This window comes from Callithrix jacchus, chromosome 13 (assembly GCF_049354715.1).
Source record: "Callithrix jacchus isolate 240 chromosome 13, calJac240_pri, whole genome shotgun sequence".
Taxonomy (NCBI): domain Eukaryota; kingdom Metazoa; phylum Chordata; class Mammalia; order Primates; family Cebidae; genus Callithrix; species Callithrix jacchus.
Window position 1 is genome coordinate 106,439,128 of NC_133514.1, and position 72,089 is coordinate 106,511,216.

Here is a 72,089-nt window from a genome sequence, read left to right on the forward strand (position 1 = left end):
TAAACTCATACAAATTAGTTACAACATGTGTAAACAGGATCTAGTCTGAGGTACTAAGAAAGATCAGACATCATTTTCAAAAAAGCTCCTGTCAAAGCAATGTGAATTTTGCTAAATTGAAACAAGAACAAACATCAACTTTATGGTGAAGCTTGAGTGCAAGAATGGTGAACTCACTGATGCTCTGTGAGAATTTAATGGAGACGGTGTCCTGAAGAAGTCAGCAGTTTACAAATAGATAACTCATTTTAAGCAGGGATGAGAAGATATTGAAGATTGTGAAGAAAAAAATTCATCTTGTTTGTACCCTAAGTGAAGAGGACTAATGATTAACAGCACAAACAATAGCTAATACTATACACATCTCAGGTTCTTTAGCATACACAATTCTGATTGAAAAATTAAAGCTGAGCAAACTTGCTACTCCATGGGTGCCAAAACTTACAGCCAGATCAGCTGCAGACAAGGGCAGAGCTTTCAACTGAAGTTTTAAACAAGTGGGACTAAGATCCCGAACCATTCTCTGAAGAAGTGTAACAGGAGGTGCAACATGGCTTTACCATTATGCCCCTGAATGCAAAGCACCATCACAGCAATGGCTACCAGGAGGCAGAAGTGGTCCAGTGAAAGTGGACTGATCAAGAGCAAATGTCATCGCAACGCTTTTCTAGGATACTCAATGCATTTTGCTTGTTGACTTTCTGGAGAGCAAAATAACAATAACATCTGCTTATTTTGAGAGCATTCGCAGAAAATCAACCAAAATGTTATCAGATAAACAGTGGAGAAAGCTTCACTAGAGAGCCCTTCACCATGACAACGCTCCAGTTTGTTCCTCTCATCAGACGAGGGCAGCTGTGTGAGAGTTTTGATGGGAAATCACTAGGCATCCACCTTACAGTCCTAATTTGGGTCCTTCTGACTTTTTGTTTCCTAACTATAAAAACAACAACAAAAACCACAAAAAACCTTAAAAGGGCAGCCATTTTCCTTCAGCAATAATGCAAAAGGGACTGCGCTGACGTAGTTAAATTCCCAGGACTCTCTTTTCTTTAGGAATGGACGACATGGCTTGTATCATTACCTGCAAAAGTGTCTTGAACTTGATGTAGCTTATGTTGAGAAGTAGAGTTTATATTTTTAATTTTTATCCTATAATTCAATTTTTCCATGAATTTTTGAAGTTCCCTCCTATGTGAGTGTGAGTGAAGAGGAAGTTCAGAATGGGACTCAGAAAGAAGTGTCTGGCCTCAAGTTTCTACAGAGGGCACTCCTGCAGCTTCAAGTGAATCTCAGAGTCTTCCAGGTCTGGGAGAGATGAGATAGAAGGAGTCACTCTTAAACCCTTTTTTAGGAGGGAGAGACCAGGACAGACTTCTCATCTGCAGAGTCTAGCGCAGTGCTTTATATCCCTAGTACAGGTTGATTCCCACATCTCTCCTGCCCCTGCCAAATGTCCTTCCAAGACTTCATGAAAATTTCCTCCCTTCCCATGGGGTGAGGAGGAGGTGGGGATGGTTAATGGGTACAAAAAAATAATGAGAAAGAATGAATAAGATCTAGTATTTGATAGCGCAGCAGGGTGACTATAGTCAATGCTAATTTGATTGTACCTTTAAAAATGACTAAAAGTATAATTGGATTATTTGTAGCACAAAGAATAAGTGCTTGAGGAGATAGATACTGTGTTCTCCATGATGTGGTTATTACACATTGCATTCCTGCAATAAAATATCTCATGTATGCCTTAAATATGTACACTTACTATGTACCCACAAATAAAAATTAAAAATTAAAACAAAATTCCTCCCTTTCCAAGTAAGCCAGTTGACTTTCTGTTTCTGAGGCCTGTAAATTCCTGCATTCTCTTTCCCCTTGAATTGGTCCTGACATCACATAGAACTAAGTGCTTATTAGAGGAAAAAGTATTTCATATATGTACATAATATATATAATGTACATTATATATAATATGTACATAATATATATAACATAACATATGCATATATAATATATGTAACATAGTTTATATATTTATGTAGTATGTGTATATATATCTATTTTTAGAGACAGTCTCACTCTGTTGCCCGGGCAGGAGTGCAGTGACGTGATCTTGACGCACCACAATCCCACCTCTTCCCAGGTTCAAACGATGTTCAAGCCTCAGCCTCCCAAGTAGCTGGGATTACAGGTACCTGCCACCACAGCTGGCTAATTTTTGTATTTTTAGTAGAGACAGGGCTTCGCTATGTTGGCCAGGCTGGTCTCAAACTCCTGACCTCAAGCAATCTGCCCTCCTCGACCTCCCAAAGTGCTGGGATTACAGGCATGAGCCAAGGCACCTGGTTGTCCTTTTTATATTTGATACAGAAATAGGTACATTTAATCTCAGATTAGGGCCAAGAACATAATGTTTAACACATGGGTATACTATGTTTGTTAAGAATGCTACTTGGATTTAAATTGGTTTCTACTATTGACAAACGTTGTGACCTGGGAGAAGTTACTCAGTAGCCCTGGGCAACTGCGTGTTTTTCCTTTTCATTTATAAATTGGGGATGAAAATAGGCCTTACATAAAATGGTTATTGCAAAGCATGTATAAAAAGTCTTCCTCATACCACTTTAAAAAATGTGCACACAGGCGCTGTGGGTGTATGTTTTTCACCATTTGGAAACAAGGGTTTGGACTTAGTAGAACCACGTTTCCTTTAGGGAAGAGCTGTGTTGCTCCTTGGCCCTGTTCAGCTGCATCGCCTATCGAGGCAGAGATCATGGCCTGCAACTGAGTCAGCACCCGGGCTGATGCTACAGAGGAGGAGGAGGGAGGAGGAAGAAAAAAAGAGGTCAGGCCTGTTCCCATTTGGGCAGCTCTCCCCCAGGGTGGCTGATACTCTTGGAGGTGCTCCTGAGCACCCCAGAGCCCCGGGCTTGGCCCTCCTCAACCTGGCTGGTGGGGGCGTGGGTGTGGGTGTGGGTGGTGTTTCAAGGGCTGGTTGCTTATCTCAGGATGACATCAGCTTCTGTTGTGCAGCTGAGAGGTCCTATGCCTCAAAGATACTCTGGAATTTCTACTGCTTCAGAAATGCAACTTTTTAATCATAAGAAATGATATACGGTGATTGTTGAAAACTTGCAAGATACACCAAAGTCATAGGAAAAAAATCTTTAATTTTTCCAGGCAGAAATAACAATTGTTAAAATTATTTAGGCCCAAGTGGCTCACACCTGTAATCTCAGCATTTTGGGAGGCCAAGCCGGGTGGATCACCTGAGGTCAGGAGTTCGAGACAAGCCTAGCCAACATGGCAAAAACCCATTTCTACTAAAAATACAAAAATTAGCCTGACATGGTGGCACATGCCTGTAGTCTTAGTTACTTGAGAGGCTGAGGCAGGAGAATTGCTTGAACCCAGGAGGCAGAGGTTTGAGTGAGCCAGTAGAAATTAGGAGCTTTTCCTTCTTGTTATAAAGCACTTAAGGGTTGCTTAATTCTGTATTAGCAAATTAGATATTTAGGGAACTTGAAGAAAAATATAAAATAATTTTTTTTTTTTGTGAGACAGAGTTTTTGCTCTTGTTACCCAGGCTGGAATGCAATGGCCTAAGGGGTATTTTATTACTCAATTTTTTGCCCAGATATGCTTTTACACATAGTATTAAGCATTATATATATAATACTTATATATATACATATATATGTATGTGTGTGTATATATATATGTATATACATATGTGTGTGTGTGTGTGTATATATATATATTTTTGAGATGGAGTCTCACTCTGTTGTGCAATCTCGGCTCACTGCAATCTCTGCCTCCAGGTTCAAGCAATTCTTCTGCCTCAGCCTCCTGAGTAGTTGGGCCTACAGGCACACACCACCATGCCTGGCTATTTTTTGTGTTTTTATTAGAGATGGGGTGTCACCATATTGGCCAGGCTGGTCTTGAACTCCTGACCTTGTGATCCATGCGCCTCAGCCTCCCAAAGTGCTGGGATTATAGGCATGAGCCATTGCGCCTGGCCTATTTGTATATATTTTTAATAGATACTGGTGGTTGCTATGTCGTCCAGGGTGGTCTCAGACTCCTGAATACACGTGATTCTCCTGCCTTGGTCCTCCAAAGTGTTAGAATTACAGGTGTGAGTCACCGAGCCTGGCCAATTAAGCATTTTAAAGGTGAATTGTGCCACTTCTACTATCTGGCTGTGGTTTAACTTTGGGGTCCTGTTTAACTCTATTTTTTTTTTTTTACTGTTGACTTTTTTTCTCTTAAGTTTACGTCTTAGAAAATTTCACATAGCTTGTTTTCTGTAACAGGTTATCATTTAATATAACATTTCTTCAAGACAAACACCAGAAGTTGAAAAGACAAAAAGCACAAAACAAATCATCAAAATAAGAATAGTTCGGATAAAGAATTATAAATCTGGGGCTTTTTAACTATTTTTTCCCATCTCAGTCCGAAACTTTAAAGAAGTCATTTTATCTTTCCTGACTCAGTTTCTCCACAAGTGAAAAGGACATAATAGTCCTCAGTGACTAGTTAGGATCCTTTATCGTGAACTGTGAAAGGCTGGAAACATGGACGGCTAACATTATTCCACTACTGTATGGGAGAGGCGTCATGTGAATTAGTGGGAATCATCCTTACCAGTGGGGAAGAACAATCACTTGATGATTTGTAGGAATCTGGGGAGAATGCTCAGAATTTGGGGCTGAAACTTCTCTTAGGAAAAGAGAGAGACCGAGAGAGAGTGAGAGCTAAAATGAGAGAGAGTTAGAGAGAGCGAGAGAGAGAGAGAAAGAGAGCGAGAGAGAGAGAGAGAGAGAGAGGAACATGCTAGAACAAAGCTCCTTTGATTTGTTCTTGGGAGTGGCTGGGTGTGTCAAATCATCCCTCAGCCTGGATGCTGAGTAATCAAGTTATAATGTTTGCAAAGCGTCAACCTATAGGTAAGAAAAAGCACCAAGAAAACAGTCACCTAGGTTATTAAATATTTGGTCCAATGATTACTTGTGTTGAACTAGAGGAAGCTATTGCTTCATAAAACTGTATAATGAATGGATGAATAATTAGCTCTTTGAGCTCTGTATCTCTCCTCCAAAAACATCAACTCTTTTTGATATATAGTCAATAAAATGGTTTTTGTGGCAAATAAAGAGAGGGGAAAATATTATGGATTATTTTTGGAATTATAGAGCAAATGCTTTTTCTTACAAATGGGTGTATTATTTGTCACAAATATTTTTTAAAGAATCATTTACTTTACAAATATAAAGTGTTTGGGATGAATCAGATGCACTGGTCTTCAGTATATACAAACAGAACATGAGGAAAGGAGCTGGTATTTAAGGAAATGTCAAATTTACTTCAAATTTATGGGTTGAATTGGTCCTTAGTTGAATTACTTTCAGGTAGGGTTATATCCCACTCATTCATTCTCTACCCAGTATGTGACAAGTACCCACTATGTGCCAGATACTGTTCTAAGTTCTTGGACTACATTAATGAATAAAACAGACCAAAAAAATCTGTTTAGATTTGAGCTGAAGGAGGCCATCAACAGTAAACATGGTAAGTGAATTGTATAGTGTATCATATAGAAAACTGAAAAATCTGGCTTTATATCTGCTTCTTATAGGTTCAAGGTTCAAGATGAAGGAAAATAAAAAATACTCTAGAATTGTCTATTGATGAGCCCACATACAAAGCTTTCCATGAGGCAAGAGACTGAAGATTATAACGTGACAATAACACCGTATTGTTATTTTGATATTGTTGCTCGCTGAGTTATTAGTATAAGTAGAATCTTTTTTTTCTAAGTCTCATGCTTCTAAGTCCACATATTAACATGACTGACATGACAACTTTGTTCTCTCCAGGCATTTCCCTCAGGATGTATATACATTTTTACACTATAACAATTAGCGTAGGTATCAGACTTACAGAAATGCAAAGCTAAACTGTAGCTGGCTTGAGATCCATAGTTTGGTCTTATGCTGGGTCTTGCCCAGGATCTGACACACTCAACAAAGGCTTATTCAGTCAATCACAGACCCCAATCAAAATGCCCAGTTAAAACAGGGAAGCAGAGTAGAAACCTGTTAAATGCAGAAGACATTCTTGAGGCCTCTCTTTCCTAAAATTAATCAGCAGGCATGTTCTCCAGAAACTAGTTTGAAATTGTGTAATTTAAAAAATGTGGGCCAGGTGCAATGGCCCATGCCTGTAATGCCAGAACTTTGGGAGGCTGAGGCAGGTGGATCACTTGAGGTCAGGAGTTTGAGACCAGCCTGACCAACATGGAGAAACCCTGTCTCTACTAAAAATACAAAATTAGCCAGGCATGGTAGTGCATGCCTATAATCCCAGCTACTCAGGAGGTTGAGGCAGGAGAATTGCTTGTTCCTGGGAGGTGGGGATTGCTGGGAGGCAGAGGTTATGGTGAGCCGAGATTGTGCCATTGCACTCCAGCCTGGGCAACAAGAGCAAAACTCTGTCTCAAAAAAAAAAAAAAAAAAGTGAACTACTTGTATAACTCCATCCTCTCTCATTTTTCTGTTTTCCAGTGCCTTTTTAGGTAGAATTCTAAAGAACTTATAATTATGGCTGCCATGGAAAAGAATATTACTGGGAAACGGGTCTTCTCATCGAATAGAATCACAGTTTTAATATGCTTACCACTGAATGGGAACCACTGTTTATTTGTGTTTTTCCCCACTGTTTTGCCTAAATCAACCGTTTATTTTGTCAATGATGTTACACCTGAGACTTATGCGTCCTTGCCTTACTTGGGTTTGATGAGAGGATGAGAACATTCAGGTACAGAGTCTGACCGTCAGAGACTCTTAACAAGTGAAAGCTTTAGACAGAAAATGCTCTACTTAATCTTCTGTTAACATACCTGTCCAGTATACCTGTGTCATCCCAGCTCTGGACCTCCGTTCCCAGGCTTAAATGGTCTCCTGATGTCCAATGATGCTGCCTCCATGATCCTTCCCCAGTCACAGCCAGAATAAAAAGGTCACACTCATCTCCGAACTCCTTTTGTCCCTTGAACCCCCTTATGTCCCTTATTACATGCCTCCAGATACTTTCTTTTGTTTCTTATCTTCCTACTGAACCCTTTGGGGAGAGGAAACATGTCTTGTAGCCCCAGTCAAATGGTGCCTCTAACTCCCACTCACAATCACCCAAAGACATTTTGTTTGGACTTCCTTGGGTGTTGTTGAATTTCTATCATTGGAAATGTTTCTAACCAGTCTGAGAAAGCACTGAGTAGGAGTGTTTTAGAGGGAATTAAAACATCAAGAAGGAGAATAGAGAAGCTCTACCATTTAAGGGCAAGTCCCCTGAAATATGTAGACCACAGTAGCAGGCATGGAGCAGGTGTTCCATAAATATGGTGAGTTCAACGTCAATATCATGCTCCAGCCATCTGTCCACTATTCCCCAAGGCTGCCTAAGCAATAGGCAAAGTGGCACTAATTGCCATCCTTAGGAAACACATGGTGTGTGCCAGAAACTATGTAAGAAGTGTCTCTTCATCCATCTCTACCTATATCTCATTTTATAGATCTTACTGACAAGTGAGAACTATGTGTAGATTGAATTTTACAGATGAGGAATCTGAAGCTAAAGAGATTAAGCAATTTGCTCCGGATTTCTCAAGCAATGAGTGGTTAGATTTAGCTTGCAAATGTATGACTCTGCTCCCAAATTCTCATTTTCCCTCCTACAGCTGGATAATAGAATTTTTAAGAAGCATCCTGTCCATATTTCCTCACCTATGACTTTCCTTCCACTTGCTCCACTGATGCCTTAAATTCTATTTTTGGAGTTTAACTCATTTAGTGTATGACTTTGATCCTGGTTAACATTAAAATATCCAGGATATGGGGAGGGGAAGCTATTGGTCAATCTTAGTTTAGTAAGTTTAGTATAGTGAATTGCTCTCTCTCATTAGTCAACAAGCACTTATTGACTGCATACTGTACATCAGGTCTGTACCAAGTATTGGTGTTATAAAAATGAATGAAGCTTGGCCCTTGCCTTTAAAAATGTTGTAGTCACATACAGGAGAATGTAAGAGATTGTTATGAAACAGTGTCGCAAATGAACAATAGGGAATTCTAGATAAGCACAGCAGAGAACCAACTGGCTCTGTTTTAGGTCCTTTCCTGAGAATGATTTGGATGGGAGTAGGTCCCACTGAATGAAGAAGCTGTGGGAAGACAGGAGGACAAGAGCAGCCTCCACGAAGAGATTTCAGAGCAGAGCTGCGCACTCCTTTTTCTTTTCTTTTTTGTTTTGTTTTGAGACAGAGTCTGTCTTCATCACCTAGGCTGAAATACAGTGGATAGCTCACAGCTCACTGTGACCCTGACCTCCCAAGCTCAAGCGATTCTCCCATCTCAGCTTCCCAAGTAAAAACAGGCACGCACCACCACACTGGGCTATTGTTTTGCATTTTTTGTAGAGATGGAGTCTCACCATGTTGCCCAGGTTGGTCTCAAACTCCTGGACTCAAGTGATCTTCCCACCTTGGCCTCCCAAAATGCTGGGATTGTAGGCGCGAGCCACTGCCCCATGCCTGAGTAATCCTAATTACAGGATTTTAAAAAGAAAATTCCTGTGCCACCCAATTAAACAGTATCTCCTATCAATTTGGCAGTGAATATTTAGCTAATAGTACCTAATTTTTCAGTAGGCACTGTGTGTGTGTGTGTATGTGTGTTAGTGTGTGTGTATGTGTTAGTGTGTGTGTATGTGTGTTAGTGTGTGTATGTGTGTGTTAGTATGTATGTGTGTTAGTGTGTGTATGTGTATGTGTGTGTTAGTGTGTGTATGTGTGTTAGTGTGTGTGTATGTGTATGTGTGTGTTAGTGTGTGTATGTGTGTTAGTGTGTGTGTGTTTGTGTGTATGTGTGTGTATGTGTGTATGTGTGTTAGTGTGTGTGTGTGTGTGTGTGTTCCTTGTTTTTTGATTGCCTTTCTATTTAATGGGCAGTTCTTTTGGCGTCTAGCAGAATGAGCTGCTGCAGCTTACACAAAAAGAATGGGGATCAGAGTACTTTTTGTGCCACCAATGTTTGAGAAATGTGTAGTATTACTATCATCACATACTCCTTTTATTTCATCTAATATTTCACCTTCCGGCCCTGTGTGGGCTAAGAGGATTGCTGCATGCATGTATATATGTATGCGTGTAGCTCACAGACCTTTCCTGCCCGAACATGTTGCAGGCTTTTTGGAAGCTGTGCAGACAACAGCAACTTCAGCTTGAATCATTTCTTTCAATTGTGACAAGCTGCCAAGAGGCTTGAGTAAGAGCAGAGAGCCGCCGAGGCGGGGCGGGGCGTGGAGCTGGGCTGGAACAGTAGGCGTGGCGGTGCTGCCCAGGTGAGCCACCACTGCTTCTGCCCAGCCACGGTCGCCTCCACATCCAGGTCTTTGTGCTCCTCGCTTGCCTGTTCCTTTTCCACGTGCTTTCCAGAACAACTGTGACTCCAGGTAAGCAAGGTGGGGTCACAGGGCTGGTGACTTCCTTTTCAGGGAAATTCACAAAAATGATTATTTGAGGTGATTTGAGATGGTGAACAAAGTGGATATAATGGGGCTGTTTTCAAGGACGGGTTGTCGGCTTCAGTACTGCTGCCTCTCATCCCTCAGACTGGCAGAATTTCCAGCTCTCAACCCTTTGGACACCAGGTATACCATATAGAGAGTAAAATCACTTAACCATACAAGGTAAGAATACGAAGAAGTCACATGGCTCGGAGGTTTTGGCAGCAGAGGGGTGCAACCATGATTCACGGAGGGGAAAATACTTCTGAGGACATTTTCAGGCCTACCTTGGAACTCAGGATGAATTTTGCAATGCTAGTTTCAGAAAGGGTGTGGTATCCCCAAACTGGGGAAAGTTGAGAAGCACTGGTGTGTCTGGCTGGCTCTTCTCCCTGGCTGACATTGTAAGGGTGAGGTTTAGGCATATGGACTGCCCTTCTTTTTGGCATTCATAAGCATCAGATCACTATTCGTCTACTTGCCATCACATTCTTCTAAGCGGAAATTATTCTTCTTCCAGTTTTCTGGGTTTCAACATAACTTTAAACAAGTTAAACATTTCAGATGCATGTTCTTGGACTCATAAATTAGGCTGCTTGTAGTTTCTCTCATATGCTGTACACTTTTTTTATGGCTTCATTTAAGCATATCACAGTAAAAACCAACATGCCAGACTAGTCCAGAGACTCGTATTCAGATCCTCAGAGCTGTGGGCTCTTAAGCATATTTCAGCCCAGCCCCCTGATTCTGTAGATGAGGAGCAGAACTCACAGGTGATGTGGTGTCTAAAGTCACACAGCCTGTAAGCAGCACTGCTGAGATCAAATCAGACTTTCAAACGTGTGGCTCAGGATGTTTCCACAACACCATGGGTTCTGTTACCATCTTTTTCATCCCTTACATCTCCAGGAGGTTTTCAATCATGGGTTCCAAACCTCAGTCCCTGCCAGTTAGTGTAAGGTTTGATGAGTTCCTTCACGGGTGGAGATGAAGCCTCTCTGAGGAAAGGCTTCTCCAAAGGAAGTGAGTCAGCAGGTTTATATCTTTGCTTCCTAACGCCTTGAATTGTGCTGTTTCAACCCCTCTGGGTTGTGGATTGACTTTGGGGCTATGCAGAGTCAGCGATTTGGGCCATTCCGGTGTGGCAGAGTCCAGCTCTAAGTTTATTGTTTGGCCACAGTGGGCTGGGTCAGTGGTCAAGGTCAGGCTTCTAAAGAGACAGAAGCAGTTGTGATGCTTTAGAACAAAGCAGACCGCCCCCCCCCACCCCTCGCCCCACCCCAACATGGGAAATGAAAGCAATTACTCTCATTACTAATGGCTGCATTGTACTTTCTCGCCCACAAAGCACTTTTCAGATACATTGATTCACTTAATCACTTTATTTAGTCCTGATATTCTTTCACATTGCAGAAAATATCCTATTTTCTTAATCTGGCACATCCTTTGCTTCTCACAGATGTAGAATGTGGACAAGGAAGGTTGTGTTTTTAGGCATTCCATTATTGATATTATAATGGGCAAGGTTTCTCATGGCATTGCCTAAAGACCGCTTATACCAAATACTTGAAAGATGTTCTCACCATGTCTCTCCATCTTGAACAAGGAAAGCTAGACTAAATGATATGTATAATACTTGGATACAGTAAAAAGGTAGTTTCTTTTTTCTTTTTCTTTTTTTTGAGATGGAGTTTTGCTCTGTCACCCAGGCTGGAGTGCAGTGACACGATTTCGGCTCACTGCAATCTTGGCCTCCTGGTTCAGGTAATTTTCCTGCCTCAGCCTCCCAAGTAGCTGGGATGCCAGGTGCATGCCATCACATCTGGCTAATTTCTGTATTTTTAGTAGATGCAGGGTTGTGCCATGTAGATGAGGCTGGTCTTGAACTCCTGACCTCAAGTGATCCACCTGCCTCCGCCTCCCAAAGTGCTGGGATTACAGGCATGTGCTACCATGTCCAGCCAAAAGTTAGTTTTTAAGGGATGAGAAAACTATGTGCGTAGCTCTGTTTACACCTGAACACACGTGATGTGTGCTTGAAGAGTGTGGCTGATGGTCTATAAGTAAAATGAATTTATATTGTTCAAATCAGGATATGTTTGAGAGTAAATGGGGCACTGTAATTAATGTCAAGACAACAGACATAAACCAGGACTGTCCCAGGCAAAGTGGGATATATAGTAATCCTATCCACAGGGCTTTTTTTCTTACCCAAATGGTCTAAAGACAAAAAAATCTTAGGATTATTGGCTCCGATACATTAAAGCTAGGAAATTTTTATACAAAAGTCAGTGATAAGCTGTAAGTCTAGAGAAGTGAGCACATCCCTTACCCCCAGCACAGTACATGTGTCTCCATCCATTTGGGGCCACATGCAGTCTCTGAATTGAGTCATTTCTCCCTGTCCCACATGTTTGCAAGGCTAACTCCTACTTATCCTGTAGGACCTACCTTACTTAGTTGTCACTGTCTCTGAGATGTCACTGAGGTTTCTAGTATGGGGGCTCTGTCACTGCTGGGGATTCCATAGTGACTTGTGTACTCATCAAAACACAACATTCATCATGCCACTGGCTGACAGCTGCTTGGAGGCAGGGGCCATGTCGAGTTCAACTTTGTTTTCTTAATGCCTACCTCAGGGACTGACACACACTGGGTACTCAGTTAATACTTATTAGATGAAAGCAATATCATACCAAGAGTTGACAGTGTAAGTGGCAGAAAGGGAGCTTTCTTTAAGGAGAAAAATCAGGGAAAAAGTTTTGTGTTGATTAAACCAACCATGCAGGATATGTTGATCTCTTCAAGGTGAGATTTCAGGACGTGCAGGATTTTTGGAACTCAAGAGACTCCTGAGAACAAATGCCAGCAAAGATGCAGTTACCAAGGTTTGCCAGGACTCACTCAAAGGGAAGCTTGAGAAAGCAAGTGATAAGGTGTGGCGGGGAAGTGCCAGGCTGGGAGCTAGAAGCAATGAATTCTAGGTCTGGTTTTGCCACTCTCACTCCCTGTGGGTGGCCTGGGAGACTCACTTTGTTTTTGTCTCCCTCACTGTCCTCATCTGTAAAATGAAAAGGTGTAGCCACCCTAGATCCTCTCCAAGATTCTGTCCCACTTTCAAGGTGTATAATTTGGCACAGATTGCGAAAGCAAGCTGCTTGGAAATAAGTTCTTAAAACTGCATTTGTATTACTACTTAAACTTCCAAGTCGCTTTTCTGTGGTTAAAATAAAGTTCCTTTTAAACTTTTAGGTGCTGGAAAGATGTAGTGTTTTCTACATAAATGAAGTTCTCCTTGTTGAAATAGTTACAGGGTTTTCACAGAAATGGAAGAAGACACTTGTAACAAGGCAATAAAATGGAAAAAAAATTGTAGCAATTTTAGCACTTTCAACAGAAGTCATTAGGCACAATAAATGGACTACATAGGAATTGCTAATCTCTACTCTTGTACTTATCATTTTTATGGCATTTCATCATGCAGAATGGTCTGTGTAGGAATGGTATTGTTTCCTGGCATGTATTGCTAACATTGCTGAGGTTTGTTTAAATGCTTTGTCTTGTAACACAGTCATGTGGCAATTGTGGCCAAAGTCATCTTTTGAGCTACCTCAGTCCAGATCAACTTTACAGTGTTTTTAGGTCACTTGGGACTAATCACAGAGCAACTGATCAGATCTACCCTGCGATATTTGATTACTTAGTGGGAGATTTTTTTTTTTTTTTTTTTTTTTTTTTTACCACTACAACCAGTTCCTTGTACAGACCTTTTCTGATTCCTTTGGCCAGCATCAAACAATGCTGTAGTGGCTGGGACCCCAGATAGTAAGGGCTTTATGACCTTTCCAGAGGAGAATTTTCTGAGAAAGGAGCCCATCAGCATAGGAACAGGAAGGCAGATCTCTTTGTGTTCAGGCACAGAAGACTAGCATGCAAAGGAAGGGACTCACTCAAAGGGAAGGTTTGCCAGTGGTGAGAGAAAGCCTCTGAGATGTTAGGATGTCAGGTGTGCACCGATTTACATCTCCAACAGGGATTTGAATCTAAGCCTTGAATTGCAACACAGCATGAATTGTATTGTGTAATTAACTACAGTAAAAGCCACAACGATCTTGTATCCACATTTAGACTAAATGTAATTCAAAATGTTATGATGAATGAAAATGAATAATGCTTTAGTTGAATACAATGGTAAAATGAACATCTCCTTACCTTTCATCCACTTCTAAGATCCATTTGTAGGCATATGCAGCCAAATTCCCTCAGCAGATTAATGTAAGATCTTAAACACCATTTTTCTATACAAAGGAAATCACGAAAAGTATAGTTTGTTATTATCTACGCAAAATTATTCTAGTGTCTCTTGGAGGATAATAAATACATGCTGGGAGGAACTACTAGTGTTTGTTAAAGCACGGTTTGTGTATTTCATATTATTATCAACATGATTAGGTCTCACCTTTTGGACATATTAGAAGTTTGCAGGGATCTGGGCTTAGGCTTCTCTATTTGATGAAAAAATAACTCATTATTTCAAGTACAAGTTGAGTTTTACCTGTAGATGAACTTGGCATTATTAATACGAATTTAGTACAGAAGGAAGCCAGAGTTCCTATTCTGAAAGTCTGTCCACAGATTCCCCAAATCTTTTGTGAAGAGTTTCCTTATATTTTCCCAGTGGCAGGCACACTGGTTGAAACACTCCACAGACTTTCTTTTTTGCCTCCGTCTACTCTGCTGACCTCAGTATACACCTAATGCCAGTCACCTTTCCCTGGGGTGTGATGTCATCTGTTGGCCCTTGCCACTGCCCTGGAGGGAGAAGGAGTAACGTTGTGGGCTTTAGAAAAAAGGGGTCCACTTGACTTCAGGGGGCCTCATGGTATATTTGCAATGGGAACACTGGCCCGAGTGCATGGCTGTATTTATCAGGGATGTATGGAGAAGGAGGATGCCCATGGAGATGACCAGTGAGCATGAACAGAGTCAACAAAACATGTTTTGGATAATGAACTCACTTTTTCAGACCCTGAGATATAGTATAATCGATGTAAGTTCATCCTACACACAAGCCATATATCCCATAAAAGGGTGAATTTTGAAGAAATATTTAAAGAGCAGGAGTCCTCTCCTCCATCCTATTCTTACGTCTTTGCATTCTGAATTTGTGTCCAGATCTAAGGTGCAAATTGCGATCTTATTCATCGTGCCTTTGACTCTTGACACACGTTTGGTCCTAGCCAAAGGACGCCCTCTATCCTAAGTGGTGGAGCTTCCTTTCTGAGGCCAGGGGGCATGTCCTCCCTGAAGACCTTCAATGTCACGTTCGGCCCATGTCTGTGTGCAAGTGCCTCATGCTTTGGGGGAACACTTGGAGTTTAGTCCCTGTACGGCTCACCCAGGGGTAGTAATATCAATTGATTTCCTAAATAGGTAGGTAGACGTTTATTAGAACAGTGAAACTTTTTCAATCCGAGGACCCCTTCATACTCTTAAAAATTACTGAGGACCCCAAAGAGCTGTTTCTTTTAAAAAAAGGTAGATTATATCTATAATTATTTACCAAACTGGAAATTAAAACCAGAAACATTTTGAAATACTCACTAATTTATTAAAACAATATAACCATTAAATACTACTATAATATATATATTTAAAAACCATTTTCTAAAGTAAAAATATATAAGAAGAGTGATATTGTTTTTCATTTTTGAAAATCTCCTTAATATTTGACTTAATAGAAGACGTGTCATATAGCCTCTGGAAAACGCCACTGTTTATTTGTGGTTGAGAATGATAATGTCTTAGTATTATGACGAGAAGAGTCTTAACCTCATGGACCTGCTGAAAGGGTGGTAAGGACTGCCGAGAGTCAAGACACAACACATTGGGAATTGCTGTATTAGAATTAAAGAGCTCTGACACGTGACAAGATGCCTACTCGCTGCTATGTCCACTTTACCAGGCTACATATTTTGAAGCTGTTCTCTCTTTCAACTCCCATATTATTTACTATACCACTCACATGTCCTGGGCAGCTCTGTATTCTAGTTATTTGTCTACATATCTGCCCAAAGAGACTACCAGCTCAAAGAAGCAGGAGCTCCAGTGCTCTCTGTAACACACTGAGTAGTGTCTTACACATAGATGTGTATTATTAACACAAACAATAGCTGCTGCTGTTTATTCAGCATTGTTGTGTGCTGGGTGTCCGGAAAAGGCACGACTTACTCTAAGAGCTTTCATGTGCTTCTATCACAAAGCACCACAAACCAGGCAGCTTAAAGCAACAGAAGTTTATTATTCCACAGGCTTAGAGGCCAACACTTGAAATGAAGATGTTGGCAGGGTCATGCGCTCTCTGGAGGCTCCATGACTTTCTCTTGGTATCTGGTGTTGCCAGCAGTTCTTAGCATTCTTTGGCTTGGAGAAGCATCCCACCCCTATCTGCCTCCACTGCCATACGGCATGTCCCTCACGCAGGTGAAGACATTTGTATCTTCACATTTCCCTTGTGTACATCGGTTTCTGTGTCTCTTCTCTTATTCCTTTAAGGACATCAGTCATTTCGGATTAGGGCCCACCTAACTCCAATGTGACTTCATCTTAACTAATTACATGTTAGTTAAGGAACAGGAAATACCCTTTTTCCACATAAGGTCACATTCACAGGTAATGGGGATTAGGACTTAACATATCTTTTGGGGGGACATGATTCAACCCATAACACTTAATAAATAAATATGCAAAACTGCTGCAAGTTGACAGTTTTTGCTTTATAAAAATTTTAACTTTTGCCTAGAAGTTTCTTCACAACGAATCTTACTTTTGAATTTACAGAAAGTTCCTTGTCTCTTCTGTCGGAGATCATGACTTAGTTTGAGTAGAATTCTTACTGTGTTGGCAGAGTGCAGTTGCGAAGACTTTAAAGATGCGTTAGGAACTAACCTCTCCCTTGTCCTTGCTTCCAGGCCCACAATGGATGCCCTGCAACTGGCAAATTCGGCTTTTGCTGTTGATATGTTCAAACAGCTAAGTGAGAAGGAGCCAGTGGGCAATGTCCTCTTCTCTCCAATCTGTCTCTCTACCTCTCTGTCACTTGCTCAAGTGGGTGCCAAAGGTGACACTGCAAATGAAATTGGAAAGGTAAGCCCCAAACCTTGTTTCTACTTTAAGTAGGAATACAGTTATTAGGACCCATAGGCAGTTCCTAGGGAGAAAAGGAATGGACTTTGTGGTCAGAATTGGTCAAGATTCAGAGCTGCGCCATTCCAGGACTCTCTCTTTTTTTTTTTTTTTGACACAGAGTCCCTCTCTGACGCCCAGGCTGGAGTGCAGTGGTGCAATCTTGTCTCACTGCAATCTCCAGGTTCAAGCAACTGTTGTGCCTCAGCCCTCCTAGTAATACAGATGCATGCCACTATGCCTGACTAATTTTTGTATTTTTATTAGAGACAGGGTTTCACCATGTGGTCAGGCTGGTCTCGAACTCCTGACCTCAGGTGATCCTCCTGTCTCGGCCTCCCAAAGTGCTGAGATTACAGGCATCTGAATCTCTTTTTACATGTGAAAACTCGCTTGTACGTCCTGCAACTCACGTTTGGGACAGGCACCAGGCTGTGATGGAAAACTTGGAGATCTGCTGGGTACTCACAGGTTTTTCATTTTGACTTATGTTGTTTTTAATCTACAGTGGGTTTATTGAGATATAACCTCATCAGAAATCAAAGAGCATCGTTTTAGGGTTTCTTTCTGGCCATGGTTGATTATCCAGCTTTGCAAAGTTGTTAGACCTTCACACGAGATGATTTTCCTGATCAAGTCCTCATGTACTTTTAGATAATAGATGAATGTCCTTCTCATTCTATTTATTATTCTTATACTAATCACTTTAGACTCAATGGAATTTTTTTCCCATTAGCTCATAAGCATTTAAAAAGGGAACACCTTCTTATATTCATAAGTGCCCCGAAAGTATGGCCCATAAGAGTTATTTAGGTTAGGATGAAGAATTTACGCTTGGGACTTGAAGCAGCTTCACTCTTGGGAAGAGGAGATGTATCTTCTCATTGATCCTCGTCTCTGAACTGTGCAGCTCCGTTATCCCTACCCCATCTCCCCTTCCTCATTTCTCATCTACCATTAGAGAAGGGCCAGAAAAAGAAAAGAGAACTTCCTGATAGTGGATCTGTTCCTCAAGAATTCCTCAAGATCTTCTCACCACGTGCAATTGGTTCCCTGGCAGTACTTAACTGGGCCCTTTAATTTTCTGGTCTCCTTCATCCATCTTTATGCATGAGAGTTATGCACTGCCTGGGACCGGCCCATTTGACCCTGCAATGCTGAGGCTATGTGATTCACTGGCACAGTGTGCCAGTTTGGTGGTGTTCGCTATCTGAGTTGTGGAATCAGGGTGTGGCCATTATGAGTTATGGAGTGAGAAGGGTATAATCTTATGCTGACATTACATGTTGTGGTGCTTTAAAGCAGAAAAGATGCTGAACTATTGGTTGGAACAAAAAAAAATTAGGAAGAAAATACAATGATATAAGCCTTCCAAATGATAGTATTCTGGTTTTAAATGGCTTACAATATTATTAAAGAATAATTAACACTTTGAATACGTATAAGAGTTTAAGTGTTTTACATATAAGTAATCCTCATAACAACTCAGGAAAGCAAGTATTCTCAGCCCATTTTACAGAGAGGAAAGGAGGCTCTGAAGAGTTGGAGATTACATTTTTAGTAGGTGAATGCTGGGATTCAGAGGCAGGGCAGTCTGACTCTAGTCCACCCAGGGCAGCCCACCATTTGTTGTAGCTGCCTGTCAGAAATGACACATCGGTTCACCTGGCAGTTGCTAAAACACCTAGAGGAACTAGACAAACTCTGCCTAGAGGTATCTCTGTCCAGAAATCTGATTCCTGCCTGATGATGGTCTCTCTTGGTATTCATCTCTCTCTTCTGGCCTCTAAATTGGTTAGAAATTACAATCCAGCTTCATCATTCTCCAAGTTTGGAAAAATTCCTCTGTGTGAGTATTAAGGGCATCACTTTGAAGAAAGGACAAATGTTCTCGACAGTTGATTGGGAAGAGCACCTTTATGGTAGTGCTTCTCACAGGGACAATTTGTCTTCACCTTCCCACTCTGGGGACATCTGGCAATGCCTGGAGACATTTTGGGTTGTCTTAAATGGGGGGAATGCCACTGGCATCTAGTAGGCCAGGAATGCTGCTAAGCATCCTGCAGTGCCCAGGGCAGCCCCACAAAGACTCATCCATCCTGAATGTCAATAGCACTGAAGTTAAGGAGCCTTGTTTTATGGGAACTGGGCAGGAAGGTTCTGTATTTCCAAGGATGTTGGTCATTATCATGTGTCCACTTCAGTGCAGCCCCATTCAGAGGCAATACTTTTTGGGTAATGGATTTTTCTCTTAACAGGTTCTTCATTTTGAAAATGTCAAAGATGTGCCCTTTGGATTTCAAACAGTAACATCGGATGTAAACAAACTTAGTTCCTTTTACTCACTGAAACTAATCAAGAGGCTCTACGTAGACAAATCTCTGAATCTTTCTACAGTAAGTTGTTTAAAGCAATTAGCTACTTTTTACCAGCAGTGGCATTTTCATGCTGTTAGAACTACAGCTTTTTTTTTTTTCAGTGAAATTAATTTCTAGGATGTTCACTTATGTATGAAATGAGGCTTCTTAAATAAATCCTGGTGGAGAGGTTGAGTATAGTGGGAATCAATTGCAGTCATGTCTTCTAACTCAAAATATAGAGAAGCTTATGGGCTTTCCTTTTCCCTCTCAAATAAATCTTACCCTTCGTTTTAGCTTCCTCTGAGAGAATAGAGGACAGAGTAATTAGCTCTCTAATAAATGTAGCTCCAAAGATGAGGAGTGTAAGATAGCTCATGATTTAACCTTTTTCTCCTTAAACAGCAGGGCATATGGGCTGGAACAATGTTTTTCGCTCTCCACTTCATTTATTATGCACACAGTGTTCTTCCGATGTTTCTCAAAATCAATAAGAAAAATAATAACTATGAATTCGCAATTTTCATCAGTCACAAATTAGTTTTGTTTGCTGGGCTGGTCAGGTAGGGAGCTCCACAGGCAGCTCTGGTAATAGTTTAAAAATCTGTGTTTGAAACACAGACAATATTCTAGACTACATGAAAGTTCTCTCCGCACTTCAGTGACATACAGTCAATTTAGTTCCTGTTTGGATGGTCAGAATTTCAGGCTTTCCAAATCTAAAAGCTAGACTACCAGCTTTTGAATATTTTACCATGATTTTGAACTTTCTGCAATAAATATTTGTTTCTGTGGTTAAGATCGTTTGAGGACATGGGTTACTAGATATTGTAAGTATATTTTTTGTGGCTTAAAGATACATATACACGAGTATTTTTATTCCAAAAATTACTTAGAGAATTAAAAAAAAAACAAAAAACACCTGAGCTGTGAGTTGAAGCCTGAGCGTACAAAATTTCTAGAAGCTCCCTAAATGATCATTAAGGAGACGATTAACACATTTTTGTTGCTGGCAGTGAGGACAATGGAGGCCCTCCTTCATCTGGCTGAGGCTTTCTAATGTTTTTAGGTGAGATTGGTTCTCTCAGTCAATGGTGACAGTCAGTCCCAAGGTTGATTTGTAATTAACTGAAGCTAAGTTAATTGGCTAAGGCCATAGCTGCTCTGAGGAAATTCAAGGAGCCCTGTGCTTGGAAGTGAACCGACATGACATTGAATCAAGTTATATTTAGTTTGGTTGAACTTCCATGCAACATCTGGAATTATCTTAACCAGACTGGGAATTGTAAAGTTTTTTTTTTTTTTTTTTTTTTTTTGAGTTAGAATCTTGCTCTGTTGCCCAGTCTGGGGTACAGCGGCATGATCTTGGGTCACTGCAAAAGATCTTTTAAAAGACTGCTTTCCATTGCTCCTGCTAGGTGCATAGCATCAGTGAATTTACTAATTAAAGGTCCAAATAAGTGTGGTCTGTGGAGGATCTCCTGCATCAGAATTACCTGGGAGTTAAAAGGGCAAATTCTTGAGGCCCTTTTAACACGCAGGTAGTTCTGATTGAATCAAGATGGGAATGGGATTTAGGGTTGCACATTTTAAAAAAGCGTTAGAGTAAGAACCCCTGCTATGTTCTCTACAGCACTGCGTTTGCAACCTTAATTTGCAGATGGCATAACTGGAAATTTTGTTAAAATGCACGTTCTGATTTAGTACATCTGGAGTGGGGTCTGAGATTCTTCATTTCTAACAAGATCTCATGATATGCCACTTTGGACCACAGTTTGAGTAGCAAGGGTCTACAGAATATTTATTTAGTTTAGCAAGGACAAGAGTTTTCAGCTCATTCTCTTTTCTATACATTTCCTATATTCTAATACATATGTATCTGTATACATACAACATTTTAATATTTCTGAAATTAGAACCTATAATTGGGTATATTTAACATAGTGTTTCTTTTGTTTTCCCCAAAGCTGATATAAATTGATAGATGCATTCAATAATTTAAATTGTCTTATAATTGAAAAAAATGAAACATTCAATACAAAGAAATTCACTGACTTCTACATGAGGTTTCAATCATAGAGTGTTCCAACTTAGAAAGTGTACAGATAGCAGTTGATATTTAATAATCCTTTTGTTAGGACAGCATAACAACGTGATAACTTGACTATAGACTTTGTGATTTTATGAACTGCGTTTTTCAGGAGTTCATCAGCTCTACGAAGAGACCCTATGCAAAGGAATTGGAAACTGTTGACTTCAAAGATAAATTGGAAGAAACGAAAGGTCAGATCAACAACTCAATTAAGGATCTCACAGATGGCAAGTACCATTTAATTGTTCTGCTATCAGTCACCAAGTAAACAAGGCCTTCCATCTCATAAATGCTTGCTCCAAGCATGAAACAACATCTGGAGGAGTCTCTGGATACTTTTACTACACAGGCTAAATTCTTTCCCTTCAAGCTAAGTAAACAACCAGGATTTCTGGGCATGTCTTGCATCATCTTATCACTTGGTAGAAACTGCTGGTGCTTCAGCTTTAGTCCGCTTTCTCTCGCTCTCTGAAGAGCTGCCACATGCCATAGTGGAGCCCTAGCTGTGCCTCTAACAAAGTATGACTTTGGGCAAATCATGAGGCCATTTTTCAGTCTGGAAATGGAGGGACTGGATTATAACTTCGTGATCCCTGAGGCCCCTTTCAGCTGACAAATTTTACAAATTTGTTAAGGAAAAGGGACGTAGGCAACATGCCTATACGAAAACCAAACCAAAGCATAGTGTCAGCTTGTCAGCCAGACCAGACCAGACAAGACCAGACCAGACCAAACTGTAGTGTCAGCTTGTCAGCCAGACCAGACCAGACCAGACTAGATCAGACCAGACCAGACCAGACCAGAGCAGACCAGATCAGACCAGACCAGATCAGACCACACCAGACCAGACCAGACCAGATCAGACCACACCAGACCAGACCAGACCAGATCAGACCAGACCAGATCAGACCAGACCAAACCAAACTGTAGTGTCAGCTTGTCAGCCAGACCAGACCAGACCAGACCAGATCAGACCAGACTAGACCAGACCAGACCAAATGAAATGAAGCGAAACCAAACAGTAGTGTCAGCTTGTCAGTCAGACCAGACCAGACCAGACCAGACCAGATCAGACCAGACCAGACCAGACCAAACCAAACTGTAGTGTCAGCTTGTCAGTCAGATCAGACCAGACCAGACCAGACCAGACCAGATCAGATCAGACCAGACCAGACCAGACCAGATCAGGCCAGACCAGACCAGACCAGATCAGACCAGACCAGATCAGACCAGACCAGACCAGACCAGACCAGACCAGACCAGATCAGACCAGATCAGACCAGACCAGACCAGACCAGATCAGACCAGACCAGACCAGACCAGATCAGACCAGACCAGACCAGACCAGACCAGATCAGACCAGATCAGACCAGACCAAACCAAACTGTAGTGTCAGCTTGTCAATCAAATCAAACCAAACCAAACCAAACCAAACCAAACCAAACCAAACCAAACCAAACCAAACCAAACGGTAGTGTCAGCTTGTCAGCCAAACCAGACCAGACCAGACCAAACCAAACCAAACCAAACGGTAGTGTCAGCCTGTCAATCAAACCAAACCAAACCAAACCGTAGTGTCAGCTTGTCAGCCAAACCAGACCAGATCAGACCAAACCAAACCGTAGTGTCGGCTTGTCAATCAAACCAAACCAAACCAAACTATAGTGTCAGCTTGTCAAACCAGACCAGACCAGACCAGACCAGACCAAACCAAACCAAACCGTATTGTCAGCTTGTCAATCAAAACAAACCAAATGAAACCAAACCAAACTGTAGTGTCAGCATGCCAACCAAACTAAACCAAAACAAACCAAAACAAACCAAACCGTAGTGTCAGCTTGTTCTCGGTGTTGCAGCTCTCCATGCCGGTCACTCCTCTGACAGCCTCGGCGTCCACGAAGCTCTGAACCGGTTCTTTCTCCAGCTCAATGCTTTCCCCCAGGTGTCTCCCTTGTCCTTCTCATCCCTCCATTAAATTCCCGATGAGTTGTCTTCCTTGCTGGAAAAGAAGGGTTATGATGATTTTGAGAGCAAATCAGTGACTATGTCCCCCTTCCAGTGGATATATTTATAATGGCATCGGGAGGGATCTGGTGGGAGGCCAAATCTAGTCATGAAAGAATGAAGCCTAATCAGTCGCTGCTGTCTAGGGAGGATTACACTTCTGGGGTAAGGGAAACCCACTTCCTGTGAGAATGACTACCTTCCCCAGCTGCTCTCCCTCTGTACTGAGGAAGTTCTAACAGGACAGTAAGCGCAGGGTAAGAACATGGAAAGAATAGGGACTCTGGAGTCATTCAGGCTCTGGGTTCAAATCCAGACACTGATACTTAATAGCTGATATTTGGACACAAAGCTTCAATTTACTGAACTGTAAAGTGGGGCACATGTTACCTGATTTAATTTTTTAAATTGTATTATATTGTATTTTATTTCAATAGGTTTTGGGGAACAGGTGGTTTTTGATTACATGGATAAACTCATTAGTGGTTATTTCTGAGATTCTGATGTACCCATCACCCAAGTAGTGTACACTGTATGCAATGTGTAGTCTTCTATCCCTCACCCCTTTCCACTCTTCCCCCACCCCCACAAAGTTCATTATTTCATTATTATGCCTTTACATCCTCATAGCTTGGCTTGCACTTATAAGTGAGAACATACCATGTTTGGTTTTCCATTCCTAAGTTACTCCACTTAGAATAATGGTCTTCAGGCCAGACATGGTGGCTCATGCTTGTAATCCCGGCACTTTGGGAGGCTGACGCAGGTGGATCACCTGAGGTCAGGAGTTTGAGACCAGCCTGGCCAACATGCTGAAACCACGTCTCTACTGAAAATGCAAAAATTAGCTAGGCATGATGGCATGCACCTGTAGTTCCAGCCACTTGGGAGGCTGAGGCAGGATAATAGCTTGAACCTGGAAGGCAGAGGTTGCAGTGAGCCAAGATCTCACCAATGTACTCCAGCCTGGGCGACAAGAGAGAAACCACATCTCCAAAACAAACAAACAAACAAACAAACAAACAAACAAACAAACAAGAAAGAAAAATGATCTTCAGCTCCATTCGAGTTACTGTGAATGCCTTTATTTATTTATTTAAGATGAAATGTTGCTCTGTCACCCAGGCTGGAGTGCAGTGGTGCTGTCTCGGCTCACTGAAGTCTTCACCTCCAGAGTTCAAAGGATTCTCCTGTCTCAGCCTCCCGAGTAGCTGGGACTACAGGCACCATGCCCAGCTAATTTTTGTATTTTCAGTAGCGACAGGGTTTAACCATGTTGGACAGGCTAGTCTCAAACTTCTGACCCCAGGTATCCACCCGCTTCAGCCTCCCAAAGTGCTGGGATCACAGGTGTAAGCCATCGTGTCTAGTCATGAAAAGGCTTCTGAATTTGAAATAGGAGACTCAGGATTGAAGTCGAAGCTCTGGCATTTACTGGCTCCCACACTTCTTTGTTCTTCAGGTTTCTTCAATAACACTAACATGTATTCAGCATATTATATAGCGTTGGCAGCAGTTACATAATTTGCATGGGCCCAGGCAAAAGTAAAAATGCAGGGCCTGGCCTCTTGTTTAAACATTTATTAAGAATTTTAATATGGTGACAGCTGAACATTAAACCAAATGCAGGGCCCTTTACACAAGGGTTACAAGCCTGTGAAGTGGGCCCTGAGCATTGGTCTGAAAATTGGAGAAGATTAGGTGAATGAAAATCCTTTATTAAAAAAACCTGTGGGTTATTCAAATATGAGGAGTTCTTTTTATTAAGGGATCACTCCCCTTGAACTGTTTTGGCTGATGGGATTTGAGCTTTATATTTGCAGTTGTGATTGAGCCCCATGGTGATTACAGTTGACCTTGAGGCAACCAGCTTGCCTGCAAGGTGTGCAATTGACGGAGAGGATGGAGAGCTGTGGGGTGAAGGGGAGAACCTCCTGACATGCTTTCTAGCTGAGGAAACTAAAACAGCTCTTCTGAGTCTCAGTTTACTACACTGTAAAATGGAGGTAATGATCTTTGCCTTATAGGACGATTGTGAACAGAATGAGATAATATATGTGAAATTCTGGAGGAAAGAAAGTGATTACGCATTTTCATTCAAGAGCACAGGCTTTGGAGTCAGAAAGACCTGGCTTTGAATCCTGAATCCACCCTCATTTATATATCATCCTGGGCAAGTGACTTAACATCACTGAGTCTCAGCTTCCTTATTTATAAACTAGGGAGAAATATATATCATGTGTATTAAATAGCTTGTATACTGCCTGACACAGAATAGGCATTCAGAATGGTAGCTGTGTTTTCCTTTCTTTTTTATTTTATTTTTTGAGGTGAAATTGTGTTCTTGTCGTCCAGGCTGGAGTGCAATGGCATAATCTCAGCTCACTGCAACCTCCAACTCCCAGGTTCAAGCGATTCTCCTGTCTCAGCCTCCCGACTAGCTGAGATTACAGGTGCATGCCACCACACTTGGCTAATTTTGGTATTTTTAGTAGAGGTGGGGTTTCGTCATATTGGTCAGGCTGGTCTTGAACTCCTGACCTCAAGTGATCGTCCTGCCTTGGCCTCCCAAAGTGCTGGGATTACAAGCATGAGCCACTGTGCCCAGCCATTTTCCATCTTTTTCTCTTCTTTTCCTCTTCCTTTTTCCCCACACTCCTTCATTCTCTCTGGACATCTTTGGGAGATCTGGATGTGTCAAGGTAGAAAAAGAGAAAATAATCCTTCTGAAATATGATGATTGGAACTACCAGGCCTTACACGGTGTGACTCCAGGAAGCAGTAAATACTCAGCAAATATGCATGTGAATCCCAGATGTGGTTTGGAAGAATAATTCCGCTCTTTGTGTTTTCCTAAAATTGTTGCAGGCCACTTTGAGAACATTTTAGCTGACAATAGTGCGAATGACCAGACCAAAATCCTTGTGGTGAATGCCGCCTACTTTGTTGGAAAGTGGATGAAGAAATTTCCTGAATCAGAAACCAAAGAATGTCCTTTCAGAGTCAACAAGGTATGTGGGGCAGCATGTAGCAGTAAAAGGGGCCCAATGCTAGAAGTGAGAAATAATAGGGACAGAGGGGTCATAAATCCATTCCAGTGAGGAACCTGAGGGCATGGCCGGCAAAGTGCCTTTCCTGAGATGAGCAGCTGGGAGGTAAGTGGTACAAAAAGAGCTAAAATCCAGAGGGCCTCCTGTTTTCCATAATGTCTTCAAGGATCTGAGCTGAGTGAAACTTGATAGATCTTGTAACCCAGTGAGTAAAGCTAAGTTTCTGGCTTAAAAATAGATACAAACTTCTGAGAACTTTAGCAAAAAAAAAAAAAAAAAAAAAAGAAAAGAAAAGACCAAACTATTATTGGAGGGTTTTGGATTATCATGAAACCTTGACTATTTAGGAATCTTTTTCCTGATTAACTTTCCTAGGATCTCATTTTCTTATCTGTTGATGGTGAAGTATATGGTCCTGGGATTGTAATTTATAATTTATAAGATGCTTTGATGGCTGGGCATGGTGGCTCATGCCTATAATCCCAGCACTTTGGGAGGCTGAGGTGGGCAGATCACTTGAGGTCAGGAGTTGGAGACCAGCTTAGCCAACATGGTGAAAGCCTGTCTACTAAAAATACAAAAATTAGCTGGGCATAGTGGCGGGCGCCTGTAATCCCAGCTATTGGGAGGTGAGGCAGAAGAATTGCTTCAACCTGGGAGGCAGAGGTTACAGTGAGCTGAGACCTCACCAGTGCACTCCAGCTTGAGCAACAAGAGCGAAACTCCATCTCAAAAAAAAAAAAAAAAAAAAAAAAAAATAGATGCTTTGAAGCACTTGTTGACTGTGAAAAAAACAAAGAATAGCTTACTCATCAGCATCACTGGGAGTCATTATGGGAAGAATGAAGAGCCTGTTTTGCAGGCCAATCTCACTGATATTATTGAAGTAAATATGTTAAAAATAATTACTAAAAGTAGGTAAAGTACCTCTTTGTAAATGAGGCCAAGGAACTGAGACTAGAAATTGGAAACATTTTATTAGGAAACCTAGGAAAATCCAGAGATCTATATGATGATGTAATGTGGTCTCCTTGGGTGGGATCTGACCTGTACTAGACTGGAATCAGCACTTTAGTTAATACAGTACTTGAAGGTAGCTTAGTTACTACCTTCAAGTACTCCTATGCATCAGTCCTCGTTTTCATATTTCTCCCAGTACTTAGAGTACCTAGCATCAATATCTTGTTTCTGCCAAACATAGTAGCACCTTCTTAATGCTAACATCCACGAGGAAAGCCCTGCAAGATACAGTCTATACCTGGGTTAGCTGGATGGCTTCCATTACTCTTTCCTTGTTCTCATGGAATTTTTATTCATACTCTCTCCTGTCCCCTGCCAGAATATGCTTTCCACAGTGAAATCTAACTGTTTACTTACATAGATCCCCTAGTAGTCCATGGGATTTTTAAGGTAGGGACAATGCCTTATTCATCTCAGTGTCTACAATTTCTGGCCAAGTTCCTAACACATCAGTAGGTACTCAGCAAATTTGTTGAATGAATGATCCGTTCCTAAGGGTCAGTTTGTTTAAACAATCAACAGCAGACAGAACCTGAGTGGCCCTTGGGACTGCCATGGGTTCCTATGCAAGACCTATGGGGCGTTTTCACCGGGAGGATACAATGAAGATTGTTATTGCTCCTGGCTGGCGCAAAATATCCATGGGTGCTGAGGGGTGCATAGGAGGTCCTCTTACCTTCCTGAGCTTAGCTTCCCAACTGCAGTGGTCTTCTCAAAGCTGCCTGCAGGGACAGGATTGACCCTGCACACAAGAGGTCTGTCAGAGATTCTAGAGACACACAGGTTCTTGAGTTTTAAGCATGACTTTTAGACCTCAGTGTTGTCTTTTATCTGGAGTGGAAGTGGAACGTGACTTTACCCAGCCTCTGCTGTGAGTTTGGGGTGGGTGCTGGCCCCACTGGCCCTGACGGCATCCCCACAGCATTTGCTGTCATGGAGTGGCCACTCTGGCTCCTTTGATAAGTGATGATTGATCACTCCTTTGATCCTTCCCTGGCAAGGGTTGGCAAAGGGTTCCTAATTCTGTTTATGTGAAATCTGAAACAGGTTGCCAATGGTGCCTCTCATCAAATCCTCAGAGCCAGCCTGGAAGGAACACCATGAAAATGTTGCAGTAGTCGATGAGTAAAACGTAGACTTTTGTGTCAACCACACTGAGGGTCGTACTTTCTTCATTGAGAAAGTGTTAATGTGTGTTTTTTGAGAAGGGAGAAAGAATGCGTGCTATTCCTTTATTCTTGCTATTAAATCACAAAGCTAGGTTATATAAGATCCTGGAAACTCAGCCTTTATAAACAGAATTAATAAGAGTTTGAAATGTCATTGATCTCTCAGTGTTTCACTTAATAAAGCAATAAAATTCCACTCGCAGCTGCCTGAAGCTACATCCTTTTTTTGAGTGCAGATGCTATTACTTCTTTGTTTTCTTTGAATGGCTTGTCAGCCCTTGAACTTTTTGAGTGACACTGCTAAACCTTTTCTCATGGTGTCTCCAGTAAGGGTTAGACTAATTTGGTGAAGTTATATTATTAAAAATTTAGTATAGTACTTATTCTGATAAAGATATCTATCCATATGTATTTATATTAGTGTATATGTCATAATATATTTTCTGGGATGGATACTCTTTATTTGGTCCTCTTTTCAGAAGATATGTCTCAACATGTGTTTCAGAAACTAAAGTGCCCATAGTCAGTGCTGATGAGTGAAATTGATGGCAGTTTTTGGAGGCCACAGCTATCTGCACATTCAGAAACTATTAGCCGTCTGACCTGTTGGAGACTTTAGACAAATTTCTTTAGGAGGAATATGTTTTAAGGCAATATTCTTTTTAGGAGAGATAAAGGGAAGAATTATCTGTTAACTTCCGAAGTAGAATGTTTTCCTATAATTCTGTTTCTGGTTACACACAGAGTTGAAGTCTTCCATTATTTATCAACCAAATATTCAGTGAAAACTATGAGCTGGGATAGAAAATAAGACTTAGTTTCTGCCTTGACTGTATTCTTGGGGTGGGAAGTGGAAAGACAATCACCAGATAATATTTCTAACACTGTGGCAAGTAAAACAGAGGTATGTACTAAAGCAAAATGAATAAGGTTTACGTCTGCCTGAGGAAGGTGTTGGGGAAGGTTCAGCTTACTGTCTGGAGATATCAGGTGCGAGGTTTCTGCACTGTTATCCTTGCAGGCTTGGCATGAAGCTTGAACTTTCTCCCCCAAAAGACTTAGTTAACAGGCAAATATCCTGTGGGAGGTAAATGTGAAGATAATAAGTTAAACGACATGACTGTCAGTCTTTTACATCTTAGTGTGAATGCATTCTCCTTCAGGAAATCAGTCCCCTCTAGAGCAGAGACAGGAGGCCAGCCGTTAACAGGGGCAAAGAAAAGAAAACACCTGGGCAGTGCTTGGAGATAAAGACCTGAGCGATCAGGCCCTTCATTGACTTCCTTTAAGAAGAATGGGGCATGCAGTGGAGCTCAAAGGGACTTAGATTTTTTTTTTTTTTTGAGATGGAGTCTCGCTTTGTCATCCAGGCTGGAGTGCAGTGGTGCTATCTTGGCTCACTGCCACCTCTGCCTCCCAGGTTCAAGCAATTCTCCTGCCTCAGCCTCCCGAGTAACTGGGATTACAGACTCCCAACATCATGCCTAGCTAATTTTTGTATTTCTAGTAGAGATGGGGCTTCACTGGGTTGGACAGGCTGGTCTTGAACCCCTGACCTTGTGATCCACCTGCCTTGGCCTCCCAAAGTGCTAGGATTACAAGCATCAGCCACTATGCCTGTCCTAGAGATAATTTTAAAAAGACTTAAGAAATAAGTTTAAAAAACACTTTCCTTTTTAAAAATCATGCAATACTCCAAGCATTCAGAAAATGAGAGAGAATAATGAAACAAACTCCCATATTCCAATCAACCATCTTTGTGCACTGAATATTCTGTCTTCCTTATTTCAGATATTTTAAACATAAACTATAACAACAGTCGCATTGCTTTGTGTATGTCCCTTCACTGCCCACTCCACTGTCCTGTTCCTCTTTCTCCCTCCCCAGTGGTAACCATTATTCTGAATTTACAATTTCTTCATTCTACTGACGAGAATACTGAGGCCTGGAGAGACTGAGTGATTTGCTTAAGGCCACAGAAGCTCACATTTGGGACTAAAAATCAAGGTTCTTATCTTCAATCCAGACTTTGTTCATTAGCTCAGATCCAAATAGGTGGCAGTACAGCTGGGGGTGGGCGATTCAAACCAAAGGGAGGTCTGAACAAGTACTGCTGTGTTCTGCTATATGCCAGGTTTGTTGTTAGTGTTCTGTTTTGTTCTGAAGCAGAGTCTCACTTCGTTGCCCTGGCTGGAGTGAGTGCAGTGGTGCAATCTTGGCTCACATCAACTTCCGGCTCCCAGGTTCAAGCAATTCTCCTTCCTCAGCCTCCCAAGTAGTTGTGATTACAGGCGTGTGCCACCATGCCTGGCTGATTTTTGTATTTTTTAGTAGAGATGGGGTTTCACCATGTTGGTCAGGATGGTCTTGAACTCCTGACCTCAAGTGGCCTCCTAAAGTGCAGGATTACAGGCGTGAGGCACCGCACTCAGCCAGTTTTTGAAATTAGGTATTTTATTAGGAAAAGCCATATAAATGGTTATGTGGGTTTTCAGTAGAATTTACTTTCAAGTCAGCTCCACCAGGAATAGTTTAAAGATCTCATAGGCATCTGTAAAGAATAACAGGCTGGGTGCGGTGCTCACGTCTGTAATCCCAGCACTTTGGGAGGCTGAGGCAGGCCAGGATCACGAGGTCAAAAGATCGAGACCATCCTCGCCAACATGGTGAAACCCGATCTCTACTAAAAATACAAAAAATTAGCTGGTCATGGTGGCACACGCCTGTGGTCCCAGCTACTCAGGAGGCTGAGGCGGAAGAATTGCTTGAACCCAGAGGGCGGAGGTTGCAGTGAGCCGAGGTTGGGCCACTGCACTCCAGCCTGGCGACAGAACAAGACTCCGTCTCAAAAAAAAAAAAAGAATAACAAACATTGCCTATATTTTCAGCCATACAGTCTTATTTTTAAGGTTTGATCTATACAAAAACAGCATTATATATAGTTCCTGTAATGTGTAACATGTAGATTATAAAGTACATGAATAACTTTTCAAAGGAACACAAACTCTTCACAGGACAGTCACTGGTTTGGGTGCAGGACAGTTTGGATCTCAGTGAATGATGGATCACAAGCCGTAATAGTCTGACACTGTGTAAAGAGCAAAATTGTGTATATATATATATATATATATGTACATATATATTTATGTGTTTGCATATACACATGTGTACATATGTATGGGGTATATATAGGTGTGTGTATAAATGTATGTGTATGTATATATGTGTGTATATGTATGTGTGTATGCATATGTATCTATAGGTGCATGTATAAATGTATGTATATATAGTTTTATGTGTATGTGTATGTGCATCTGTATGTATACATGTGAGTATAAATATGTGTGTGTGCATGTGTATATATATTTATACTTGTATAAATTGAAAAGTAAGCAGTCCAAATTCTTCCTTTTACAGACTGACACCAAACCAGTGCAGATGATGAACATGGAGGCCACGTTCTGTATGGGAAACATTGACAGTATCAATTGTAAGATCATAGAGCTTCCTTTTCAAAATAAGCATCTCAGCATGTTCATCCTGCTACCCAAGGATGTGGAGGATGAGTCCACGGGCTTGGAGAAGGTAAGGAGGAGGCTGGTACTCTCCACAAAGGCGCCCCCTGCCTTGGCAAAGAGTCACATGAACAGGACTGTGTGGGCCGTCGGAGCGGGGCCCGCAGCCCTCCCTAGTCGCACAGGCTCAGTCACCTCCGAGGGCCCGTAGTTCTTTCTGGGGCCTTTCCTCCTTAACATTAAAAACAGCTAACATTGATTTGGCACTTGCAGTGTCCTAGGGACTGTGCTGAGTTGCCTACATGCATTATCTCATTTAATTCTTACAGCAGGCATTTGAGTTACAGACTCTTACCACACTCTTGTTTACCAGTGAGGGAGCTGAGGCACAGAGAGGTCGGTGACTGGTCTGTGGTCGCATAACCAGTTATCGGTGTGTGCAGGATCAAGATTGGAGCCCATGTAGTTGGAGCCAGGTTCTTAACTGAAGGCTAGAGTGCCTCCCTCTTCTCCCAGGCAGTAAGGCACTACATTGCTACACATTGCCATGTCCACTATTATGTGACCTGATATCAAGCATACTCTCTCTTGCTCTTTTTCTTTCTTTTTTATTTTTCTGAGATGGAGTCTTGCTCTGTTGCCCAGGCTGCAGTGCAATGGTGCAATCTTGGCTCACTGCAACCTCCCACTCCCTGGTCCAAGCGATTCTCCTGCTTCAGCCTCCTGAGTAGCTGGGAGTACAGGCATGTGCCACCACGTCCGGCTAATTTTGTATTTTTAGTAGAGACGAGGTTTCACCATGTTCGCAGCTACTGATCTATGTCTGCCTCCCAGCCGCTGGTGGTCGCTGGCAATCTTTGGTGCTCTTTGGCTTGTAGGTGCTTTCCTCCATCTCTGCCTTCATCTTCCTGTGGTGTTTTCCTGTGTGCGTGTCTGTTTCTGTGTCCAAATTCCCCCTTTTTAGAAGGACACCACTCATTTTGGATCAGGGCCCACCCAACGACCTCATCGTAGCTAATCACATCCGCAACGACCCTATTTCCAAGTCTTGTCACATTCCGAGGTATTTCCGCTAGGACTGCAACACACGAGTTGGGATGTACAGTTCAACTCATATTCAATGGGGGAAATCTTTTTCCTTTTAAGTGGTCTTTTTAAGTTTAAATGTATTTTCTCTCTTCATCCCAATCCTGGGGGCAAGTGGACAAGGAATGTACTAGTTGGTTCAAAAGGGACCATCTTTTGGTCCTAATAATTTGTCCAAAATTTGAAACAGTAGCCATTGAAAAGTAATAATAACGGATTAGTAAGAGAATCCAATGGTTCCCTCCTATATTAAAAAACAAACAGGCTGGGCGTAGTGGCTCACGCCTGTAATCCCAGCACTTTGGGAGGCTGAGGTGGGTGGATCATTTGAAGTCAGGAGTTTGAGACCAGCCTGACCAACATGGTAAAATCCTGTCTCTACTAAAAATGCCAAAAAATAAGCCAGGCATAGTAGTGCATGCCTGTAGTCCCAGCTGCTTGAGAGGCTGACGCAGGAGAATCTCTTGAACCTGGGAGGTGGAGGTTGCAGTGAGCCAAGATTGTGCCACTGTACTCCAGCCTGGGCGACAGAGTGAGACTCTATCTCAAAAACGAACAAATAAAAACAAAACCCAGTTTGTGACCTTGGGCACAACCCAGATTTTTATAGGTTTCAGGGGAGTAATGTCAATGCAATATTGCTTCTCAATAGTGAAAGTCAAGGGCTTATCATCCTCAGTTGTACATGTGTTTCTCCTTTAGCCAGGGGGAGGTTGGAAGGGTGAGGAACGATTTAAGGTTTGCTCAATGAAAAATTTTATGACTAAGTAATTTTATGCTTCATTGTATTTCTCTCATTTTTAAAACCAGCTAAAATGGATGCATTCACCACCTATGACCTTAGAGAATGGCTCAGGTTCCCATTAAAAAAAGTAACTTTACCGGAGACCATCATTCTCAGCAAACTGACACAAGAACAGAAAATGAAATACCGCATGTTCTCGCTCATAGGCAGGTGTTGAACAATGAGAACACATGGACACAGGGAGAGGAGCACTACACACTGGGGACTGTTGGGGGGAATAGGGGAGGGACAGCAGGGGATGGGGAGGTGGGGAGAGATAGCATGGGGAGAAATGCCAGATATAGGTGAAGGGGAGGAAGGCAGCAAATCACACTGCCACGTGTGTACCTATGCAACAATCTTGCATGTTCTTCACATGTACCCCAAAACCTAAAATGCAATAAAAAAAGTAACTTTAGCTTTAATTTAAATGATTAAATCTGATGCCATTCCTAGTACATGAATATCCTGGATTTCCTCATAGAGAAATTATAATAAGCACTTCAGAAATATGTATAAAAAGCTTTCTAATTTTATATGCATTTCACTATTGTGTATGCAACACCATAATTCAGGCATTTGTTTCTGTAAATCTACCCTCTAACTTAAGGTCGGGTGTGGTGGCTCACACCTATAAACGCAGCACTTTGGGAGGCCAAGGCTGGCAGATTACTTGAGGCCAGGAGTTTGAGACCAGCTCAGTCAACATGATGAAACCCTGTCTCTACTAAAAATACACACACACACACACACACACACACACACACACACACAAATTAGCTGAATGTGGTGGCATGCACCTGTACCCCAGCTACTTGAGAGTCTGAGGCATGAGAATCCCTTGCAGTCAGGAGGCAGAGATTGCAATGAACCAAGATCGAACATTATACTCCAGCCTGGGTGATAGAACAAGACTGTCTAAAAAACAAAAAAACAAACAAACAAAAAAAGAAAAACAAAAAAAGATACTCTCGAAGTTAAAATGAAAAAACAGAACCCCACCCTCATAAATTTCAGTGCACAAGGAACACTGTTATAGGCTGGGGAGGAGGAGGACACAGCTGGGTGGCTGCTGGGTCTCCTAAGAGTCACAGACCAAAAACTTCTAGGCCCTCTTTGAGGTTCCACCCAGACTGCTTTGAAACTGGGCTTATAATAACACTTTATGTTTTTAATCCAGCCAGGTTCTTTACAATTGGAAATAAATAAAAATAAGTTCTTTTCATTTTTGTCCTTCAGATTGAAAACCAACTCAACTCAGAGTCGCTGGCACAGTGGACTAATCCCAGCACCATGGCCAACGCCAAAGTCAAACTCTCCATACCAAAATTTAAGGTGGAAAAGATAATTGATCCCAAGGCTAGTTTGGAAAATCTAGGGCTGAAACATATCTTCAGTGAAGACACATCTGATTTCTCTGGAATGTCAGAGACCAAGGGAGTGGCCTTATCAAATGTCATCCACAAAGTGTGCTTAGAAATAACTGAAGATGGTGGGGATTCCATAGAGGTGCCGGGAGCCCGGATCCTGCAGCACAAGGATGAATTGAATGCTGACCATCCCTTTATTTACATCATCAGGCACAACAAAACTCGAAACATCATTTTCTTTGGCAAATTCTGTTCTCCTTAAGTGGCATAGCCCATGTTAAGTCCCCCCCCCGACCTTTCTGTGGATGCCAATTTCTGTAACCTCTGCATCCAGAGAGTCGTTTTCTAGATTCAATAAATCGCTAATGTTGCTGGATCAGGAAGCCGCCGGTACTCGTCATATGTAGCCTTCACACAGATAGACCTTTCTTTTCCAATTCTATCTTTTGTTTCCTTTTTTCCCCATTAAAGACAATTACATATGCTTTTAAAGAAAAGAAATCACCTTAGAGGAAAAATATTTATTCATTATTTGTCAAATTGTCCAGGTAGTTGGCAGAAATACAATCTTGCCCCAAGAAAGTTCCTATAAGGAAGATCTGGGAGCTCTTCTCAGCACTATGCCTTTCTTCTTTGGGATAGAGAATATTCCAGACATTCTCACTTCCCTGAAAGACCGAAGATACTGTAGTGCATGGGACCCATGAAACTGCCCTGGTTCCAGTGAAACCTGAACACATGCTCAGGTTACTATAGCTCCAGAAGTCCTTATGTTAAGCTCTGGCATGCAGGTGTTTATTCAAATTCTGAATTTTGGGGATTTTAAAAAGATAATATTTTACACACACTATATGATATGAAACTTCATTGGTGGGATCTGGGGCAGCACCCTGTAAATCCACACCTTAATATACTGCAACAAAATGTAGAATATTCAGACAAAATAGAGAACTCAAGACTAAGTAGCCCATACGGGGGTCAAATTTTGCTGCCAAATGAGGATGTCTCCAGCTTACAAAAACACTTTGTTCGCAGAACTTCTCAGATTCTGGAATGTTGGTTAAGGAATTATAGACCTCCAGTAGCTGAAATGCAAGACCCCAAGGCAAAGTTCAGATCTTATTAAAAATTCACTTTCATTTTTGATAGCTGTCCCACCTGGTCGTTTGGTTGGCACTAGACTGGTGGCAGGGGCTTCTAACTGACTCACGAGGTTTTGAAATGCAGAGGGATTCTCATAATAGCCAATATCAGAATTTGTGCTGAAGGAAATTTTCTCTTTGTCTAATGCGATAGCGGGAAAAGGAGAGGAAACTTCTACCTTTAGAAAATAAAAGTAAAGTGATTAAAGTGCCCACATTACCTTGACACATAGTTTTTCAGTCTATGGGTTTAGTTACTTTAGATGCAAGCATGGACCTTATATTAGAGGAATTTGTAAAGTTGGTTTGCTAAGCTGTCCATGTTGCAGGTTCATGGATCACTTCTCTATAAAAAATGGTATTTACTGAAGATTTTGTGGCATTTCTTCTCCCATCTCTTCCTTGCCATTCATTGTAAATAGATTCTTCTTGTTCTGAGGTTCAATATTGAATTTCTCCTATGCTATTGACAATAAAATATTATTGAATTACATGTCTTGATTTTTTCCCATTAAGTTAGACTTACCATTTTGAAATAGAACCAAGCCATCCACTTCCAAAACCATCCCTGTAGGTCGGGCACGGTGGCTTATGCCTGTAATCCCAGCACTTTGGGAGGCCACGGTGGGGGGATCACAACGTCAAGAGTTCGAGACCAGCCTGGCCAACATAGTGAAACCCCGTCTCTACTAAAAATACAAAAGTAAATTAGCCCGGTGTGGCGGCGGTTGCTTGTAATCCCAGCGACTCAGAAGACTGAGTCAGGAGAATCGCTTATACCTGGAAGGCGGAAGTTGCAGCGAACCGAGATCACGCCACTGCATACCAGCCTGGGTGACAGTGTGAGACTCAGTCTCAAAACAAAAAAACAAACACAAAAAACCCCCCAGCATTTCTGTATGTAAATGCTCTTTTGAAGACTGAGGCAGACTAAAAAGAAGTGAGAATAATTACTTCCTCTTTCTCCTTGTTTTCCTTTCCTCCTAGTCACCAGCTCTCACTTCTTCCCCCCACACTCCTTTCATCCTAGGGAGTAAAAGACCAGGGCAGTGCTGCATCAACGTCTATAATGGAATCAGAGCCCTTGTGGGGGGTCGTGGAGAACTTCCCAGTCCTTTTCACTCTAAACCCACCCTCAAAAGTCATTTTATTAGGTACACTGTATGCGCTTAAAATATTTTTTTCTTCTTATGAAAAGAGTGTTTTTCTCAATGCCAGGCACATTGGTTTTAAATTAGTTACAGTCCCTGAATCTAATATTCAACATAGCCCCTTTCTGTACCTATGGTGTGCTTGAAATAAACGTGTCTCCTCTTGCAACAAATGTGGAGTAAAAAAGCTGACAAATGCCCCCACGTCCTAGAAAGAAAAGATTATCTGTGCAGGGTTGCTGGGGGTGGTCAAAGCCAGCTTTTGCCCTCTTATCCAGGCTATGAAATAGAATATGAGATGACTGAAAAAAGTTAATGCGTTTTTAGAGGATGAGAGAGATTAGTGCCTCTTTAAATCAAGAATGCAGGGAGCTTAAAGTGTCTAATTTGGAAAACACTGAAAATTTCGGTCGTCTTACCTGAACAGTCAAATTCAGTGATTTTTCAACCAGGAGAAATTCTGCCCCCTAGGGGACATTTTCATTGTTGCAACTGGGGGAATGTCTGCCATCTAGTGGATAGTCTGGGTGGTTTCGTCTAGGATGAGGAGGAAGATGCAAGAGAGTCGGTTTGGAAAGGAAGAATTCTGGTGCATTTTGCAAGCACCCTGCCCAGCCCAGCTCACTAGCAAACTGGTCACAGGTATATTAAGTCATTTTGTCCTCTCTAGAAACATTTCAGGAGGAAACTATGATCCCATCTTATTAATGAGGCATTCTAGACACAGAATGGATAGATAACCAACTCAAGGTCACAGAGCTAATGCGCGTTGGTGGCTCTATTTGCACTCCTGTGAAGACTGACTCCAGAGCTGGACTTCCTAACCTCTGTGCTCCATGCCATCTTCCAACTGACAGCAATCCCTGACAGGTGGTCACCACATGAACCTGGAAAACTGCTCTCTTCCAGACTTCCTCTATTTAGGAGTTCCGAAATATTTGTCTTATCGTGGTAGCCCTTTTCTTGTCAGCCAAAACACCCCTAGAGTCAGCGACAGTCCCCCACCAGTGGGGGTCTAATTACTTCCTTTGGTTATTCTCACACAGACCCTGGAGTGAAGGGCTATGCCTATCTATTTATGAGGAAATATGGGCTGCGGAGAATTGGATAATGCATCCAAATGGGTAAATAGCAGGGCATGGATTTGTGAACATTATTACCATGAAAACATATATTTAGTTATTTCCTTACTGATGAATATTCAGCTAGTTTCTAGTATTTCTGTTACAAATAATATTACCATGGACACCTCTATACTTAATCATCTGTAATTATCTCTCTCTCTCTCTTTTTTTTTTCCTCAGAGTCTCTCTCTGTTTCCCAGGCTGGAGTGGAGTGGTGCAGTCTCGGCTCACTACAAACTCCCTCCCTCCCTCCCTCCCAGGTTCAAGTGATTCTCATGCCTCAGCCTCCTGAGTAGCTGGGACTACAGGTGCATGCCACCACACCTGGCTAATTTTTATATTTTTAGTAGAGATGGGGTCATGCTGGCCAGGCTGGTCTTGAACTCTCTTCCTCAGGTGATCTGCCCACCTCAGCCTCCCAAAATGCTGGGATTACAAGCATGAGCCACTGTGGCTGACCAGAAGGTACCTCTTTAACATTTCTAAAATCTTTGTGATTGATATGTTATGAATATGTCACAATTTATTCATTCTACTCTTGATGGACATTTGGGTATTTCTAGGTTTGGGCTATTACAAGTAGTGCTACTATGAATATTCTAGTACGTGTTTTTGGTGAAATATGTGTGCATTCCTGATTGTTACATATAAGTATACAAAATGTAGCATATGTCTGTACATATATACCTAGGAATGGGATTGGTGACTTTTAATTGCAAATAGTTAGCTTTAGTAGAGAAAGTCAAACAGTTTTCCAAAGTGGTTTTCCCAGTGCCTCTCTCTGTTTCATTATGATTCTGTAATAATTACGAGTGATTACTTTTTCCAACTATGACTCCTTAGCCATTCTCAGGGTAATTATTATGAGCTGGGCACTTTGCTAAGCATGACATACATTATAATTCAGTGTCCACAGCAACCCTCTGGGGCTCCATTTGAGGTGAAAGGGGCTAAAGTTCAGACACAAGAAATCTTGCTGAGCACAGGTGGCTACCAAGGCGTATGGTTAGGACTTAAACCCCAGCTCTCTGAGGCCACCATCTATACTTTTAGTCACTATGATTTGATTATGTTACAAAACTTACTTGTATGTGGCTATAAAAAAGAATTAAATCATGTCATTTGCAGCAACATGGATGGAACTGAAGGTCATGAGCTAAAGTAAAATAAGACAGACTAATTATCTTAGATGAAATAAGCCACATAAAAAGACAAATATCAAAAGTTCTCGCTTATGTGTGAGAGCTACAAAATTTGATCGCGCGGAGGTAGCGTGTGGAAAGATGGAGAACAGACTGGTAGGGCTGAGTGGGAGGAGGGGAAGATGAAGAGAAGTGGCTTAAAGGGTACAAACCTGTATACAAACATACAGTGTGATAGAAGGAATAGATTCAATGTCAGAGAGCAGAGTACGGTGACGGTACTTAACAAAGATGCATTGTACTCGGGTGATGCACAGCCACATACCCTGACTTGACTGCTACACATTATTCACACGGAACAAGATTTCATGTGTGCGCACACATCTCGAACTCCTGACCTCAGGTGATCCGCCTGCCTTGGCCTCCAAAGCGTCTGGATTACAGGCGTGAGCCACCATGCCCGGCTGTGCGCATACATCTCTACGAATAAAAGAAGAAAGAGACCTAAAGTCCCTTCAGCCTCTTTTTCTTGGTTGCTTTGCATCAATAAATTGATGATTCATAGAAAAAAACAAAACGAAAATCTTCAAGGGCAGATTTTCTTCTGTGTTAAAAATGGAATATTATGTTTGAATAGAAGACCAATGAATGTGGATAAAAATAAAACTTAAAGATTTACATAATATGCAAACATTCCATAAATATTTACTTTTTAAATATGTCTGGTTAAATGTAGTTGTTTTGAAAATGCTGTTTCTTTCTCAGGAGTCCTATTCAGTCAACTGTATGGCATTTGTGATTTATAGCAGATAAAAAAGATCTCCCAGCCGGGCGCTGTGGCTCACGCCTGTAATACCTCAGCACTTTGGGAGGCCCAGGATGGCGGATCACAAGGTCAAGAGATAAAGACCATCTTGGCCAAAATGGTGAAAGCCCGTCTCTATACAAAATACAAAAATTAGCTGGGTGTGGTGGCACATGCCTATAGTCCCAGCTACTCGGGAGGCTGAGGTGGGAGAATCGCTTGACCCCGGGAGGCGGAGGTTGTAGTGAGCTGAGATCACGCCAGTGCACTCCAGCCTGGTGACAGAGCGAGACTCTGTCTCAAATAAAAAAAAAAAAAATGAGTAAAAGACTTTCCTTTTTAGTTTTATCTCTTGGACTAGAAACCACTTGCACAACATTTTCACCTTCAACCCCACCCTACTGTCATGGCAGATTTAGGAAATGGGTGTTTCCCTGTCTTTTTGTCCTTGTCACCATCTTCTGCCCAGACAATAACAGTTACTTGACTTTGTGAAAGCTTTTCAAGAAAAGAGATCAAAGTGTTTCACTGACAGCAGATGACCATTCCTTTCCCAAGTCCTGGAACCCACAAAGGAAATGGCGTTATTCTCCATTAGAGATGAGATAGATACAGACGCGTCCCTTCTGTATCTATCTTCTGACCGCAGTTGAGGTGTCTTGCCAGTCCCATGTGGCCTGAACTGACCGCCCTCCCTGTCCACTGTCCACTGACAGCCTCCCTATCCACAGGCTGCTTTGCACTCCTCACATCTCCCGGGACAGGACCTAACACATAGTAAAATTAATACCGAGACATATTTTCAATGGATGGGAAACAGAATTGGAATGAGCAGGTAATCCATGTGTTTGGCTGTGTTGACTGTCCCTTGCAGCTAATGAGGGCTTCTCTGATGACATAAAACAAGATCATCTTATGTTTCTGAAAATGTGTCTGGAGAAACAGTAGTTCTGTAGGGTACGAGAAGCTGCTATGAAAATAGGAGTCCATGGTTGAAAAATTTTGAAAAAGCTGTTTTGAACAAAATTAAACAGGTTCATTCTTCTTCTTTTTTTTTTTCGAGATGGAGTCTTGCTCTGTCACCAAGCTGGAGTGCAGTGGCACAATCTCAGCTCACTGCAACCTCCGCCTCCTGGGTTCAGGTCATTCTCCTGTCTCAGCCTCCCGAGTAGCTGGGATGACAGGAGCATGCCACCACATTCAGCTAATATTTGTATTTTTAGTAGAGACGGGGTTTCGACATCTTGGCCAGGATGATCTTGGTCTCTTGACCTTGTGGTGCACCCACCTTGGCCTCCCAAAGTGCTGAGATTACAGGTGTAAGCCACCACACCTGGCCTGCTGCTGTACTCTTCAAAGCTTTCAAGAAGTTGATGTGGCCAGGCACTAAAGAAAATTAGTAACACAAAAGAAAATGACGTTTTATTTCCAGCAATCCCCGAAAGGTTACTGGGGGAAGCAGCAAATGTCAAGGCAATACAACCAGCTTCTCTCCCATACCATCTAGCTGTTTTTGGTTTTTGTTTGCCTGCCCAAATATAAACACAGACCTGCCTCTTTCTTGCAGGCTGCCCAGTCTTCTGTGTATTCAGGCTGTTCCCCACATGAGCACCTTGCATACAGGTGTGGAGGTTGAGCCCTGCACAAGGAAATCCTCCGGAGATGGTGAGAGGGAGCTGGTGTCAAGCTCGTAGTCCAGTTGCATAGCGGCGCTCCAGGATGTGGGGCTGTCTGTCTGAGAAAGGATCACCTGTTTTGAATTCACAAAGGATACAGTATAAGCAGTGGCCCTGCTCAGTACTCGGTAAAATTGGCAGAAGGAAAAAGAGCATCATTACATCTTCAGTACTGCTATCATTACCGTTACTGACATCATCATCAACAAACAGTATTTTACCTTGCTAAGATAATGATCCTCTGTGAAATTAGGGCGATTAGAAGTGTATAGATTTTAGGAGCAAGTAAGCTGATGAGAGAAGTAGGCCCTGCTTAGGAGGATGGACTTACCCTGGGGTAGAGCACTAGTGAGGGGTGCTGATATCAGCTGGTTTGTTGCAAGGAGCTGTCAGATAGCTGATACCTGATTGGAGCCAAGCTGGGGTCTAAAAGGAGTCATTGCCATCTCTAGTTCCATCTTTCCTTAGGGAGGACATCTGGATAAAGGGAGTTGGATGCCTAAGAACCAAAGCTTGGGTACGAGGGAGGTGGACACTTGGGCCTGGCACCCGAATAAACAGGCCTTCTTTCCTTTGTCAAGAGCTGGTGTCGATTGCTAAATTTAGTCCGCCACTAAAGGGAGGTCCTGGGAAGTTAGGAGGAGCTGTTTTCTCTTGCCCTTAATTATTCTTCTTGCTGACTTAGGGGAAAGCAGGAACTCCGTGGATTGGGTAATTAGGTCAATGGCTTTCCACATAGAGAACAGGTTTTCCCACCCTTGGGCAGGTGTAGAGTCAGCCTGCCTGAGCTGGCAAACGAGACCATTTGGGTGTCATTCTCTTTGTCACCAAAATTCATCACAGACACCGATAATGGAGGTATAGTAAGCATTAAAGACGTTTTGCGCTCTGTATTCAATAATTTTAAGCACATCATGCTCAGTCATAAATTGATTTTTCATGAATAACATTGTATTGAACCTCCAATAGGCAGCCATCTGAAATGACCTAACTGGGCTCTCACTTGCTATCTCCATCTTGTCCACAAGGTTATCAGGGAAGTTTCCATCAATCTAATTATTCATCTTTTCATTAATTCTTTGGATACAAATGTATTGGCCAAAGCGTGGGGGAAGAGATAAAAATAAGTCACAGAGGTCATAGCCATGTAAAAGAAGGTGAGCCACGAGCAGAGCTGGGATGGGTCATTCCAGGGGCGCTGGCTCAGTGTGAGCTGAGCCTGAAAGGACGGGCAGGAATTAGGAAAAGAAAGCCAGGGAGGTAGTGGCCCACACACAGGAAGGACTCAGGAGAAAGGAAGCGGCTGTGGGTCGCGGTGGGCGGTGAGTGTAGGCAGGGCTGTGCATGACGCCCCAACACCCTAGGGGGTTGAAATTCATCCCAGGATGATCAGGAGGAGGGAGACAATTCGCAGAGGTGCCTCTCCAACTATCTATGGTGAAGGAACAGTCCACCCCCTTATATCTCCAATTTCTCATAGACCAATACTTAAGTAAAACAAAATAAGAGTTCTGAAAAAAATAAAATAAAAAATTGAAGACACCCAAAACAGAAGCCCTAGCTTTTCATGATTAGTTTCAACGAACACAAAGTTACTTGGTGAAATTGTCCTGGCAGTTTCTATATTCATAATGTCCATTTCTATTCTTATCTCACGACAGTTAGGTTTCAGAATCTATGGACTGACACAGATGTGGAAACTCCTTAGAGTCTCACTAGTTGAAACGAGGGCAGAGGAGAGGTCAGATTTGCATTTTTGAAAGGTGTACCTGGCCAGTGGCTGGTGAGGGCCGAAAGAAGGGAGACAGGTGAGGAGGGAGTTGAAATAACTCAGGTGGGAGTGTGTGAGGCCCCAGCTACAGCAGTGGTGGTGGGGATGGAGAGGGAAGATCAGGATAGGGGCTCTGGAGAGCCATTTACCCAATGTAGACGCACATGGGTGTGGTGATTTACTGGGTAGGGATGTGTGGGTAAGGGGCCACAGGGGAACTGTGATGATCCTTAGTTTTCACCCTTATGCATCTTAATGGAACCATCCTGGGTATGGGAAGTGGAGGGTGACTGAGTACGGGACTACGTCTTGAAGGGCAGGGCTCTCTGCTGGCATCTCCATATCTAGAAGATGGTTTCAGATGATACCTTAGGTCTCTATGGGCATTTTTAGAAAAGCGCCTCTGTTTATTATGGACAAAGTTTATTATTTTGCAACATCCAAGTTTCATATGTTTCCTGAGTTGACAATGTAGAATAAAAAGTAGAGTTAGCAAATTAGCTGGTTTGTAAATATCTTTTTGTTATAATGGACAGAAAAGATGTATCTTGGACATTGGATTATTAAAGCACCTCTGAGCAGTGTATAGTACAACTTGTTTACCAGGTTGGCTGCAGAGGGGCAGATGAAGGATAAAGGAAGAGAGGTATGCAGATGTGTCCATGCTGACGTTTTCATAATACCCATTGATGTATGTGCATCTCTTTTGGCTGTACTATAGGAACATACTATGTAACTGAATGGAAATATACCTGCTTGCTAATATGTTAATGGTATAGATCTGCTAATGAATTCTCATAAGAAACATTATACTCCATGTATTCTGTTGCTTTAGGTTTCATTTTAAGTTCAGCATTAAGGGAATGCAGTGTTCTGTTTGGAACTCTGCTAATGCTTTTATTTAGAGATCTGTTGCCATTTTTGTCTTCTATGAAATTTTTGTCCCAAGAAAGGTGGGTTTACATTTTTTTTTTCTAACAGAAAAAGAAAAGTGCAGGATGAAGAGTAGGGTTTTTTGTTTGTTTGTTTTTATTTTTAACATGCTTTTAGTTTTACCCATGTTGATTTTGAGATGCCAATGGGACATTCAGCAAGAGACAGGAAAGGAGACTAGCGTTTCTAGAGTAGAGAAACGAATCAGCTTACGGTGGGGCTCAAAACCATGGCTGGAGAGAGCATCAGGGGAAGAGAGTGGGGCTGAGGACAGAACCCAGGGAAACCCAGGTGGGTGGCCTGCCCAGGAAGGAAGAGGAGCCACAGAGAGATGGATGACTTGAAGAAGGGAGTGATTTAGAGGCAAGAGCCAAGTGCTACATAAAATCCAGCTTCTTTACAGACTTAAAAGTCCCTACTGCATTTCCATTGAACTGAGCAAGAATGATTTTGGAGGCAGGTCTGCAGGGTTTTCTTGCCCTCTTAGCACATTAATATTATTCACATAAAAAATGAAGCCCATTCCGATGACAAATTCCTGACAAAGTTATGACAAGGGAACAATTTTTTTTTTTTTTTTTTTTTTTGAGACGGAGTTTCGCTCTTGTTACCCAGGCTGGAGTGCAATGGTGCGATCTCGGCTCACCGCAACCTCCGCCTCCTGGGATCAGGCAATTCTCCTGCCTCAGCCTCCTGAGTAGCTGGGATTACAGGCACGCGCCACCATGCCCAGCTAAGCTTTTGTATTTTTAGTAGAGACGGGGTTTCACCATGTTGACCTGGATGGTCTCGATCTCTTCACCTCGTGATCCACCTGCCTCGGCCTCCCAATGTGCTGGAATTACAGGCGTGAGCCACCGCGCCCGGCCGGGAACAAAAATTTAAGGGAACAAATCTTGCAAACCAGTTATCCAAGGGACCCACCTGTGAGGTGCAAAGACATCTTCAAAGATTAAAGAATGCCAACGTACAGCAAGCCCACTCTAAAACTCAAGAAAAATTTGATTTGCTTCCTCTTACCTTTGTACACCTCAGTTTCCTGCTAGTTAAAGGTTATGTAAGTAACTTTATCGAGTAGCCTACAGCCTAATCCTCTTGTTTGTAAAGGAAGGGGAAGAACAAGTCACTTCAATCTTCCTCCAGAGGGGAGGATGGCGCCTTGTCCAAAGCTCAGTCAGCCCCTCCCCTGTTGCAGCTGAGATTCACCTGAGCTCTTGGCATGCAAATGGTGGTATGGAGGTAATGTGTAACTTACATTGCACCTGTTTTCAGAAGGTCTTAGCATTTATTCCAGATTTAAAATAATTTTAATGAAGTGTATTTAACATTTGCATACTATTTAAGACAATCCTGTATAAACCCCTCCCTCGCAACTTGTACTTCTAGCTTTGCCATTTTCTTCTCTTACCGTGTAAAACAGAATTTCCCTTTAAACACGGAGTCAAACCTAAAAGATGACCCATGATGTAAAAAAACCATTGTTTGTTCGTTTGATTGATTCTTTATTTATTTTCCTGGAGCCTTTCCAGATACAACAAAACTGATACCATTTGCTCAAGATACTACGTAAGACACTTAGGGGTAAAATAAAGTGCATCTAGACATTGTCTTAGGATCTCTGAGTGTGGGAGAAACATTGGCTGCTGCTGCTCCAGGAGGCTGCTTGGCAGTCCCCAGGCCTTGGTCCCTGAGGTGCACAAAGCGCCAGGGCTGCCAGGCGGTGAGGTCCATAGGAAATGTCTGAAATTAGAGCTTGCCTGTTTATGAAATACTGAGTAACGTTCTGTGAGCATACACAGAATAGTCTGAAGGCGCTTGTACTTTTATCACTTAGTGCATGGGGGGTACATCTGCAGCTGCTTATTTATTTGGTAACAACATTAAATTTTGCAGTAAACCCTGTTGACTACATTGAGGAAAGAAAGAAAGAAGAAAGAAAGAGAGAGAGAGAAAGAAAGAAAGAAAGAAAAAGAAAAAAAAAAGAAAGAAAGAAAGAAAGAAAGAAAGAAAGAAAGAAAGAAAGAAAGAAACAGTGGCTTTAATGAAAAGCCATGGGTGCTGAATTTGCTTTCTTCCTGTTGATAATGTAACTTGGATTAAAATTTCCCATTCACCACGGGCTGCACTGCCATCTCTGACCACATAAAAACCAGAAACGCCAACCTACTGAGGAAGCACCAGGGTCTCCTCCAAATGTTTCGATTGGCTGCAAAGGCCTCCAGTTGCAGCTCTCCGGGAAGTGCGATGCTTCATTTAGGTCATGTGACTATTGTCCGAATTAATTAACTCATTCCATTTCCAAGTTTACATAGGACAGTTTTATGTCAGTGTCATGAGCAGTTGCCAATAGAAAATTATTTATGTTAATTTCAATAATGGATCCAATTTTCTTTTGTGGGATTCACAAAACTTTTGGAATATTCGTTTAATATTCTATTAAATGAGAAACATCTGACAGAATTATGAATTCAATTGTAAATTTCGTTAAAGGTTCATCATTGAAGATACAATTACTGATTTCTATAGTGATAACAAATAGAAATTTTGGTAATGTCAGTTTTTTTTCAACTTTAAAAAAATATGAATTTATCTTTCGTCATTTGTTTCTCTGCAAAAGAAAAATAATCTTACTGTTATAATGAACAAATTTCCTATTCTAAATTTAAAAATCCCATAAATCAGAAATAGACTTGGAATTGGTTGTAGGGCACATAAAATTCATAATTGTGTACGAACACACTGTTATTTTACAAAAATGGAAGTTACAGTTGTAAAAATTTACAAACATTTATTTTTAAAATTGTTTTTCCTTTAATTTTTACATTGACATATAACAATTGTACATGCATGTGGGATATAGAGTAATGTTTTGATACATATTATGGATTGTAATCAGATCAGGGTAATTAGCTTGTCCACCATCTCAAGCATTTATCATTGCTTTGTGTTGGGAACAATCAGTATACATCTAGCTATTTGAAGCTGTGTAATATGTTATTATTAACTAAACTCATTCCACAGTGCGATAGAACACTGTAAATCTGTATTTTTAAACAAATCTCTTCCTATCTCCCCTCCACCCCTTACCAACCTCTAGTGTACTCTACAAATTTTTAAATAAATGTACAAAATAATTGCAGGTTTTTTATGAAGCCTTCCTCAGTTGGATTTTAGAAGTGTTGGAATCTTTGAAAAACTAGATTATGAATCAACTCATGTCTCACAGTAGTATTAAAGTTATGTTGTTGTTTTTAGGCAACAAATCATTTACCTTTCCATTGCATTTTCCCTGCAAAATCAGTTAGAAGTGTCTACACAAAACATTTATAAAACAGAGCGTAAGAAAAGCCTTAGCTTTTGCTGCTGGTAGCTAATTACAAGTATCAAAAGCAAAGCCTGCACACAGGAAGATATATACATTAATTACCAAAAAAAGAAAGGGGGAGCTGAACAACTTTAAGAATAAGAGTTCAAATGTGTGTGATATTTAATTTTGAAATTCTGTATCTGCATTTTGAAATATTTCAACTCGTGGGAGGGTCTTTTGATAGGATTTGTACTTTTAATTAGACAATTATATATATATATTTTTACCAGTACACAATGAAACCAAGGGCCTCAATTTTGCAGTTCCCAAACTTGATGAAATGTTCCAAATAATCATAAATAGTTAAATTAGTTGACAAGTTCTGGCTTGTTGAAAACCTTTTCTTTGAATAGCAGCAAAGAAACCATAGCTGTGACAATATTGGGGCTGGATTATTTAAGATTGAAATTATGGAAAAGTTTTTTTTTTCTTTTTAGCTTTTTGGGAATTGTTTGAACCGGGACATGGAGATGGCAGTGAGCCGAGATCACGCCACTGCACTCCAGCCTGGATGAGAGAGTGAGACCCTGTCTAAAAAAAAAAAAAAAGAGGGAAGAGGGGGGAAGTTTTCATCAGTTATATCCCCCATCATGTAGAATTTGCTTTGAGCTTAGTAGGTATTCAGCACCTACAGAAAGACTATCTTCTAACACCCCCAATTTCATTAATCATAAAATGCAACTTTGAAGAAGATTTCTGGCAATTTTATGAAAGAATTAAAATACAGCATATTGAAAAACTAAATTCTTTAGAAAAATAGGGACAGCTTTAGAGACCAGGATTTCTAAAATGCTTGAGATTATACAAGAATAATGATTTTGTTTATGTTTGTGTTTTTTTAACACTGAGATAAAAAACTAAAAAGTTTTTTTCACATTTTGCTTAGTGTGCACAGATACGTGCTATTTTGTTTTATTTTTGGTTAATTTACTATTATTAGTTTTTGAGATGGGGCTGGAGTGCAGTGGGTGATCTCTGCTCTCCCAGGTTGAGGTGTTCTCTTGTCTCAGCCTGCTGAGTAGCTGGGATTACAGGTGCGCGCCACCATGCCCAGCTAATTTCTGTATTTTCAGTAGAGATGGGGTTTCACCATGTTGGCCAGGCTGGTCTCAAACTGTTGACCTCAGGTGATCCACCCACCTCAGGCTCCCCAAATGCTGAAATTACAGGCATGAACACTTGCTATGTTAAAAGAGAATTTTACTGGGGCTGGGTGCAGTGGCTCACACCTGTCATCTCAGCACTTTGGGAGGCCTACGTGGGCAGATAACCTGAGATCAGGAGTTTGAGAACAGCCTGGCCAAAGTGGTGAAACCCCGTCTTTACTGAAAATACAAAAATTAGCCAGGTGTTGTGGCATGCACTTGTAATCCCAGCTACTCGGCAGGCTGAGGCAGGAGAATTGCTTGAACCCAGGAGGTGGAGGTTGCAGTGAGCTGAGAATGCACCACTGCACTCCAGCCTAGGCAACAGAGTGAGTCTGTCTAAAAAAAAAAAAATTATTTTTGAAAACTTTTTTTTGTATAGGATGATTTTAAAGGTCCATCAGTAAAATAAAACCAGTTGTCAATTAAGATTTCATCAATGTAACTTTATCCCTATCTCTATCTCTATAATTGTAATTATTTTTGATCCCCTTTTCACTTTCAGAGTTGTCCTGGTGTGGAAGACTAATTATATGGTCACCCTGTCTATATAATAGGGCAGAATAGTAAATCTGTTCTCAAGAAAAGAGATTTTCAGTTTTCGTTGATCTCCATTGGCCTCAAGCGAGGTGTTTTATTTTTGCTAGGTGTGAGGTTGCTTCCGGTTGTTGTCTCCACCCGGACACCATAGAGAGTTTGCATCTATGTTTGGGTGGATGCCAGGGCTGAGATAAAGAAACAGATGTAGGCTGGAGGATGGGAATTAACTGGAGGAAAATTCTGGAACCAGAGGTGACCAGGAATTCAGAGACGCATGGGGAAGGCAGTGGACACGGTGCAGGGCAGAGAATGGGGGACTTGATCCAAATGTTGTGCAGGCTTTGCGGGGCGATCAGAGAGATCCAGTTCTTGTTGCTGTCTATGGTCTACAGTCCCCCGGGAGGCCGGACAGTGTAATGAGGGGACTGGCTTGGGAGTTGACAAGTCAGCTCTGTCACTTGAGATCTAGCTTAACCTGTGGGGAAATCAAACTTAGTCTCTATCTCTCCTCTGTAAAAAAAATATTACCTGTTAAAAAGGTGCATTTCAACTCAAACGCAATGTTATTAACCATTAATTGAATCGCTCGCTTCTGTTCATCTTCTCTTCCACTAGATGGCGCTGTTGATCACATTATAACAGTGCTGTTCAGGGCCTGCTTGCTACAACTTTTAAGATCTGTGCACTCCCGCCCTTCCTTAGACTTTCTGCCCTTGCTGCTATGGGGACGTTGCTGAAGTGCTTTCTTCTCCTTGACACCAAGACACTCTGCAACGTTCCTCAACGTTTCGTTCTAGGCCACCTCCCCGAACTTAAAAAAACCTGTTTATTGTAAGAATGCTTAATATGAGGTGTAACTTCTTAACTAATTTTCAACGTACAACAATATATTATTATCAGCTACAGATACAGTGCTGTGCAGCAGATCTCTAGAATTTATCTTTCTTAATTGAAATTTTATTTTCAGTCTTTCTAGACGGAGTCTTGCTCTGTCGCCCAGGCTGGAATGTGGTGGCGCGATCTCCACTTATTGCAACCTCCACCTCCCGGGTTCAAGTGATTCTTCTGCCTCAGCCTCCTGAGTGAATGGGATTACAGGTGTGTGCCACCACACCTGGCTAGTTTTTGTTTTTAAAAGAGATGGAGTTTCATCCTGTTGGTCAGGATGTCTCAAACTCCTGACCTCATGATCCGCCCACCTCGGCCTTCCCAAGTGCTGGAATTACAGGTGTGACCCAGCCTACTTTCAGTCTTTCTAGAACTCATGTTGTACTCTGTGTGACTATGATGTACCACCCACAGTTCAGGGTAGGAACACCAGAATACATGGCTCATAGAGGCTGGTGGTACTGGGTCTCAGTCTCAGTGAGTAGGAGTAAGCAAGGCACTGCCCAAGAACACTCCTACCTGCGTGAGCATCCATCCACAGGTAAGACCTGGGAACTCAGCCCCAACTTAGCTGATGTGGCTCTGTGAGCGCCAGGTGTGTGGGGCCGGGAGACAGGGCCCATCCTAGATTAGCTTCCTTAAAACCTTCAACAATGGCTCCGCAAAGTGCATATCAAAGGAAAAATCAGTGGAATGAATCCCAGGGCAGCTGACATCTGCTGTGGATTCTACTCCATACCAGGCATGTGCTGGACGCTTGCTATGCACAAGCACATTTATGTGTAGCACAAAAACTCTGTAAGGTGGGGACTGGTACTTTCATCCTCACTTTGGTTCTTGAAGTTTTGCTAATTGTTCTTTGCTTCTGCCTCAACTCTACCCCTTCTGTCCCTTTCAATCTGACATACCGGGGGACTGCCCTCCTCACTTGGTTTCCTAGATTCCAGTACCGTTTGGTGCATTATTGCAATTAACTGATGAATATCATGAGCCTCTTTCACGTTAGGGAACTAGGTCTTCTGGGTGGAACCCAGCCCTGAAGCTGGGAGTTGCTAACTTTACCTTGTTTTTCTTGTCACGAGATGCCTCATCCCTCATTCTAGGAGTCCTGAAAGTTTTGTGTGTCTCAGCATCTCCTGAGAATCTTGTTACAATGTAGATTCCAAGGTCCCATCTCTAAAGGTTCTGACTTATTATCTAAGGTAGGCTCAAGAATGAGTATTTTGAAAGAAGCATCACAGGTTATTCTGAGGCACTTTCCAAGGATCCCATGTTGGGAAACTCTGTTAGCCCCATGGGGCTGGTTCATTGTCATGGATGCCCTACCTCGGCGCTTGCTTCTTAGCTCTCTGCCTGTCTCTAGAACAGGTACTCTGTGTGAAACATGCTCATCAGGATCCTGTCCCTTTGTCCCTGGGAACCTCTGTAGTCCCAACCAATGCCTTCACTCTCAGCTCTGTTTTCAAGTGTGAGGCTCTCGCTCTTCCTTAGAGACAGTCTATGAGTAACTTTATCCTTTAGGTCGGGCCTACTCCCTAGAAGCAAGGTGTGGGCCTCACGCCCAGTGCAGGCTTGGTACTGCCTTAATTGTGGAGCACACAGAGAACAAGTGTTACCAGGACGGGGACAATGGGCCAAGCCCTAGAGGATGATGAGGATTTCTCAGGCAGGCTAAGGGTGGGGTGGAAGCTATTTCTAGGAAAGGAAAGCAAGAACAGTGAAAGGGCAAGGTCTGTTTGGAAGCCTAGAAGAGGCTGTGTGGTTGCAATGCATGTGTTTGGGAAAAGTGGAGAATGAATCACACAGGCAGGGTGTGGAAAGGCTGGAAATCCATCCTCAGGAGGCTGTCCTTCATGCTGGCTAGGGAGCGAGGGTGTGTCCTTTTGCGAGGGGGAGACAGATTGAATGAAATAGGGGGACTCAGTAGGAGAAAGAAAAGCTGGTCAGAGGCTGTTGCAATAGTACAGAATAAAAGTAATGAAGGTATAATCCAGGGCAGTGGTAGGAAAACCAGACTACAGAGGGGAAAATGTAGAGAAGTTTGACAGGTAGAAGCTAAGCATCTTGAAGCCCAATTGTGGGTAGGGATGGGTAAAACAGGAGAAATCAACAAAACCACTAACATTTTAACCTGAAGTGAACAAAGAGATGGTGTGGCCATTCTATAAGACAATAGAATGTGTCAAACTAAATAGCAAGTAGAGAGGTAGATGCTCTAAAAGAAAATGACATTTATTTGGGAGGAGCATCGCAGTGGGAATATATGTGTGTTACAGTAAACTTGTGTATAGTCGAAGAGGTTGAGGCAAGGAGAAAATTTTAAAGGTAAAACAAGGAGGATTACATAAGTTGTTCTGAATTAATTATCCTTGGCTACAAGAATCAATAACAAGAGTGGCGTCAGTCCAAAGTTGGACAGGCAGTTACTGGATGGATGTCCCTGTATAAGTGTTTGTTTACGTGAAGTTGAGATGCCCTTTGTGCAAGGTTATGACTTTTGCAGAGTCTTTTGTAATAGTTCTTGTTATCTGGTATATGCGTATGAAAAAACTCCCTTCTTGCCTTCTCTGGCTCCATTTTGTCAGGGCTTGATATGAATGACTCCATTTGATTCTGACAACTTTCACACATTTGCCCCTTTTGATCAAGATCTTTCTCTGAAAGCATCAGTGATCGGTCATCCTGATAAGTTTTGATTATCCCTCAGTGCCAGTGTGGACCTGTCCCAGGTTGCTAGTCTCATCTCCTATTGGAGAAAAGTGACTGGTGACTAGGAGTCAGTGTCAGAACCCTTTGGCAACATTTGAGCAACAAGGGAGGTTTGGAAGGAGTGCCTCTTGACTAAGTCTACCTGGAGTCCATTGTCAAGTTCAGTTTTTGTCTATTCTGTAGGTCTTGGCTATCATCTCAAAGCACTGGGCCAGCATTATTCTGCTAGGATTGTACCTAGCATTATCTTGTCCAAGAAAGAGGTAATCACAAGCAAGAGAAAATTAAGAGGGGCAAGAGTCTCAGTATGATGGGAGTCTTGTTCTATCATTGTAAGAAAAGCTGTCCTCAGCAAGAAACTGCCTGTACCTCATCCTGGATTGCAGTCTGAACATCTCTGGTAATGGAATTAGGTGGTCTAGTGAACTTCTGGTGTGACCCACACATCAGACATAAGACTAAATTTATTTAGTTTCAGCTATAGGAGTTCAGGATCAGAACAGTTATACTGTTCTTAGTTGGTGCATTGTAGCTAGATATTGGAGGAAGGTAAGATAATTCAGACTCTAGTTCAGTCTACAGGTAGATAACCAGAACTCAAAAACAATGTATAGGGCTATAATCTAATGAAAAGTATATTATAGCTATAGAGAAACACAATTTTTCTCTCTATAGTAATCCTGATTTTTTTTCAGAGAGAATGAAAGTAAAACTAATTTGTTTGTAAAATAAGTTTAGTTTTTATCAAATTTTCCTGATTATTTACATAATGTGACAAGAATAATAATTGACCGCATTGTAATTTTGACTTAAAAACCTCTTGAGGCTAGAAAGCTGAACCAAGGCAGACTTTGACTTTTTCTGCAGGACAGATAAACAACTTAAAACTAACATCCAAGTCAAAACTTTGGTAATATTACCAATACTTGCAATTGTATCCTGTTATAAAAGAGCAGATTCTTATTGCTAGAAAAATAAGAATATTCACAATAGTTTCCAAATTTTGGAGGGATCAATTAGCAAAAAAAGTAAATGTTTCCACTTTTGGTCACAAGAGTATATTTTACCAAATTGTAAACTATAGATAAGGAGAAAATTTCTTTAAATCTGGAAAACAAAACATTTAGTAAAGAACCAATAGTTTTCAAATAAAAGCCACAAAACATAATCAATTTCTTATAATTAATTTTTTGCTTTGCTTGGTCTTGATTAACAGTTTCACAAATTTAACAGTTTCCCTTTAAAGTTAAGGAAAATTTTATTTAGTCCATCATTTTAACATTATTAGAAATCTTCATTCAAGAGTTGGTTAGAATCTTTTCCATGAATCTGATTGCAGATGACTTTAGAGAAGAATCAAAAGAGTAACTGTGGGTGACATAAATTTAGAATAACCATGGTTAGAAATCTGGAAATTAATAAGAAAATATGGTGTTTTTGTGGCATACGACAAGATAGCCCGAGTTATAACTGATGATATCTTAGATTTTAAGGAATTTTGTATAATTTTGGAGCATTCAAATCAGTAACATCATCATAAGTGTAACTGAGAGGAAATCTAGCATCAGATATCATATGACAGTGTTTCCCATATAGTATAACATATTAATTAAGCCTGATTTAGTTTAATATATCACTTTCATAAAACGTTTTGTTCCAGGGTTCTCTGGAACATCTCAAAGTTAGTTTGAAGTAAATAGAAAGATTTAATTTAGAACTTGATTGTGGGGAAGTCTGCCAAAAATGCCAAAAGGTTCAAAACACTTTATCAAAATAGGATCATGTGTCACTGTGAAATAATAGTCTTTAATTTAAACAAAGTGACATTCAAAAGACTCTAAAAGCAAATATAGACAGTCACATGGTTATAAGGAGAAAAATCCTTAACCCTTTCAAAGTTCAGTTTTCCTAAGCAATAAACTAGTGAAGATATGAAGCACAAGAAATTACAAAATATTTGTTTCCTAGGCTAATTACTAAGAGGTAAAGAAAAAAACCTCCTTCAGTATGATTGCTTCTGCAGATGGGAAGCTTTATTAATCTGGAAATCAAATCTAATGAAAAGGTACTTGAATTCAATCAAGCTCAGAAAGAGTCTGTGCCCAGGTTAGGAATGTATGCCATATGACAGAAGAAGTATACACTAAAGCCAGTATCTTGAACAGGGGAATGTATGGCTTTTAGAAAAAATAAAGGCACATGAAATTGCCTGGATGCAGGCACAAGTCAGATCAAGAAAAGCCAAGAGTACAGAATCAAGTTATATTGGGAAAGCATTGCTCTTCTAAGCTTTCAGGACAAACACTTCAGCATCAGGTCACAACAGCAGATTAATAAATGGAAAAAAAGTTGTAGGAACTGATGAGAAGGTTGAAGGAGAGAATTACCATCTCAGCCAAGCAAAAAGCTGTACCTTCTCAAGGACAGAGCGAGCAGGAGGCAGTGATGCATGACTTGCAGATCATGAGCTGTGGGTACAGCAGAAGTTGAACTTCCAAAATACTGAATCCAGAAAGCTTCAAGAGGAAGATTCTACAAGAATCTTACAAGAGGAAGATTTCTACAAGAAATAAAATTGCCATTCCAAACGAAGAAGACAATATTCTCAACCTTAAGTAGGGAAATTAAGTGGATCTCAGGAAGAAACATGGCAGAAATAAAAACTGTAAAACAAGAAGTTGCAGTTGAGAAAATGGTTGAAAAAAAATTTCAGAATTAAAAACTTTTTTTTTCTTAGAAAAGATTAATACGCCAAGAAAATTTTGTTGTTTCAACACAGGGGACCAAAATAATCTAGTGTATTAATGTCCAATTTTTGGAAAAACTTCTAAATAATTCCTTTTTAATTATAGCCAATTTGATTACACACAGAATCTATCTATCTTTTTTTTCCTGGCAGACAAAGTAAGTTTTATGCTGGATAGAGACATATTGCAGCTCTGAGCTCAAGACTATCAATCTTGCAAGTAACAGTTCCATTACTCTAAGTGTTTATTAGACAGTCAAATCCAAATTTACATTAAAAGGGATGACTCCTTAAGAGGCTGTCATTGAGAATGGTCTTCTTGTGGGGGTAGTGGAAGTTGAGAGGAAGATTACATGGACTTTTTGTGGCAATAGTTTTTTTTTACAGTGAGCTGCTCTTTTATAATAGTTTATTATTTTTTTTTTTTTAACTGGGAGCTTCTATCTGTTGTAATTGAAGTTTAAGGGTTTTAGTGGTTTTCTTTGTATTTGTGTCCTCAAGAGTGTAGCCAAGTTGATTTGCTAAATTAATTAGACAAGGAATGGGTATAGTTTCCCATTTGGTGTGAACTCCTTTAACAAACTGGGAAAGTTTTTAAGAAAGGCAATGCACAAACAGAATTAAAAATTACTAGAGTAGAATCAACATCAATAGATAATAGATATGGTTTGGCTGTGTCCCCACTCAAATCTCTTGAATTCCCATGTGTTGTGGGAGGAATCAGGTGAGAGGTAATTGAATCACGGGGGCAGGTCTTTCCCATGCTGTTCTTGTGATAGTGAGTAAGTCTCACGAGATCTGTTGGTTTTATAGTGGGGAGTTTCCCTGCACAAGCTCTATCTTTTTGCCTGCTGCCATCCATGTAAGATGTGACTTGCTCCTCTTTGCCTACCATCATGATTGTGAAACTCCCCAGCCACATGAAACTGTGAGTCTATTAAACCTCTTTTCTTTATTAGCACCATGAAAATGAACTAATATGGTAATCAAGAATTAGCTAGGATACTTCTAAGAAAAACAAGTTTAGGGAGTTTGAATGATCTGTTTAATAGCCACAAATTATCCTTGGTGTAATTTGTCCATTGATTAAAAATGTACACAAGAATGGACCATAAATTTTGAATAGATAGCTGACTGGAGTCACAGAAAGTTTGGTATGTTTCAAGATTTGAAAATCCCATTTCATTTCACTGTTTTTTTTTTTTGAGACAGAGTCTGTCTCTGTCACCCAGCTGGAGTGCAGTGGCATGATCTTGGCTCACTGCAGTCTCTGCCTCCTGGGTTCAAGCAATTCTCCTGCCTCAGCCTCCTGAGTACCTGGGACTACAGGCACATGACTCCATATCTGGCTAATTTTTTGTAATTTTAGTAGAGATGGAAGTTTCACCAAGTTGGCCAGGATGGTCTTGATCTCCTGACCTTGTGATCTACCTGTCTCAGCCTCCCAAAGTGCTGGGATTACAGGTGTGAGCCATGGCACCTGGCCCCATTTCATTTCATAATCTTTGAGAGAAAAAAAAATCTTATAAATCCTACCAGGCCACAGGCCATGTCAGGGACTTGGACTAATGTTTTAGATGGTGGCTACCACTCTAGTGTCTTTTAATTTAGCCATCTCGTGCCCACCATATAGAATGTTTATTTTTTACTCTTGGAAGATGTTCAGAAATGAGGTAAGGGGAAAAAGGTAGAATAGCCAGGTAATTTATAGACATGTGTAACCAAAGATGAAATCAAACAGTGCTCACAAGAGCAGACCAAACAAAAAAACTTTGATTTAGGCACATAAAAAGATCCCAAACTGAATTCACCAGAAAAAAATGAGGTCCTCACAAAAGGAATGTAAATTCTGTAGAAACCAGAGTGCTCTCCAAAAAGACACTAATCTTTATATCAGAAAGGGCTTGCCAATAAAGACTTTATAGTCCCAAGAGGGATTCAGGGTCCTTTATTTAAGGCAGTCTTGTACCAAAAGAGAAGATCCCAAATAAAGTTAAAAGAATTCATCAAAAGGAAGGAGTCCAAGAACCACAGAGGACATTCACCAGGGCAGAAAAAGCGACTTCTGGGAACTGAGAGTGCAAAGGACCCTGCTGGGACCACACTCAGTCCCAGGGGCCATTGATTTATCCAAGGTGAGCTCACGCCATCCTGCTTCTGGACACTGTTATGTCAAACTAAGTAACAAAGAGAAAACTTCTCTAAATAAAAAATAATATTTATTCAGGAGTAGCATTGCAATGGGAATACATGTGCCTTAGTAAATTACATGTATGTTCAAAGAGGTTCAGGCAAGGGGAAGCTTTTAAAGGCGAAACAGGGAGGATGATGTAAGTTGCTTTGACTCCATTATCTTTGGCTACAAGAATCAATAGCAAGGATGGCATCAGTCCAAGGTTGGGCAGGTGGTTGCTGGGCAGATGTCCCCAAAGAAGCATCTCCGAAGATTCTGATGGCCTTTTTGCACAGTTGTGGTTTTTGTAGAGTGTTTTGTGATAGTTCTTGTTATTAGGCATATGTATGTGAGAACCTCCCGTCTCAGGCTACATTTTATTAGGGCTTGATACAGGTGACTCCATTCTGATTCTGACAACTTTCACAGATAAAATCCAGTTGGAGGAAGTAGACTGAATTCTGTTTGGTTGTGATGTGCTGGGTTTGGTGTGTCGACAGTTTTCTACTGGTGTAGATGTCAGCACTTTATTTAAAACCATGTATTGGAATATTCTTTCATAGCTTACTACATAAACTGGAGGAATGCTGTGTGTGTGCGTGTGTGTGTGTGTGTGTGTGTGTGTATGTGTGTGTATGTGCCTGTGTGTATAGTTTGGGGTGGGAGGAGATGTTCAAAATCAGTGAAACAGAATTATGCTAATTAAAAAATAAACAAATTTATCATTTGAAAACTGATGCTTTATTTGGTGTTTGGGACACAAGATTAGGTTCCTTTTTCCCACTCTGTTCAAATTAAATGACTGTTATTAGTCACCTTACTTGTTACATAATGTTTTTATTTCCTGTTTCAGGAACTCCTTCCCATGACAATTAAAAACCTACAGGATGCATACTTGCTCCCAGGAATCATTGCAGTTACTAGAATGCCATAGTATTGAGGAAAAATAGCTATCTAAGTCTGTGGAGGGGTTGGTCTCATTCTGTTGCTGTGGTCACTGTCCCTGTTCAAAAGCAGGCACGAGGTTCATGACTTCATTCGTTGCTAAATTTTCTGGGTGACCTGGGTGTGTAATACCCCAGCCAGGGTTGCTCTTCAGGGGTAGGGCATCCCTGTGCACTGAAGCAAAGCTCTTTGGTGACCTAAGGCTGAAGTCAGTATTGCTGGCACAGGGATAGTGTTTCTAGGCTAGGATTGCATATGTCTTTGCCCTGATTAGTATTTTCAGTTACAAAAAGACCACGCCACCGTAGGCCTGGACTCTCTGCAGTTACACTGCCATTTTGTTGCTGATGTTTGTTTGTTAATTTATACATGCCTGCAGCCATTTTTCTAAGGAATGCCACAGGATTCCCAGGTCTAGACCCACCTTCCTCCCAAACTTCCATATCTCAGCTTTTGAAGCAGAGGAAGAACTTCCTTCCATTGGAGTCAGGGCTTCCTCCTATTTCTTGGCCTAGGATGCTACTTCTTTACACAACTTGTTAGACATCAATCAAAACAATATTGATGAAAGTCAGGTGACTGTCCCACTGCTGCCTTCAAGAGATGTCTTACTTTCAGAGTTGTCTCAGTGCCTGGTGTCAAGTCATATTAAATAACATAATCAGGCCATGATACTTATCAGGTACCCACAGATGGTGTAATACATGTGCTCACACACTCAGGACCTCCTTCAAGGCTTTATAGGTGATAAGTGCATAATTAAGTGAAGTATGTCACTTAATAATTGTCAATAATTACAACCGTATCCTTAAATGGGAGGGGAAGGTTAGAGAGGGGGAGAATGAACTGGGAAAACCTAACCAAGGTGGCTGACTTTGAACTGTTCAGAAACTCAGTTTTATACTTAATAAACATTTGCTGATTAGCTACTATGTGCCAGCACTTACACATAATTATTTTTACTCTAAGAAATTCATTCTTAAGTGTAGGCTGCATGGCTCAAAAAAACCCAGTAATTCTTTAAAACCGTAGAATTCCTCAAGGGACGATAGACCTAAATCTTTCATTACAACATTGTAGCCTAAAGAGTGTACCCTGTTTCCTCAAACATGTAGAGTTTGCCAAACCCCAGATACTTGGGAGAGTTCAATGAACAATTGTTGGTAATTATGAATCCACGCACAAAAATTGATGAAGAGTGTTCCCTTAGGTCATTTAATTTTCTTTTTCTTTCTGGATCCTGAGATCACTAAGCTTGAGTTGCTGTGGCCTTTCTTAAACTGTAGTCGACATTTGGGTTACTAATTTGTGCCAACTTCACAGGGAGGGACAAGAAGCTATCAAAGACCCGGGCCGCATCCGTGGTTCTCAAACATTCGGGGATGGATTACCGAGCAATCTTTACTGTCAAACTCAAATAGCATCGTTCTTTGGAAGTAAATATAGGCAAATCGTTTTTGAGGCAGTGAAGATTTAAGAGTAGGAACGATATGGGTTTCAAGTACCTATTTAGAGTTCAGAGACCTCGGCAAGTCACTTAACCTCTCTGGGTTTCCATTTCCTAATCTGTAAAATTTGGATAACACTTTCTGTCTGCTACTGAGGGTAAGTGAAATAAACTAATAAAATACCTAGTTTAGTGCCTGGCAGTAGTAAACATTCAACAAATATTTATTACTTCTTCTTTTCCCATTCTCCTAAATTAAATACCATCTTATACCTAGTCCTAATATAGACAACTTGCAACAGATGCCAAAGGTTTAAAGAAATTCTTTCAGTGAAATAATTGTATTTATTAACATTTCATTTCTGTGACCTGGGGAAACGCTGTTATCCCAGTGTGGTAGGAGGACATTTTAATCCACACTTGGATTAAAATGTGGCACCCAGAGCATTGTGAGATCACAGCTTGAGACCCGCTAGCCAGTGTGGTTTCACAATGACTGTTGCTTCCCATAATAAGGTAACCATGAAATCACATAATTCCCACTGACTTAAATGGTTATTTCCAAGATCTTGGGAAATAGTGTCATCGGGAATTTCAAAGATGTTGGGAAGAATATCATTGTAATTAATCCAAACTCATCAGATGGATTTCAAGGCCACTTAGACTCTAGCTCATGCTTTTGCCTCCTGGTACCTTATATTCTACTTGGGAAGACTGAAGACATCCTTTCGTGGTAGACACCCTACACAGATACAGGATATACTCATACATCTTAGCTCAAAAGACTCAGGGGTTGCTTATATCCTTATATCCTGTAAGCTTTCTGCTTACAGTTGCTAAGACCCCATGTCCTCTTTCACATAGTTGAAAATATTCCCCATTGATATTTTAATGATTGTCAAGGCCAAGGACATCTAGAGAAGGCTACAGAGGTTATAGTAAGTTTTCACTTAGCACTAGTTTATCACACCAGCTAGTTGACATTTTCCACCTCCATGGGAGTGACACAGAGGTCAGTTTCTGGTTGGGGCCTGAATGTTGGGGGTTTGGGGTACAGCAAGAGAATGCTGATTAAGGAAGTGAGTATTATATGATGTAGCCCTGGGCTGTACGTCTATAGGAGCGGTGAGGATTTTGGAGGAGGAGATGAAAGTTTTGGACAGATTTTACCTACTCTACGATTTTGTCTTTTACTTGCTCTGACTCATCTTCAAGAGCAGGTTGTTTGAGATTAAAGATTGTCTCTATGGTAGATGCAAATGATTCTTGAAGTTCGGTAGGAGTTTGCTGAAGGGTTGCTAACCTCTAAGGGTGTGTCCACAAATCAGGTGGTACAAATTCTGGCTTCTGAGTGTTGTTTGATGAAGATAATTGAAAAGTAAGGAAAAGAACAACAGCTGCAGAAGCAAATCCCATCACCATTTTTGTTTTTAGACACCAGAATATGTTTGTAGTGTGCCCCTACACCTTTCTGAGCCTGAAAAAGTTGGCCTCGCAGGTAATAGAAGCTTTTTATTTATGTACATCTTGGGTACCTAGTAAGTACTTAGTTCATGTTTCTTAATGAATGAATCACACTTAAATTCTGATGGTTGGAAATGTGTAAGAAGGTTAAATCCTGAGTATGATATTTAATCAGATCTTTCAACCTTGGCAGCTTGATATAATTACCAGTTAGTGTATTGTCCTCCTATGTAATTCTCATGTGAACAAATATGACACCCAATTATACCTCATGCCAAGTCTGAAATTATAGAAGAGCAGAGCTGAGAGCAGTCTTGGAGTTTCATTTAGCCAACCCCTTAATTTTGCAGATAATGAAACAGAGGCATGGTTTTAATTCTTTTGAAAACACATTAATCCAGATTCCCTCCTGGCTGTAATGAATAGGCGCTGATATCTTTCACTGCTGACCTGGAGCTGGGATTTTAGAGATGGGTTTGCATAACACTATCTGTAATAGAATGTTTGTAACTCCGGCATTTTCCCACCTTCCCTTACGTGCGCCCTCCCACCTCTTGAATTTTCATAGCCAAAGGAATACACCTGCAAGCTTAGAATTACAGACATCTGCTCGCACATGTGAGAAATACATGAATTTGTAGAAGGGGAGATTTTTTTTCCCTCCCTCATATTTTCCTAGATGTAAATATTTATGGCCTTTTGAAATTTTGGGGCTGAGATATAGACATAGATAAAGAGAATTACTGATTAAATGAGAATAGATTGAATTCTTCAAAAATGTATATCATCTCCAGAGAACAAAGCTGGTTTTTGAGGTAGTTTTGGGATGCACAGACACTGCTTCATGAGGAGTTTGAAATCACATCAACATTTCCTACTGCTTCCAGTCTTAACTTGTCCTAGACTCGAATCATGCTTTATGGCATGATTTTGTTATTATTATTTAATTATGTTTAATTAAATTTTTTTATACTTTAAATTCTGGGGTACATGTGCAGGATTGTTACATAGGTATATGCATGCCATGGTGGTTTGCTGCATCCATCCCCTCTCCATCTACATTAGGTATATCTCCTAATGTTATCCCTCCCCAATCCCCACCCCCTGCTGTCCCTCCCCTAGCCCCTTCACCCCACAACAGGCCCCAGTGTGTGATTTTCCCCTCCCTGTGTCCATGTGTTCTCATTGTTCAACACCCACTTATGAGTGAGAGCATGCAGTGTTTGGTTTTCTGTTCTTGTGTCAGTTTGCTGAGAATGATGGTTTCCAGCTTCATCCATGTCCAAAAACTGATCCTTGCTCACGTAACTCACAGGTCTTGTTGAAAAATTTCTTGCCAATATTTTAAAATTAATGTGGCTTCACTGACAGTCCTTTGAATCTAAATAAAAAACACACTCATCTGTTGGGGTCTGGCACATCTGCTGGGGAGCTACTGACCTGCGGGAGTCCCCGAGACCACCAATGTAGATGTCTCATTCAACCTGAGGGAGAGAGTGTGTGGAAGTGAAAGAAAAAAGGAAAGCGGAGTCTGGAGGGCTGGCTTAGGCTATGTCCAAGCAGCAATTTTATCTTTGCAATATGTTCCATTATACACTTTTCTGAAGTTAAAGTTGTTTACGCCAGATCAACGTTCTTAAGTTACAGTAAGCAAGTTACACCCACTAAGTTATGCCCAGTAAGTAAGTTAAGCCCAGTAAGTCAGTTACACCCAGTAAGTCAAGGCAAGTAAGTCACACCCAGCAAGTAAGTTACACCCAGTAAGTACTTAACAATTGTAAATACTTAAGTTAATATTTTACAATGAAGGTAACAAGGATCCAAAATGAACACAATCAAGCAATAAACCATAAGGAGCCAAAAGTGGACACAATGCCTCCCAAGTCCTCATATCCATAAAGTAATGTCTGTTAATTATTTTGAATAGCATAGTCCCTCTCTTGGTTCCTGCTTTCCCTCAGCTCGACTCCCCCAACTGGGGATCTGTGTCCGGGCTCAAGCTCACCGTATGGCGAGGCCCATTTCCTAGGGGCCTCACATGGGAGCGATCCCCACAGATCCCTCACTCATCAAAAGCAGTTGTGAAATCAATAGCAGTTGATACTCTGCTTTTTAAGGAGACGACTTATTAAAGCAAAACAAAACAAAACCAAACCAACACCTAACAACTATCTTCAGATGCCTGTGGAGAGTTACTGCAGTTAGAGGACCCTGAATTTGTCAACTACATTCTCGCTGCCTTATTGTATTATTTATCACACAAAGAGACCAGATTTTCTGAATCTGAATTACTTAGTCCTCATAAAATTATTTTTATGAACTTTTCATGAACAGGCATGATATTGGCCAGCACAGAAAGGCTAGGCTCTGCTGATACAGATTTGTAGGCCTGAGTTCTGAGGTTGTAATCTAGTGGAACATGGAAATAACCTAATATTCACAAAAGGGTTTTTTTAAAAATTTTTTCCCAGTAGAAATAATAGATGTTTAGGAGAAACTGTATCAAGCAGAATCTCCAGTAATTTTTACTCATTTCTATTCTAATATAGTTTCTCTGTAGTCTTCAGTACTTGTCTTATAAGTTGCCTTTCCAGTAGTGGTGACACTTTGCAATAACACTTTTGTCTTTGTGGCTTCTGATATAATGATTGGGTGGCTGAGGAAGCTGTGCCTTTGATCGAACCTATTTGGAAACTGAAACTGCAGAACGTGGTCTGATTCACAACACATTATGATCAACAAACAAGGGTAGACCACAGTCACATGTGCATGTGGAACACCCTTAGATTTACCATGAGCAAAGTGAATGACTCAAATAAAGAATATTTTTTCTTTAAAATATTTTAGATGAGAGATGGAAAGCAAAATATAGACAAATTGTGCTCAGCCAGAATATTGCTAATGGTTTATGGATCTTTCAGAACAGCTTTCCAGGTTACCAGCTAATAAATGTAGAGAGAATACTGGTTAGAAAATAACTTTTATAACATTGTAGTAGTCATTTATTCAAGCAAAAATCATCGGTGGATGCTAAAATTTGAAAATGTTTGATGTGGACAAACATAGTTACATAGTCTCAAAATACCTCCCTCCTTTATGTTTATCCAATAATAAGGGGCAGTAATAACTTTACAATGGAGAGATCAGCAGGACATCACCAGCCAAATGACCAAAAGTGGAATGATCAAAAGTGGCATGGGAAAAAGAAAAACTGATGCCCCGAGGTTGCTTAGGCTTTCTGCTTGCCAAAAATGCATAACTTGAATCTAATCATGAGGAGACTTAAAAATAATACTCCAAACAAAGGGACAGTTTACAAAATAAGGGGCCCTTACCTGTCAAAATGTTAATTTCATGAAAGTCAAAGAAAGGCAGAGGAACTTTCCCAGATTAGAAGACAAAAAAAAGACATGACAATAAATGCAATGTGCAATCCTGGATTGGATCCTGGACTGAGAAAAATGGACATAAAAGACATTTTTGTGATAACATTGGAATATGAGCTATGGCTATGGATTATGTTAAATTTCCAGATTTCAGAACTTATGCTATGGTTATGTAAGAGGGTGCCATTTTCCTTAGGAAATGAAGGACAAAATATTTAGAAGTAACAGGACATGATGTATGCAGCTTATTCATCAGTAGGTCTGAATACATAGATATAGACATGCGCTCATATGTATATACACACATACACATATATATGTATTCAGAGCTACTGACGAATAAGTTACATATATGTGTGTATATATGTATTCAGAACTATTGATGAATATGTTGCTATAAATGTGTGTGTGTATATATACACATATGTATTCAGAACGATTTTCTCTCTATGTACAATATTTATATGTATTGACAAGATATAAATATATATAAAGAGAATTGTAAAACAAATGAGACAAAATATTAATAACTGGTAAATCTGGATAAGTGGTATATATAGTTCTTTTAGGTATTCTCAGAACTTTCTATACATTTGAAATTAATTACAAACAAAAATAAAAAAAGAAACAGTTCTTCAAAAAAGTCATAAAGCAAAAGACAGACTTGATTTAATAAAAATTAAAATCCTAGGTTTTGAAAGAAATAACCGAATTTAAATGTCAAATGACAAAATGGAAGGGCATTCACAATCGGCACAGTTAATATATATATCAACAAAAGAGGATGTATGAATCAATAAAAGAATATGAATTACTCAATTTAAAAAACTGATAATAGATATAAAGACACCAAAAAAGAAATAACATACAAATGTCAATGAACATCATTAGATGCTTAACTTATAACTAATCAAAAAATGCAAATTAAAACAAGGTGATTCATTCTTTGACATTTTGGCAAGTTTATAAGAATTGATGTTAGAAGAAATTATCTTTTTTATATAGAGAAGACTTCCTTTTTTCTATTCTCATGAAAGAAGCACAATTGACTAACAATTTCTCCCTTTCCACTATCTATCCATTTCACCCAATGATGACTGGTCAGATTGGACAGAACCTGATCTCCATTGGTCTAAACTAATTATTATCTTTTGTTGAGAGCTTTTGTGTGCTAAGTACTATGTGGGGTATGTTATATACATAAATTATTCCATTCGCTCATCACAATAATTTGTTTTACAAATAATAATAGTATTATTTTACAAATATTTTAACTTTATCATATATATAAACTAACTAGATGGTAAGAAAAACAATGCCAATCAAAGCAGGAGTTTGTAATTCACATAGTGTTAGGAACATTGGCTGGGTATTTAGGGAAAACAATTCATTTAAATCCCTGCCTCACATCATAGACCAAAATAAATTCTTGGTAGACTAAAAATAAAAAGTTAAAAATAAAACCTAGACATAACTGAAGATGAATAACTACTTGCTTTCTGGAAGTGGAATAACTTTGTAAATACAAAATAACTAAGTTATGAAGAAAAGATTAAATTTACCACATGAAAACCTATGTTTATCAGAATCAACTAGTACATATCTACATAATGGACTGATTGCCAGCTATGGTTTGTTTGGAGAAGGCTAGGGCCCTGTTAAAGAACTGCCTTACAGAGATTGCAGGTTGGCACCGGGTACACTCTGTATCTCTCCTAATAAGCCACATGTTCCTCCAGGCAAGCTACTGTGTTCTGCTGACCTGTGCATTCCTAGTATCTTGTACTGCACCTAGTACACCTTGTGCATTGTATTTTCTGTTTTCATAAATTGAGTAAATGACAGAATGGTATTCAGGTGTGGCCAAAAGAGAATGATAGAAAAGCGCAAAGGCATGTTCCTAGACTGACAACATACCAGGGGTAATGATAGAGCTGGAACAGTTTTATGCTTGAAAGGCAATTCGACTTAATTCTACACCCATATTTCTAAATTTGTTAGGAATGTGGATAAATTGTACAAATCCTCTTCTGTGCCAATAAATTATTATTGGAAGCTTGAGAGATGAAAACAAATCAGTAGAACTCTGATTTTCTAGGGAGGCAACTACAATCAAACCCAAGTTTTAACACTATCTGAACAAAATCTTACCATATGGAATCCTTCTTGTGCATGGTTTGAGAAAAGTCATAAAGGTTGTCACATTTTTTAATGTGACTTAATGACTAATCTTCAGAAACCATTTAATTGCTATTATTTAAAAATAGCATTAAGACTTTGCGCTTAGAGATGAGGTTTAGAGCCTGAGAGAGCACATTTGGATCAACTGAGAGTAGGTGGGACAGGTATGAGACTGGTGAGATGGAGACTATGGTGGATGCTTTTCTAATATATAGGAGAAATTCCACTGGATGCTAATTTTGGATCTGTTTTATTAATTTCTAGATGCATCTACATTAGTATATAATAGATGCTCAGTGATCATTCGTTGAATGATAACCGAGTATAAAAATAACATGGAAATAAGATATGGAAGTATGGAAGAAATTCAGGCACCACGACTTCTACTGGAAACCTTGATCTGCTGAAAGCAGCATGTCTAGAACTTTTCTTAGAAAACTACTTTATAAAATATAATTCACATGCAATAAAATTCACCCTTTTAAACTGTATAACTCAGTGATTTTAGACAAATTTACAGAGTTGTATAGCCATAACCACAATAAATTTTAGAACATTTTCATCATCCCTAAACAAAACTCTGTATATATTAGCAGTCTTCATTACCCTTCCCTCTAATCCTGGCAGTCACAATAATCTACTTTCTGTCTCTATGGATTTGCCTATTCTGGATATTCATGTAAATGAGACTGTAAAATACGTGATCTTTTGTGACTTGCTTCTTTCACTTAGCATCATGTTTTCAAGGTTCCTCTATGTTGTAACATGTATCAATACTTCATATATATATTTGAGACAGAGTCTTGCTATGTTGCCCAAGCTGGAGTCCAGTGGTGTGATCTCCTCTCACTGCAACCTCTGCCTCCTGGGTTCAAGCAATTCTTCTGCTTCAGCCTCCTGAGTAGCTGGGACTACAGGTGCATACTACCATGCTGGGCTAATTTTTTAATTTTTAGTAGAGATGGGGTTTCACCATATTGGCCAGGCAGGTCTCGAACTGACCTCATGATCTGCCCACCTCAGCCTCACAAAGTGCTGGGATTATAGGCATGAGCCACTGTACCTGGCCAATGCTTCATATTTTTAAAGGCCAAATAATATTCCATTGTGTGAATATACTAAATTTTGTTTATTCATTTGACAGTTGATGGACATTTGAGTTGTTTTCTCTTTTTGGCTATTATCATTAATACTGCTATGAACATTTGTGTATAAGCTTTTATGTGGACATAGGTTTTCATTTATCTTGGGTTTGTACCTATGAGTGGAATTGCTGGATCATATGGTAACTCAATGTTTAGCATTTTGAGGAACTGTCAGACTGTTTTCCAAAGTGGCTGCATAATTTTGTTTTCTAAAGTGTCTGTATAATTTTACATTCCCAACTATGTATGGTAGTTCCAATTTTTCCACATCTTTACCAAGATTTGTTATTGTCTGCTTTTAAATTATAGCCATCCCAGGGGGTATAAAGTGGTATCTCACTGTAGTTTTATTTTGCATTACCCTAACAACTAATAATGTTGGGCATTAAAAATGTTGGCCAGGCATGGTGGCTCATGCCTGTAGTTCCAGAAATTTTGGAGGCTGAGGTGGGCAAATCACTTGAGGTCAGCAGTTTGAGACCAGCCTAGCCAACATGGTGAAACCCCATCTCTACTAAAAATGCAAAAATTAGTTGGGTGTGGTGATAATCAGAGCAACTTGGGAAGTTGAGGCATGAGAATCACTTGAACTCGGATGCAGAGGTTGCACTGAGTGAAGATCGTGCCACTGCACTCCAGCCTGGGAGGCAGAGTGAGACTGTGTCTCAAAAAAAAAAAAAAAAAAAAAAAGGAGGCCAGGCTTGGTGGCTCAAGCCTGTAATCCCAGCACTTTGGGGAGGCTAAGGTGGGTGGATCACGAGGTCAGGAGATCGAGACCAGCCTGGCTAACACCATCAAACCCCATCTCTACTAAAAATACCAAAAATTAGCCAGGTGTGGCACGCGCCTGTAGTCCCAGCTACTCGGGAGGCTAACGCAGAAGAATTGCTTGAACCCAGGAGGCAGAGGTTGCAGTGAACCGAGATTGTGCCACTGCACTCCAGCCTGGGTGATAGAGTGAGACTCCATCTAAAATAAAAAAGTGCTTATTAATTATTTGCACATCTTCTTTGATAAAATATCATTTGACCATTTTCCTAGAAGTCTCTTATCAAAGATATGGTTTGCAAATGTCTTCTTCATTGTGTGGGTTGTCTTTTCAGTTTCTCGATGGTGACTTTTACAGCAGCAAAATTTTAAATTTTGAATTCCAGTTTATCTAGTTTTTCTTTTGATGATATATGTTTGGTAACATGTCTAAGAAATTATTGCCTATCCCAAGGTCACAAAGATTTACTTCCATATTTTCTCCCAATAATATTTTAGTTTTTGCTTTTATATTTAGGTCTTTGATCACTTTTGAGCTAATTTTTGTGAATGGTGTCAGACAGGGTCCAACTTTATTCTTTTTATGTATAAGAAAGACAGTAAGGCGCTGGAATCAAGATAGACATATAGATCAATGTAATAGATTTGAGAATCTAGAAATAAGCCCTTAACATTCACAGTTAATTGATTTTTGACAAGGGTGCTAAAACAATTCAATTGGGGAAAGAATAGTTTTTCAAGAAATAGTGCTGGGACAACTTACTTTTTTTATTGGCCTTGAGGACAAAGTAGTAATCTGTTAGATGGATAAATTCTTTGTATATCTGAACATCATCACTGGGCACAGCAATAGCAATAATAATGTAATGAACAAATGAATAAAAGGAGAATCAATATTCTTGATTTAATTTGGACCAATCAGAAAAGATCTAATTGACATGAGGGAAGCCCTAGAAATGTGAGAATAAAGGTTAGAGACTAAAGATGAGAAATATCAGCACTATTAAAGCATGTGCCACACACTTTCTAAATTACGTTTCTAAGAACTCAAAAAGATTGATCATCCTTTATTTTAAGACATTAAAAGGAATTATGGCTCAAGAGGTGTAGAAATACAGTTCTGACTCCACAATAACCAACAATAACCAGGAAATCTAAAGAAAAAATAAAAAACCAGAACATTTAAAGAAACATATGCAGCTACAAAAGAGCTCGGTGGTCAGCTGAGATTTTAAGGCATCCTGTACAACAGACAAAGGAAGCTTATATAACTGATCGTGAATGTTGCCCAAATTTATAAGAAAAATTCCAGAAAGCCTGAAGTCAGAGTGAAATAAAGCTGGAAGGGATCATGGAAGAGTGAGGCTTCAGTGCATTCCCGGAAACAGTATAGAGAGATTACGGAGTCGTTTGTTTGCCTTTAGGTGGGAAAGTGGTGGATCACTGGGTCACCAAGAGTTTACCAAGAGCACATCAGGCCAAACAAATCTAAATTCCTTTTTGTGATCAGATTTATTGAATTACTGAGCAGAGCACAAAGTGCATCTGGGCTGTGGCAAAGCAACTGGTCAAGGGTCTCATTATATCATGAAGGACAAAATGGAGAAATTTAGACTTTCCTGAGCCCTTTGCCACCAGTTTGATTAGTGGTCTTCTTCTTTGTCACCCTAAATTCCACTGTTATTTTCCTTTTATTGACAGAGCCAAACTTGGAAGTTGACATATTTTGAGTGCCTACGTTTTAGATTTCCTTTTTCCTCTGGTATGAAGAACCAGAAGTTTCTGTAAGTTTTGATGAATGAACTGAGGCTCAATAGATTTTTCTGATTAGGTCAATGTGACACAGTAAGTCTGTTGGAAGTTTTACTGCAAATATCTTGATGCTAATCTGATGTTCGAGCACAATTGTTAGATTTACTAGATATTGGCTGTGGGCCTCACACTATCTGAAATGGGGAAGGTAATTGGACCTTTGAGGAAAGAGTACACATTTAAATTTGAATATAAATTCATGGAAATGAATTCTCCTTGAAAATTTCCCCCTTTGTTTCTGGCCAATATTTAAACTATGGGCATTCCCGTGGGATGGATGAAATCACCAACTTTTCTCTCTATGAGGTGAGAACGAAGGTTGCTCCCTGACCAGGGTTATTTCCTGTCTCCTAGCACTGTTTTCTCTTTATGACCATGACTCTTCTTGAGGTCTCTGGTAGCTATCATTGGCAACCATAGCCAAGCA

At 40.7% G+C, this 72,089-nt stretch overlaps 1 protein-coding gene across 1 annotated transcript; it reads left to right on the forward strand.

Moving 5' to 3' along the window:
• The first annotated feature begins 9,415 nt into the window (after positions 1-9,415).
• SERPINB5 (serpin family B member 5) lies at positions 9,416-36,835 on the forward strand. The gene is made up of 7 exons (XM_035271299.3): positions 9,416-9,516; positions 16,542-16,716; positions 19,014-19,151; positions 21,314-21,431; positions 26,077-26,219; positions 31,865-32,032; positions 35,072-36,835. The coding sequence occupies exons 2-7, from the start codon at positions 16,549-16,551 to the stop codon at positions 35,462-35,464; spliced, it is 1,128 nt and encodes a 375-aa protein (XP_035127190.1). The 5' UTR covers positions 9,416-9,516; positions 16,542-16,548; the 3' UTR covers positions 35,465-36,835.
• The last annotated feature ends 35,254 nt before the right edge of the window (positions 36,836-72,089 follow it).

What these genes read in the sequence shown, in the direction of transcription:
- SERPINB5 (XM_035271299.3), top strand. Translation starts at nt 16,549, where the DNA reads ATGGATGCCCTGCAACTGGCAAATTCGGCTTTTGCTGTTGATATGTTC. An exon ending in AATCTCTGAATCTTTCTACA is followed by an intron (nt 19,152 to 21,313) that starts GTAAGTTGTTTA and finishes TGCGTTTTTCAG; the next exon opens with GAGTTCATCAGCTCTACGAA. An exon ending in AGTCCACGGGCTTGGAGAAG is followed by an intron (nt 32,033 to 35,071) that starts GTAAGGAGGAGG and finishes TTTGTCCTTCAG; the next exon opens with ATTGAAAACCAACTCAACTC.